The 72089-nt window shown below is 36.1% G+C and overlaps 1 pseudogene; it reads left to right on the plus strand.

Moving 5' to 3' along the window:
* The first annotated feature begins 32167 nt into the window (after positions 1-32167).
* Positions 32168-32972, plus strand: LOC118620712 (annotated as a pseudogene).
* The last annotated feature ends 39117 nt before the right edge of the window (positions 32973-72089 follow it).

Below are 72089 nucleotides of genomic sequence, written 5' to 3' on the forward strand. Positions count from 1 at the left end.
TCTTGATATGCCCATTGCCTCTAAATTATAGCTTTGCAGGATAGGGTAATCTTGGTTTTAGGTGGTTGCTTTTCATCACTTTGTATATCTCTTGCCACTCCTTTCTGGCCTGCAGAGTTTCTTTTGAGAAATCAGCTGACAGTCTTATGGGAGCTCCTTTGTATATAACAAACTGCTTTTCTCTTGCTGCTTTTAAGATTCTCCTTTGTCTTTAACCTTTGGCATTTTGATGATGATGTGTCTTGGTGTGGGCCTCTTTGGGTTCATCATGTTTGGGACTCTCTGTGCTTCCTGGACTTGTATGTCTGCTTTCTTCACTAAGTTAGGGAAGTTTTTTTTGTCATTATTTTTGCAAACAGGTTTTCGATTTCTTGCTGTCTGTCTTCTCCTTCTGGTACCCCTATGATGTGAATGTTGGCACACTTGAAGTTGTCCCAGAGGCACCTTACACTATCCTCAGTTTTTTTGTTTTTGTTTTTTTTCTTTTTTGCTGTTCTGATTGGGTGTTTTTTGCTTCCTTATATTCCAAATCAATGGTTTGCTTTTCGCTTTACCTACTCTACTATTGATTTCCTGTGAATTATTTTTATTTCAGTTAGTGCATCCTTAATTTCTGACTGGTCCGTTTTTATGTTGATGTTCTCACTAAGTTCCTTGAATGTCTCATTAAGTTCCTTGAGCAACCTTATAACCAGTGTTCTGAACTCTGCATCTTATCTCCATTTTGTTTAGTCCTTTTCCTGGAGTTTTGTTCTTTTCTTTTATTTGGGACATGTTTCTTTTTCTCCTCATTTTGGCTGCTTCCCTGTGATTGTTTCTATGTATTAGGTAGAGTTGCTATGTCTCCTAGGCTTTGTAGGGTGGCCTATTGTTGTAGGTGATCCAGTGGCACAGCCTCACTGATCACCCCAGCTGGGCCCACAGGGTACACCCCTAATGTGGACTATACACCCTTCTGTTGTAATTGAGTCTTGATTGCTGTTAGCACATCAATGGGAGAGATTTACTCTGGCTGATGAGCTGCAAGGACTGGCTGTGCCCACTAACCACTGGCCTCTGACTACCTTGGAGGATCAGCTGTGTAGGGGCCTACCACACAGAGCAAGACTTACTTCATCAGGGCTCTGTTACCCACTGAGTCCACTCATTGAGCATGTCACTTGTGAAGGTGGTTGTGTGGTGGTGCTTAGATGTGGTCTGAAGCTGTCCATTGGGTGTGTTAGATCTGGGGCAAGGTCAGCCACTTCTTGCGTTCTATCCAGGGCCACACGGCATAATCCACAAAGTGCTCTGCCGATGGCTGCTTCTTGTGCTGGGCTTGGAGGTGCCCAGGAAAAGCCAAGTTGTGAACCAAGGCTGGATGCTTCTAGTGCCAGGCCTGGGGCCACTTAATGAGATGTATGGGGCTGGCTGAAACCAAATGTTGCTTGTTGGAAAGATTTTAGGAAACTCTGAAGCAGGATCCAAGACAGGTCAATCCTATGGTAAAGCCTTTGGAAACAGCTTGGGTGGGCCAGAAAGTTGGGTAGGGTAGGGCCTCAGGGAATCACTGGGGTGGGGCAAACAGTATGAGCCAGGTTGCTGGAGTTCCCGATATGGCTCCTGTCTGAGGCCCCAAGGAAGGGCTCACCAAAGGAACAAAGGCCTTTGCCTGCATGTCTGTCTGAGAGAAAGCTGCCTCTCCAGTCCGAGGCCAAACAACTCAGTTTTTCCCTGTATATCTCTGGTGCCTTTCAAGCTGCCTCCCCTCGGAGCTTAGAGGGAGCAAGTCTGAGTAAGTCTGTTTGCAGGCCCTTTAAGAGGAACTACCTGGGGCTCCCTCAGCCTCAGTTCCCGCTGATTTTATTGCCAGATGTTTTCAGGACTTCTTTTCCTGGCACTAGAATCCTGAGCTGTGTGCCTGGTGTGGGACAGAGAACCCTCACTCCTCAGGGAGAACCTTCCCAGCCAAGGTGTCCTCCTGATTTTTATCCATCACACGTTGGTGTGGGACCAGCATGTCTGCGCCTCTGCCCCTCCTACCAGTCTGGGTGTGGCTGCTGCTTTAATTTCGTAGTTGTAGGACTTTCATTCAGCTTGATTTCAGGTGGGTTTGAATGATGGTTTTGTTGTAGTTTAGTTGTAATTTTGATGTGGTTGTGGGAAGAGGCCAGTAGCACATTTACCTACTTTACCATCTTGACCAGAAGTCTTTTTTTTTTTTTTTAATCCTCACCCTAGGATATGTTTTCATTGGTTTTGAGAGAGAAAATGAGAGCAAGAGAAAAACATCTACGTGAGAGAGAAAAAATGATTGGTTGCCTCCTGTACACGCCCCAATAGGAGATGAACCTGCAACCTGGGTATTTGTCCTGACCAGAATTCAAACCCACAACCTTTTGGTATATTGGACAATGCTCCAACCAAATGAGCCACCTGGCCAGGGCAGGATTGATGCCCTTTAAAAACACGCTAGAAAGCCCTCTTCCCCTTTCTGCCATGTGAGGACACATTAAGATAAACTAGAAAACATGCTCTTACCAGATACCCATTCTGCTGGCATCTTGATCTTGAACTTCCCACCCTCTAGACTATAAGAAATAGATTTTTGTTGCACATAAGACACTCAGTCTATGGTATTTTAACAGCCAGGACAGACTATGTCACTGTACTTTTATTTTTGCTTAGGAAATAACAGCTATTTTTCATAAACTATGATATTTACATTAACATGTAATAAACTTGTTACTGTTAATTCTAGTGAATTAATAAAGTGATTTTACTAAAGTATATTATATTCTTTGCCTTCCTGAGTCAGCAGAAGGAGATTCCTGCCCACTACATTTGCTTTATTTCCCTGTCTATCCCTAGCACCTGATATAATGCCTAGCATTAGTAAAACCTTATGATATATTTTCTAATAGTCATTGAAAGCAGAGTAACCCTGATAATACAGAACTAGCATTGTGTTTGGGAAACAAAACTTACTTCTAAGAAACAATAAAGTTTTAGGCAGCAATTATACAGTAGGGGAAAAGAAAAGATCAGTCCAATCCAAACCACAGGTATTCAGCAAAGAGTGATGCTTTGGTCTGAACAAGAATAGCCTGATTTGATCATGTTAAACTTGAATAAGACTCTAGTCTACTTGAAGAATGCTAAATTATGGAAATAGACCTGAAAAAATAAGACAAACTTAATAAGAACAAATAAACATGACAAGATGAAGAAGAAGAAAAAAACCTCTGGTCTTGGCTTTGAGATCAAGAGATTCAGGGAAGCTGACAGGACTTTGAAGAGACTGTTAAGAAAAGCCTAAAAGTCTTTGAGGAGAGTCGTAATGAAAAGAGACTTGAGGAGGCTGATAGTGAGATATTAAAGGAAAACAAGGGAATGTTATTAGTACTGGCACGAAAGGGCACCTTGTTATGTAGAGGTAGCAAGTTTGGCCACAGCATTTCTGAAGTAAGGAAATCAACTCAGCCATATAGCCATGGAGAATCCCTAGCAGAATATTAAAAGTGACACTTGGCTTCATCTTACTGTCTCTGATTAAAGTACCAGAGAGATGAGCTAAATAATAAACTGTTAAATAGGAAGAGACTGGGACCTTCTGAGTTCAAAAATAAAACCGTTTCTCATTCTCAGCCACTCAATATGACAATCAATCTTCAAATTAAGAAATGGTTTCAAACCAGAGATCAAATCCAGAATTGGATTATAAAATTATGTAATACATTAGAAATCTCTAAGGCAATACCTCATAAAAACTTCCAGACATATAAAAAACCCTCTAATAAAGCTTCAATAAGTCTCACAGATTTTCTTTAATAATGAGATTTAAAGAATCCTAATACTTTTATTTATTATAAGTAATTTCACAGAAAGTTTAAGATATATAGAAGAGATTTGTAGATGTGACTTTTTTTGTGGTTGTTGAGACTCTTCACAGAGCAACAACTGTATTTTGCAAGCACATTGTTTGGGAAAAGAGCAGAGTGTGTATTTTCCAAAGATGGACACAGCAAGAGTTTCTATCCCACTTGTTATTACAATTCGACATTGAAACTACTTCCATCAAATGATGGGATCCATGCTAACACTCCTTGTACTTGGGTGGAAAATAATTATCACTCAACAGAGGACGACTCATGTAACATCTGATACTAGGTTATAAAGATGCCACACACTTCTCACTTCCTCTGTTGAGATGTTTATTCTTGGAACTCAGATGCTATTGTTTGCAGAAGTCTAAGCAAAGCCCATGGGGACAGGAACCAAGGCCCAAAGTCTACCAAAGTCTACAGTCTTCAATGGCTTTTAATTCAGCAGCAGCAGTTTTCTAGTCACATCAGTAAGTCATCTTGGTGGTAGATATTCAAGTCCCTAGACAACCCATAGTCCCCAGCTGATGCCAGATGGAGCAAAAATAAGCCATCTCTTGCTACGTAGACTTGCAGACTAATAAGCAAAATAAATATTTTTGTTGCCTTGCCAGGTCAGTGTGGCTCAGTGTTTGAATGTCAATCCATGCACCAAGATTTTGGGTCAGGGCACATGCCCAGGGTGTGGGCCAAATCCCCACTGGGAGGCATGCAGGAGACAGCCAATCGATGATCTCTCTCATCGATGTTTCTATCTCCCTCTCCGTTCCTCTCTCTCTAAAATCAATAAATAAATAAAATTTTTTGATGCCTTATGCCACTAAGTTTTGGGATGGTTTTGTTACCAGCAAGATGAGGAGACCTTGGTTCTTGTCTTCTTGAGGGAAAGATTTCAATCAAGAGACAAAGTGTAGAAAAGCAAGCAAAAATTTATTGACAACAGCAAAAACACATTCAAGACAGTGAAATGAGGAAGGGCATAGAAGTAACAGAAGAGCCCAGGCTGGGCTGCTTTGGCTCACTGGGAAGTCAGAGAAAAGGGAGCCTTGGAGATAGGTTTAGGGGGTTAGCCAGGACAAGCTGCCCCTGCCTATTGCTTCCCTGGTTACAAGTCTAGTGTGATCCCTTGGAGTTTAGGGGATATGTGCCTGTGGGGAAAGGAAAGAGGAGAGGGAGAAGGGAGTGGCCTTAGGCTGCTCCCTAGAGGGAGAGCACCCAGGAGAGCCCAGGCTAGGCTGCTTTCCAGTTTAGGAGATACTTGCCTGTGGGGGAAGAAGGGAAGGAGGTGGGAGACATGGTCAGACATGCTCCTGGGAAGGAGAGCTTTCTGGGACCTTTGCTTTCATGGGTTTTAAAGGCTGGGTGTTAAGGGGAAGATCAAGAGAATATTCATCAGCTTTATTCTCTTAATCTGTCTGTTCTCAGGTGTGGTTGGCAAATGACACTAATTGAATTTCTGTTTTCTGTCTCCCTGAGTAGTGTTAGTTCAGCTATTTACTCTCTGGTTGAGGAGAAGTGCAAACCATTTACTTTATTTTATTTTTCTTTATTGATTTTGGAGAGAGAGGATGGGAGAGAGAGAGAGAAACATCGATGAGAGAGATCATCGATTGTCTGCCCCCCACTGGGAATGTGGCCCACAACCTGGCATGTGCTCTGACTGGAAATCAAACCAGTGACCTCTTGGTGCATGGGTCGATGCTCAACCACTGAGCCACACTGGCTGGGCCAAACCATTTACTTTTATGTGTCCTTGGTTTAGGGAAGATAGGATTTAATAGGCTGCTTCAAACTGCTGTTTAATTATCTGTCTTAATTTTCCTATTTCACCTGTCCTGGAATTTTCCTAGCTTTTTACTATCTTATAACAGCTTTTTAGGGAGCAACAAATAATTTAAGCAGAAATAAACATTCTAAATCCTTTGTGAAACCAGATGAGATATAAATATATAAAACATTAAATAAAAGTACAACCTTTGATTAACAGTATCCTCCTGGAATCAGCAACTTGTCCGTTCATTTAATCAGCACATGGGGGTCATCTATAAGAAAGCCAACAATAAAAATAAAAAGTAACCAGTAGGTATTTTTGTATACTTTTTATTTTAGGATATCTCTAGAATAAGTATCCCCAGCAATTATTATGAGCAGAGAAGAATTATGGAGACCTCTATTTTGTGGTGCTAATAAGATTTTAAAAGGTATAATTAGAAAAACAATCATCATTGATTTCTCCTTGTTCAAGCTACACTAGGGTAATTGAGCTACATGAGTTTAGGAGAGGTAGAATTTACCTGCACTTGGATCCTTATAGGAAAGGTCTGTCAAGTCTTCGAGGTCCGACTAGAATGAGTGTAAACATTAGGACTGTGCACCTGGGAAGGAGCAGCAGGTTAGGAACAGGAATCAGATGTTGAAAATAGCTGGAGTCATTGGAATCCATTTTACCTGTCTGAATGAAATCAATATATAACACTCTGGGACCTTTTCCAGCTTAGGAGAGGTTTCAAGATAAATGACATATCTTTGGCAACAAAACAGGTATCATTTGTTTCTACAGGCAAAAAGAAAAAAAAATTATGACTCTTTGAGTCTTGTCAGAAACCCTTATTTAAATTAATTCTAACAAGTAGAAAACCATGTATTTAAAGTAAAATACCAACTGTTGTAGTTATTAGACATCTTATTAAATTTTCTTGAAAGAAAATGAAAAGACACCGGAGGGTATTAAATGTCTTCCTCATTAGAGAACCATAGTGCTGAAAGATTATTATTTTCCTATTTCAGATAAATCTATATTGCTCAATCATATTAAGTCAGTATCCCAAATGTTTAAAAAGTTTATGATTTTGTGCATTAAATGCTATACCCTTACAATACAGAAAATGACAAAGTTTAGCAGAGATTTAAAGAACATGACATTTTTAATAATTCAAACAAACATCTTCATATGCTTTCAATCACTCAAACAACAAATAGTATAAGAGGCACTCCGCTAGGTGAATAAAATAAACACAGTTCCCATCTTCATTAGATTTTACATCATAATAGTCATATATTAAGAAAATAATCACAGAAAGCAAAATAATCATGAAAAAAGAAAAATTATAAGAACAGCTTGGGGAAAGACACACAGCAGCTCTTAGAGAATCAATGTTACCAAATTAAAGGTGTCCATTTGTCTGTGTACATCAAAGCCCAGTAAGACATGAACAGAGGTCGGCAGCAAAGAAAGTAAGGGTTTACTTACTTACACAGAAGTGGCCCACACCTGGAGACAGGTGAGCTAATACTCAAAGACCTGGCTCCTAATGGCTTATAGGAGATGGGTTAATATCGGAGGAAAAATCATTAATCATGGTGGTTAAGGGAATTAGGGTTATGGTCAGGGTCACTGTCTCTACTGATTGGTTGGCACTAGAGTAAAGTGCATCCAGTCCTTATGTCAGCCATGGCTTTGCTGTGTCTGGTTTTGGCACTTTTCTGGGACTGGAACTAAAACATAACTGAGGTCTAGATGTTATCTCCAGTTTAATGAAAACTCTGTCTCTGGGGTCAGCAGACTCAAAGCTTCATTCCTAAGATTATCTGATACTGACCAGAACCTCATTGTCCTGAGGACTTAATGATTAAGGGAGTGGTCCTGCAAGGGAGAAGAAGGCAGGTGAGTCAGGGTGCTGGATGAGGCCAGTTGAATCAAAAGGAAAGAAAAGAGAAAAGTTCAAATTAAAGAAATAAAGTTTCTATGTAGTTATATCAAGGAAGATTGCCCAGAGGAAAAGAAACAGTCTGAGATGAAAAATGAGCAGGCATTCGAGGCATGCAAGGTATAGCAGATAGGGTCAGCAGAGATTGGTGAAAACACCTAGGGAGCACCACCTGACCAAGTCCTGTGGCAAGAGGGGCATCACGTGTCCTAGGATCTAAAAGGAGCCCATTGTGGCTAGAGTGCAACGACCAAGCAGAGCATGGTGCGAGCAGGAAAGGGGTCAGTCCAATGGGCTCATGATTCTGAAAGGTTATTATTTTCCAAATCCAAATGGTAAAGGGAGGTGATGGAAATGTGTAGGTAGGTGTAATTGAGTGAAAGCTCATTCTGCTTGCTCTAGGACAGCCAGTAAGTTGAATTACAAGGAGTTGAAGCAAGGAAAGCTACTTTATTTGAAAGCCAGCAAGCTAAGAAGATAGTAGACTATCATCTTAAAGAACCATCTTGAGAAAGTATAGAATTCAGCCTTCTATTATGTCAAGTAGGGTGGAAAGGGAAGGGTTTGAGGTCAGGAGGTGATTGCTGATCACAGACATTGGGATGCCAGCAAAGATCCAAGGGAGATGGTGAAACTTCAAATTCTGGTTGCTGGGGTCTCAGTCGAGAGGTTCTTATAAACCTTTTGATAAAAAAATCATTATTTTTATACATATCTTTCTTATCTCTTTGGAGAGAGAGAGTTTCAAGCATGGAGGTTAATTCAGGAATTTCTAGGCTACATGTTAGATTAACTCAGTGATTAGCATATCTATGTGCAGAATTATGCAGAAGTTACTAAATGACATGTCAGGCTCAAACAAAAGAAAGTCAGAAAAGCTCATTATTTTATTCTATTACATAAGATGATTACATTTCAACTTTGTAAAACCAATATTGGCTACCTTAAAAAGAAGTGATGGAAGAAGGCAAGAGTGGATGCACGAGAACAATAAGAAAGATATTGCATTTGTAACTAATCATTCCTAGAAGTTACTAGGAAAAGTTGTGAGGAAAAAGAGAATAATATTTGGGGAAAATTTGGCAAGTATAAGGCCTTAGTGATGAACTGAATGTGAGGGAAAGTATAGGAGAGGTGTCCAGAGTGAGCTCTGGTTTTCTGGCTGGGATCTTTGAGTGATTTCAGAGATAGAAAACCATGAAGGACTAAGTGTGCATCAGTGTGGCATCAGCAACCTGCAAAAGACCCACTAGCAAAGAGACTAATATTGGGTTTAACTGGAAAAATATTTTCGTGGGTACTAATTTAATGGTTTATTCACTCATAATCAAATATGTTTATGAAATAATAAATTGTTTCACAGCCTTGTAACTGTATAATTGCATTCACTCTGATAACTTATACCCAGCTAGAGTGCTCACTGTATTATTCTACACATTTCGTGACTATGCACTTGCCTCTTTCCCAATTCAACTGAAAATGTATGTTCTGGTTGCCTAAGTAAAGACCATACCAAACATGTATTTTTATAAATCTCAGCAACTAGTATAGTATATTCTGATAGTATACTGTGTATACATGGTATTCTCTATTTTCTGTTTCATCATTAAGGCCTCTCTGTTTATTTGGTCTGGCCAGAGCCTTTTCTGTTACTCTTTATTCCTTTGTTATGTTTTATTTTCTTCAAAGGACTTTTAGCTACCTAAACTTGTATTGATTTATTGTATTGCATTTACTTATTGTCATCCCTAAAGGATTTTAAACTCATCTTCCCCCACAGACTGTAATCTTCATGAAAGCAAGAAGTTTGTCTTTTTTAACAACATATCCTCAATATTTATTAAAAATTTGTTAAATAAATAAATGAATACAGTGTTTTCTCAGTGGATACTTCATGAATAAATGATAATGCACATTTATATTCATGTGTGCTTGTGTGCATTAAATCTGAAAAAAAAATCCACCTAGTAAAAATACTCCAAATAACATATATGTAAAAAAAATATTCACTTTTACCACTCACCACCAAATGACAGCTCTTTAAGAATGGAATTTAAAGAAAAAGAAAGATAAGAGAATTGGTAAAGATGTCTTGGGTAACATAATTATGCTCATTATTCTCACTTCCAATTTAGTGGACCATTCCTTCAAGATTAAATATAAAAGGAATACTTACAAGTAAACATTGCATGGACAACAAATTGTGATATTCTTCATCTATAAAAGTCTTTCTCAAACCTTCTAGCTGGAAGTATGTTTCATTCTCTTCTGAATTGCAATTTTCCATATCTCTCTGTGTGCCCTATTTGGCAAAAGTTTCTACTTTTTAAAATTATATCTACTAATGCTTTACTATTTCTAAATTACTATATGCTCCTTAAGTACAGGAATTTGAGAAATTGGAATATATCTGCCATCCTCCAACACAGTTATTTACTATTAATAAGGCACTAAAAAAATACTTGCTCAATTATAAATTAGTGGATGTGGAATTGATTTTCCCAGAAAATAATAAAGTATTGGCTTATTTGTGAGAGAGAGAGAGAAAGAGAGAGAGAGAGGAACTTTGCAAAGCATGACTCATCATACCGAGTTTTGTTTTAAAATTCATTTTTTCTTCAATGATTTTATTCTTTCTTGCATATTTATTTTCAACTTTATTTGTTTTATAAATAATAACTACCAGGAGACTAAAAATGTAAAAACAGTGTTCACATTAACATGTACTATTATATTTTGTGCTAATATCACTCAATTAACAGCAGATCAACAGATTTTGCCCTGAAGGATACATCTGTCCTCAAGCAACTCTGCTACCTTAGCTAATTTTTTTGCATATAAAAATAAAAATAAATCATTGAGAATTATTTTTACAGTTTGAACAGATGCAATTTTGATGTGTTAACACCATACAGACTGTTGACAGTGTTGTCTGCCCAGTACTCTTGCTTCTCATAGCAACAGCATCTCCTTCTGTTTGGAACTTATTTTCCCCTGTCTGTTCCAGCCCTAGTTTTCTGACCTAATGTTTGGATAGTTATGAGCTAATTTAAGCTTATCAATGCCCTTTCTTAGACTATTTCTAAATGAAGCTGGGAAATAAGTTTTCTTCTACCCATGAATCAAATCTCAGCCAGCCTAGAGATGCCAGGCTGAGTGGCAAAACGTAAACGCAAAGAAAAATCGAAAAGAGAGACCAAGAAAGAGTCCTGATGGCACATGATTCCTGGTTTCTACTTCCCCGAGACCAACTACTTTTTATTCTTATGCAGGTTTGGTAAAGTGACTCATAAATTATTTTATTAATTACTTGAGTTACTTTGAATTGTATTTCTATTGTTGCAATCAAAAGAGTATTAAATCAAATCTTGGATATTTGCCTTGGGTATTTTGTCTGGATATTTGCCTTGGATATTTTGGCTTTAGTTTTGGCAAATATAATCAAAGCTATGAAGAGACCATTTGATTAATTTGCCCATTGAGAATGCATTTCTCATACCAAGTATGAATGGCCACTATACATGACTGAAAAATGAGAATTTGGGTATTTTTCTCTTTTATGTCCACCTGGCATAAAAGTCATAAAAGACAAAAGAAGAGACAGTTTCATAGGGGACATTAAAAGTAGTACCAATGTAACAACAACAAAAAATGTGTAGTATTAAATAGGCAAATTTGAATCATGGTACCTAAGAAATAGTGGTGCAAATTCAGAAAAGTATTAGTTTGTACAAATGAATTGTATACATGCATTTCCCATTTGGTTTAAATGTCATGGTGTTTAGTTGACTTCCTCCTGTGGTATTTTGAGTGCAAAAGATAACAAAGTTCCTGACCATTTGTGGTCAATAAACAGCTGATAAAGTATAAAGCAAGATGATTCAGGCTGGTTATTAATTCAGGTAGCCAGGCTAAACTCTATCTTCAGTAATTACATTTATGTCTACAAAAAAATTGATAACATAGTTTCAGCAAGAGGATTCATTCATTGTTGTCATCAGTTTAAAAAAAGAACAGAGATGCAAAATCAACATTCTCTTATGCTCTAAGAAGAACAAAGATTTCATTTTGATCCAATGTGAATGTTCTTAAAGACTAAAATAGCTAAGCAGATAACATTTACTATATGACATCAGCTAGTGAATTAAGTAACAAGAAGTCTTTCGGACCTTTAAAACTCCTGTTAAGTAATTTATATCAAAGTATCTGAGAATGTCCAATCATATCTTTTTTATCCACTTACCTGTCTGTTGCCAATCCATGCTCAGCTTTCTTTCTCTCTGAAAGGCTTTACTGCCCCACCTCCCACCTCCTGAGCTAAACTGGGCGCCCTTTTCCACTTCCTTGGAACATTTCCATTCACAACACTGTCATGACCTCCCTGCTCCCTGTTGGACTGTTAGTTCATTGAGATAGCAGCCTCTATGTTGTTCTTGTAGTCCCCAATTTAGCCCCACACATTATGTGCAGTATATAAAAATATGCAATAAATGTTTATTAAACAAGTGAATATAAAATCAACATTTCTGCCCATTTAATTTTTTTTTACCCTCATCCGAGGACATTTTTCCATTTTTTGTTCAGATAGAGTGGGAGGGAGAGAGGGAGAGAGAGAGAGAGAGAGAGAGAGAGAGAGAGAGAGAGAGAGACATCGATGTGAAAGGGACACATCGAGTGGCTGCCACCTGCCCGACCCAACCAGGGCCAGGGACAAACTGCAACTGAGGTATATGCCCCTAGCAGAACCGAACCCGGGTCTCTCTGGACCACAGGTGGACACTCTAACCACTGAGTCAAACCGGCCAGGGCTGATTTGGTTTCTTTTATACAATGTTTTTTCTAGTTTTATGTAAACAAATGTACAATCTTCTCTTTTCTAGCATTAAGTTTCTGTGTACCATTTGGAAAAGACTTTTCCAACCTAAATAATAAAAATGCTTGGGTTCAAACCCTAGCTCCTCCTCTTACTAGTTGTGTGACCTGGAAAAATTATTTAATTTCTCTAGGCCTATTCTTTTATCTGTAAAATGGAGTAACAATACTACCTAATTCATTTGGGATATTGCGAGAACTAAATAAGGTAATAGGTATAATGTACTTAGTGTAATGTTTATATTATACTAACAAGAAAATAAAAAGACTAAAACTAGTTTTGTTGTTGAATAAAATGAGTACTCAACCAATTACCTTTTTTGGGGGGGTATAGAACTCAATCCCCCCCCCCCTATTTCTTACATTGGTAAATAAAAACACTTTTGAGACAGTCTTTCTACTTGAAAAACTAACCTCCTTACCGCTCTCTTTAAAATCCTCATTGAACATGAACAAAGTAAAATCTAAAATGAAGCTTTAGGAGCTGACATAGGAAATAAATGTTACCCAACAATTTACTCTGTTATTGTAAACAAGCATGCCTAGAACCAAACTACTGATGTATGCTTAAACTCTCCAGATTTTGCTGAACATTATCTGTTTGTATGTGCAGCTGCTGTGTTGATTTCAGAGTGGTTAGATTTATTTATGATTGCCATAGAAACAACATGAAGATGCATTTTCTGTCAAACACACATAGCAACTCTGTGGATGTCTGCATGTTCAATTTATCCATGGTTACCCTGGGGATTACTCACAATATGAATGTCCCTACTGTTTTTTCAAGATCACAATTGTAAACCAGTGTCTTGGTGATTTTGTTTCCTTGCCAACAAGAGAAGGTGCTTTCCATGGTTACATCCGTCTACTCCTGGAATAGATTTCAAATCAAATGTCTACCTAAAATAAATGCAATACTTCAGAAATTCTGTATTGTTGTCTGTGAGAAATGAATTTGTTCCAAATTATATTATTCATTTAAGATTTCAACAGTTCACATGTATTGCATATAAAAACTTCAGTATTTATTTTTTCGACTTTTAAATATGTTAGTTAAATTGTTTGCCAATATCATAAAATCACACATTTATCACAATCAGTAGGTCAGTGTAAATAATTATCATCTCATCATCTTCCAACACAACTTACTCCATTTTACAAAGATTAAATTTTAGTCAAGAAAGTAAGTTAATCTTTGGTTAAATTATAATAGATTAATTTCACTGCAATACTTGCTTGGTGAACAATTCTTTCATTGATGCTCTACAAAGAGAGAGAATCTTAAAATGTAAATGCAGAGATGGCCTTATTGTAGAAAATTAAAATAATGGAATTAGAATTTGGAACTTTAAAGGGCTTTTAAGATGAATTGGTCTCCCTTTCATTTGAAAGGTGATATTACTAGGATCCTACAACTAGATGGAAATAAAAGTTCATTTAAATTCAAAGACACTAAGCTGATATTCTCTCAACAAACATTTATTTAACACTTATCATAGGCTCGACAAGCTGTGGGCCCTAAGATTATTCACACATATAGACATAGCATTTGTCCTCAAGAAATTCACAGTATTGTAAAGAAAAGTTCAGAGTTTATAGAGTCTCTGGTTTCTTTCTTCTTCTTCTTACTGATGCAGGTACTTTATTTTCTAATTATCTAAATCAAGGGTTGAACTTGTATATAGGTAAATTAGCAAAAGCATTAAAAACTCATTAAAAGGAAAATTCTGAATTAATTAATGGATATAATCAAGAAAGAAAGAGGACAGTAGATACATTTGCTTGCACAGACTTTGATGTGAATCAATATTTTTTTCTTTGTGGTCACGGAAGAAAGGAGATGAGGCACCTGGCAAAGTTTGAGACAGATAAGAAATTTGTGACCCTAATCTGAAATGAGACTAATATTTTTAGCAAATAAAAACAAAAAGATCTCTGGCCAGTTTGGCTTAGTGGTTGGAGTGTCGGCCCACAGACCAAAGAGTCGTGGGTTCAATTCTGGTCAAGGGCACATACCTCTGTTGCGGTTTGGTTCCCAGCCCTGGTCAGGTCATGCGGAAGGCAACTAGTCAATGTGTCTCTCTCACATCAATGCTTCTCTCTCACTCCCTGCCACTCTATCTGGAAAAAAAAAAAAAAAGAAAAGTGTCAAGTATTTAAATCAGAGTTGGACTAGTAAAAGAATCTTCAATAAGCATTCATTCAATAATCATTTATTGAATACCTAAAATGTGCATTTAAGCTCAAGAAAATAATGTTATAGAAAGAATCAGACAGGTTAGATTCTAATTTACAAATGTATATTGAGTGATCTTCTCGGTGTCAAGCACTCTGCTAGGTATTAAAAATATGAAGTTAAACCAGCTTTGCCCCGCTGCCATCCCAGGAACGTTGTGCTGGCAAAAAAAACACACAGCAGATAACTTTTAGTGCAATCCAGATTGAGAACATCAGTTCAATGCCTGTGGCCACTGTTCTCCAAGCTTCTAGCATTATGTCTCACATTATCTTTATTTAAAATATTATACATTTATTCATCTTTTGTTTATTTTCTATTCCTAACCCATGGATTATTTAGTCTATGAACAAAAGCTCCTATTTCTTTGTTCATTTCTATATCCCCATGGCCTAGGGCAGTGAATGGCCCACAGTGGATACTAGATAAATATTTGATGAATGAGAAAATGAACATCGTACATGTCAATCAATATTTGATAAATATATAAGTGAATAAAGAAATATCCCTCTTGTCACTCAATCAATTCATACTACTTTTTCTGTAAGCCTCAGATCCTGCTATTTAGAATTAATCTCTTTATTTACTACTGTTTTTTGTCACTAATTTTTCCTTTAAGACAGTGTTTTATTAATACTGTTTCTTTAAAAGTATCTATCATTGTATATCACAATGTAAAAAGTCAACTTATAGTTTTCACTTTAATTTCAGACTTACTGATATTTCCACAAATGAGTTTAGAACTTAGAGTTAAATGTTAATGTAGTTTTAACATTTACAGACGACTGGTAAAGATAATATAGGACAAAAAATATTCTCATGTTACATCTGACTAGATTAAAACAAGTGTACTTATGCCTGCCAGTGTGGCTCAGTGAACTGAGTGTCATCCCCTGGACTGAGGGGTCCCTTTTCAAAGTCTGGTCAGGGCACATGAGCTGGTTGTGGCCTTGATCCCCAGTGCAGGGTGTGCGGGAGGGAGCCCATCAATGTTTATCTCTCACATTGATGTTTCTATCTCTCTCTCTCTCTAAGAAATCAACAAAAACATATTAAAAATATTAATAAAGTGTATTTGGGAAGTCTAATATTCTAAATAACACATTTTAAGAAAAACAAACATTGAAAAGGAGAGGCTGTGTATTGTATTATGCAATATTATTGGGTTCAAGAACAGAATTAATGATACTTCTTTAAGAGTTGTATTGCTTCATTTCAGAGAAAATGCCAAACTCTCAAATGCTTAGGGTGAAGAACCCTGGAGTGATAGAAGCTTGAGACTTGTAAAAACAAAATGGCCACCCTGGCTGGATGCTCAGTTGGTTGGAGCGGCCTACTGTGCACTCAACAGGTGCAGATTGGATTCCTGGTCAGGGCACATACCTAGGTTGAGGGTTTGATACCTGGTGGGGTGCATACTAGAGGCAACTGATTGATATTTCTCTCTCTCTTTACCTTATCTTCTTTTTTTAAATTAATTAATTTATTTTTGTTACAGATGTTTCTCTTTTTTCTCCACTGATTCTCTCCTCCCCATCTCTCCCCACCCTGTCCCCACCTTTGTTGTCCATACATACTTGCATATAAGTTTTGTGGTTTATCTCTCCCCCCACCCCCTTTTCAGGGGATTGCCAGTCTGTACCCCACTTCTACGTCTCTGGGACTACCCAATTCCTCAAACTGTTATGTTCCTTATATTCCACAAATAAGTGAGATGATGTGATATTTGTCTTTCTCTGCTTGGCTTGTTTCGCTTAGGATAATACTTTCCAGGTCCCTCCATCTTATCTCAAAGGATAAGAGATCTTTCTTTCTTACAGCTGCATATTACTCCACTGTATATATGTACCACTGCTTTTTTATCCATTCATCTACTGATAGTCATTTGGGTTGTTTCCAGATCTTAGCTACTGTAAATAGTGCTGCTACGAACATGGGGGTACATATATTCTTTCTGATTGGTGTTTCAGGCTTCTTTGGGTATATTCCTAGAAGTGGGATCACTGGGTCAAATGGCAGTTCAATTTTTAATTTTTTGAGGTAACACCATATTGTTTTCCATAGTGCCTGCACCAGTCTGCATTCCCACCAGCAGTGTACTAGAGTCCCCTTTTCTCCACACCCTCGCCAACGCTTGTTGTTTGATGATTTCTTGATGGCGGCCATTCTGACAGATGTGAGGTGATACGGCATCGTTGTTTTAATTTGCATGTCTCTGATGATTAGTGACGTTGAGCATTTCTTTATACGTCTTTTAGCCATTTGTATGTCCTGTTTGGAGAGGTGTCTATTTAGTTCCTCTGCACATTTTTTAATTGGGTTGTTTGTCTTCCTTTTGTTGAGTTGTATGAGCACTCTCTATATATTGGAAATTAACCCCTTATCTGATATATCATTGGCAATTATGCTCTCCCATACAGTGGGTAGCCTTTCCGTTTTGATGATTGTATCTTTCGCTGTGCAAAAGCTTTTGAGTTTGATGTAGTCCCACATGTTCATTTTTTCCTTTGTTTCTGTTGCCTTAGGTGATGTATCAGTGAAAATTCTGCTGTCTGAAATTTTGCTGCATACATTTTCTTCTAGGATTTTTATGGATTCATGAGTCACATTTAAATCTTTTATCCATTTCAAGTTTATTCTTGTGTATGGTGTAAGTTGATGGTCTAGTTTCATTTTTTTTGCATGTAGCTGTCCAATTTTCCCAACACCATTTATTAAAGAGGCTGTCCTTAGTCCACTGTATGCTCTTGCCACCTTTGTCAAATATTAATTGAGCATATTGCCTTGGGTCCATTTCCGGGTTCTCTGTTCTGTTCCACTGATCTATATGCCTGTTCTTGTGCCAGGACCAGGCTGTTTTGATTATGGTGGCTTTGTAATATAACCTGAAATCTGGTACTGTGATCCCTCCAACTTTGTTCTTTTTCAAGATTGCTGTGGCTATTCGAGGTCTTTTTTGGTTCCATATGAACTTCTGAAGTATTTGTTCTAGTTCAGTGAAGTATGTCATTTGTATTTTAATGGGGATTGCATTGAATCTATAGATTGCTTTGGGTAGTATGGCCATTTTAATGATGTTGATTCTTCCGATCCTTGAACAAGGTATGTGCTTCCACTTTTTTATATCTTCCTCTATTTCTTTTTTCAGTGACCTGTAGTTTTCTGGGACCCATGGGGTGCTGAAAAACCAGAGAGCCCTGTGTGACCCAGCAGGGAGTGTGCCATCCAGTCCCTGCGGGACCTACGGGGCACTGAAGCACCAGAGAGACCTGTGCCACCCAGCCGGGACTGCACAATCTAGTTACCCAAGGGGCCTGTGTGGTGCTGAATCACCAGAGAGGTCTGTGTGACCCAGCAGCACATACTATAGGCATAGAGCTGGGTCCCTAGAGGGCCTGTGTGATTCAGTTACCCACAGGACCTGCAGGGTGCGGGGGCACCAGAAAGGCCTATGTGACCAAGCTGCACAAAATAGGCTTAGAGGACATGGAAAAGGACGCAGAAAGAATAGAAGCCACTCAGATGATCTCCCAGGACCAAAAGGGAATTACAACTAAAATAAAACAAATGCTCGGAAAAAAGCAACAGAATAACAGCAGGATAGGACCCTATAACCGGGGACACAGGTACGATCTGCAGAGGCACGAGAGGGTGGCGGGCTGGGAGCCCCCTGACAGCAGCAGTCTTAGCTGTGAGCAGCACCTTTGGGAAATAAAGAGCAAGACCGCTCCACAGCCCAGAGAGCCAGGACAGAGCACTAAAATAGCCACAGCCACTCTCCTGGGGGCTACAGCAGAGGGAGAGCAGACTGGGCTGGAACTCTGTGGTGACACCCGGGATTTAGAGGGCAATCAGAGTTTTTGCTGAGTTGTGGCTACAAAGAACGGTGGCCAGTGTGCTCCTTCCCAAAGCTATGGGGAAAAGCAGCAGCTCCCCTCCCCTCAGAGATTCAGCCATTCCCAGGTGAGGCAAAGAAATAAAAATTGAGGCTCATTAACAACCAGCATCTATCCCACCCTCTGAAAATCCTCTTAGGCAGAACACCAGGGCTACATTCCAAGGCACTGAGGAACTGAGACTACTAGCCACCACGAAAAGCTAGAGGATAATTGAACCTTTCCTGGGCTTGCAAATCTACCCAGGAAAGTAAGACTTGACAGTGGTGTTTAACATGGGCCCACGCAGGATAATCCAAACCCAGGAGAGGGAGCCACAAACAGCAGAACACCAATACCCACAGGGAAAATGTGGCAGGCTCCAAAGGCCACTTTGATAGCCAAAATGGTGAAACACAGAAAAAAAGCCAAATTAAAGAACAAGACACCTCTACCAAAGATGAGATAAATGAGGTGCAGTTAAGCAAGTAAATAGAACTAGAATTCAGAGCCATGATCTTGAGGAAGCTCAACAGCATGTGTAAGGCATGAGTAAAGACATAGAAATGTTGAAAATCAACCAGTTAGAAATTAAAAAACACCAAGAAGAAATGAAGACTGACATATAGAAATAAAGAACACATTAGAAGGACTAAACAGCAGAGAAGGGGAAGCTGAGGACCGGATTAGTAAATTAGAAGACAGAGAAGAAAAAATTCAACCAATCAGAAAACCAAAAGGAAAAAATGATTAAAAAACAGAAAGATAGCTTAAGAGAACTCTGGGACAACTGCAAACGTAATAATATTCGCATCACAGGAGTCCCTGAAGAGGAAGAAAATGGGCTAGGATTAGAGAACATATTTGAAGAAATAATGACAGAATATTTTTCTAACTTGGTAAAGGAAGAAGGCATTCAAGTTCAAGAAGCACAGAGAGCCCAAGTAAGAAGAACCCAAACTGGCCCACACCAAGACACATAGTAATTAAAAAGCCAAAAGGTAAAGACAAAGAGAAAATCCTAAAGGCAGCAAGAGGTAACCAACAGGTTACCTACAAAGGAAAACCCATAAGGCTCTCAGCTGACTTCTCAACAGAAACACTACAGACCAGGAGGGAATGGCGTGAAGTAATCAAGGTCATAAAAAACAAGGATCTGATTCAAGACAACTCTATCCAGCAAGGCTATCATTCAAAATAGAAGGTCAAATAAAGCGCTTTCCAGACAAAAAAAAGGCTAAGGGAATGTATTAACACCAAACCAGCACTGTAGGATATGCTAAAAGGACTGTTGTAATTAGTAGAAAAAATAGGAAGAAAAATACAACCACACTAAACAAAAATGGCAATAAATTTGTACATATCAATTATCACCTTAAATGTGAATGGTTTGAATGCTTCGATAAAAAGACACAGAGTAGCTGACTGGATAAGACAGCATGATTCACATATATGTTGTTTACAAGAGACCCACCTCACAACAAAAGACTCACATAGGTTGAAAGTGAAGGGATGGAAAAAAATATTTCAAGCAAACGGAAAGCAAAAAAAAAAAAAAAAAGTTGGAGTAGCAATACTCATATCTGATACAGTAGACTTCAAAATGAAGACCATAACTAGAGACAAAGAAGGCCGCTACATAACATTGAAAGGATCTATCCAACAGAAGGATATAACCTTGGTAAATATACATGCACCCAATATAGAAGCACCAACATATATTAAAAATCTTCTGGAGGACTTCAAGGAGAAAGTGACAGCAATACAAACATAATAGGGAACTTCAACACACCGTTGACATCACAGGATAGATCTTCTAGACAAAAAATTAAGAAGGAAACACAGACTCTAAATAAAGCACTAGATCAAATGGATTTATAGATATCTACAGAGAATTACACCCCAAAACTGCAGAATTCACATTCTTCTCAAGTGCACATGGGACATTCTCAAAGATAGACCACATGTTATGACACAAACTAAGTCTCTACTAGTTCAAGAAGATTGAAATCATATCAAGCATCTTCTCAGATCACAATGGCATGCAACTAGAAATCAGCTGCAAGAAGAACATGCAAAGACATTTGAAAACATGGAGGCTAAATAGCATGTTATTGAACAATGAATGGGTTACTATGGAGATCAAGGAAGAAATGAAAAACTTCCTGGAAACCAATGAAAATGAACACACAACACCACAAAATATATGGGATGCAGCAAAGCAGTTCTGAGAAGGAAGTTCAAAGCACTATGGGCCTACCTCAAGAAGCAAGAAAAATTTCTAACAGAATTTCTAACCTCACAACTTAAAGAACTAGAGAGCAAACAAAAAGAAAACCCCACAGCAAGTAGAAGGAAGGAAACAGTAAAGATCAGAGCAGCAATAAATAACATGGAGACCAAAAAAAAACCAATTCAAAGGATCAATGAAACAAAGAGCTGGTCCTTTGAAAAGATAAACAAGATTGATGGACCCTTAGCTAGACTCACCAAGAAACAAAGAGAGAGAACCCAAATACACAAAATCAGAAATAAAAGAGGAGAAATAATAACTGACACCACAGAAATACAACAGATTGTTAACAAATGTTATGAACAAGTTATACGGCAACAAATTTGACAATCTAGGCGAAATGGAAAAATTTCTAGAAATACATAGTCTCCCAAAACTGAACCGGAAAGAAAGAGATAGAAAAATTGAACAGACCAAAGCAACAGAAGCAATTGAAGATGTAATGGAGACTATCCCAGCAAACAAAATCTGAGGCCTGGACGGCTTCACGGGGGAATTTTACCGAACATTCAAAGAAGAACTAATACCCATTCTCCTCAAATTATTTCAAAAAATTCAAGAAGAAGCAAGACTTCCAAACTCATTTTATGAGGCCAGCATAATTCTAATTCCAAAATCAGAAAACGACACTACAATGAAAGAAAACTACAGACCAATATCCCTGATGAACATAGATGCCGAAATTCTGAAAAAAATACTAGCAATAGGATCCAGCAATACATCAAAAAAAATTATCAACCATGACCAAGTGGGATTCATCCCAGGGATGCAAGGCTGGTACACTATTTCAAATCAATAAATGTGATACACCACAAAAACAAAATGAAAGATAAAAATCATATGATCATATCAATAGATGCTGGAAAAGCATTTGACAAAAGCCAGCACCCATTTGTGATAAAAACTCTCAGCAATCTGGGAATAGAGGGATCATATCTTGACATAATAAAGGCCATATATGAAAGACCTACAGCCAACATCATACTCAGTGGGCAAAAACTAAAAGCATTTTAAGAAGAGGAACAAGGCAAAGATGCCCACTTTCACCACTCTTATGTAACATAGTACTGTAAGTCTTAGCCACAGCAATCAGACTGAGGAAAAAATAAAAAGGAATCAAATGGGAAAGGAGGAAGTGGAACTGTCATTATTAGCAGATAACATGATACTATACGTAGAAAACCCCAAAGACTCCATCAAAAATTTACTAGACTCAATAAATGAATTTGGAAAAGTAGTAGGATACAAAACTAACGTCAAGAAATTGATGGCATTCTTATACAACAATTATGAACTCACAGAAAGAGAAACTAAAAAACAATCCCATTTACCATCGCAGCAAAAATGTTATGATACCTAGGAATAAACTGAACCAAAAAAATAAAGGACCTATTTGCAGAAAACTACAGGTCATTTGAAAAAGAAATAGAGGAAAATATAAAAAAGTGGAAGCACATACCCTGTTCATGGGAGATCATCTGAGTGGCTTCTATTCTTTCTGCGTCCTTTTCCATGTCCTCTAAGCCTATTTTGTGCAGCTTGGTCACATAGGCCTTTCTGGTGCCCCCGCACCCTGCAGGTCCTGTGGGTAACTGAATCACACAGGCCCTCTAGGGACCCAGCTCTATGCCTATAGTATGTGCTGCTGGGTCACACAGACCTCTCTGGTGATTCAGCACCACACAGGCCCCTTGGGTAACTAGATTGTGCAGTCCCGGCTGGGTGGCACAGGTCTCTCTGGTGCTTCAGTGCCCCGTAGGTCCCGCAGGGACTGGATGGCACACTCCCTGCTGGGTCACACAGGGCTCTCTGGTTTTTCAGCACCCCATGGGTCCCAGAAAACTACAGGTCACTGAAAAAAGAAATAGAGGAAGATATAAAAAAGTGGAAGCACATACCTTGTTCAAGGATCGGAAGAATCAACATCATTAAAATGGCCATACTACCCAAAGCAATCTATAGATTCAATGCAATCCCCATTAAAATACAAATGACATACTTCACTGAACTAGAACAAATACTTCAGAAGTTCATATGGAACCAAAAAAGACCTCGAATAGCCACAGCAATCTTGAAAAAGAACAAAGTTGGAGGGATCACAGTACCAGATTTCAGGTTATATTACAAAGCCACCATAATCAAAACAGCCTGGTCCTGGCACAAGAACAGGCATATAGATCAGTGGAACAGAACAGAGAACCCGGAAATGGACCCAAGGCAATATGCTCAATTAATATTTGACAAAGGTGGCAAGAGCATACAGTGGACTAAGGACAGCCTCTTTAATAAATGGTGTTGGGAAAATTGGACAGCTACATGCAAAAAAAATGAAACTAGACCATCAACTTACACCATACACAAGAATAAACTTGAAATGGATAAAAGATTTAAATGTGACTCATGAATCCATAAAAATCCTAGAAGAAAATGTATGCAGCAAAATTTCAGACAGCAGAATTTTCACTGATACATCACCTAAGGCAACAGAAACAAAGGAAAAAATGAACATGTGGGACTACATCAAACTCAAAAGCTTTTGCACAGCGAAAGATACAATCATCAAAACGGAAAGGCTACCCACTGTATGGGAGAGCATAATTGCCAATGATATATCAGATAAGGGGTTAATTTCCAATATATAGAGAGTGCTCATACAACTCAACAAAAGGAAGACAAACAACCCAATTAAAAAATGTGCAGAGAAACTAAATAGACACCTCTCCAAACAGGACATACAAATGGCTAAAAGACATATAAAGAAATGCTCAACATCACTAATCATCAGAGACATGCAAATTAAAACAACGATGACGTTATCACCTCACATCTGTCAGAATGGCCGCCATCAAGAAATCATCAAACAACAAGCGTTGGCGAGGGTGTGGAGAAAAGGGGACTCTAGTACACTGCTGGTGGGAATGCAGACTGGTGCAGGCACTATGGAAAACAATATGGTGTTACCTCAAAAAATTAAAAATTGAACTGCCATTTGACCCAGTGATCCCACTTCTAGGAATATACCCAAAGAAGCCTGAAACACCAATCAGAAAGAATATATGTACCCCCATGTTCGTAGCAGCACTATTTACAGTAGCTAAGATCTGGAAACAACCCAAATGACTATCAGTAGATGAATGGATAAAAAAGCGGTGGTACATATATACAGTGGAGTACTATGCAGCTATAAGAAAGAAAGATTTCTTATCCTTTGAGATAACATGGATGGACCTGGAAAGTATTATCCTAAGCGAAACAAGCCAAGCAGAGAAAGACAAATATCACATCATCTCACTTATTTGTGGAATATAAGGAACATAACAGTTTGAGGAATTGGGTAGTCCCAGAGACGTAGAAGTGGGGTACAGACTGGCAATCCCCTGAAAAGGGGGTGGGGGGAGAGATAAACCACAAAACTTATATGCAAGTATGTATGGACAACAAAGGTGGGGACAGGGTGGGGAGAGATGGGGAGGAGAGAATCAGTGGAGAAAAAAGAGAAACATCTGTAACAAAAATAAATAAATTAATTAATTAAATAAATAAATAGAAGAAAACGCCCTGGCCGGTTTGGCTCAGCGGTTAGAGCATCGGCCTGCGGTCCAGAGAGACCCGGGTTCGGTTCCCGCTAAGGGCACGTACCTCGGTTGCAGTTTGTCCCTGGCCCTGGTTGGTCGTGCGGGTGGCAGCCACTCGATGTGTCCCTTTCACGTCGATGTTTCTCTCTCTCTCTCTCTCTCTTCCTCTCTCTCCCTCCCACTCTATCTGTGCAAAAAATGGAAAAAAAAAAAAATAATAAATAAATAGAAGAAAAAAAATAGAAAAAATAAAAATAAAAAAGACTTTGACTTTGCCACCAATCCCATAAAAGGCTAGCTTACATTTCAAGGAACTAAATAAAAATAAAGTTAATTAAAACTTTAATGATGCTTCTTAAACTATCAGAGTACTTTAGGTATCTCAAGTTTATAAAGCCTTAATGTGATGTATCCAAACTTTGTAGTACACTAGTGTCTGTTGTCTAATTATTATCATGGATTTGTAGACCATACATAAACTAGAAACAAATTTCTATTTTATAATAAAAGATAAACCTTAAAAAAAAATTAACTCAATGACCAAGAATAATTTGTTTATTCATTGTGAGTCATCTTAGGTATTCTATTTTATTTGATAAATTAATGCAAATTATGTTCTGTATTGTTCTTTACTCAGATTATTATGGCAAAAACCAACAAAATCACAGTTTTGACTCAATGGACCCGTGCTTTGCTCTCTGTCCTTCACACCAGCTGTGCCCTTGCAGAGGACCTGGTGAGGTTAAGAGTCTTCCAGGCACAGTGTCCTGTGATGACGGTTTGGTTAAAAGCAGCTCAATTATTTATCCACTGAAGACATTGTCAGGGCAAGTAATATTTAACTCTACTTTACATTTATATATGCAAAAGTATCATAAAGCTCAGTATCACCCCCTTTTTTGGTAAATTACCTTTAATTGGGGTGAGTAAGCACAAGATTAATGTTATGCCTGATTACAGCTCTGCGATCCATAAAATTACGTTTTTCAGAGAATGTGTAGCATGTTTTCTATTTTCATACATATTTTCTGTAATAAAAATTTTTCTCACTTAAAGAAACAGTGATAAATTATATGAAATAAATAAAAATATAAAGCTCAGATTAATATATTGTGGTATTAAAATAGATTTAACCTAATCTTGCAAATATCTTGACGTTTCTGCTGAGTTAATAGAGTCTAAATCTTCTGAGAGAGAAACTTTCCCTTGACAACCAGGGATCTAGGATCCCAGACCATTTTGTCAACTAGAACCTGAAGGACAACTCTGTTCTTTCCCGATCAGCCACATGGCTCTGCTTAAGTTGGTATCAAGTGATAAGAATTAACATATTCTCTAATCAGTATAAACATACAGTGGTCTACCCACATCTCTTTAATGTGGGTGTTACGGATCTCTCTCCACACCCCTACTTAGTCCCACTGAGAGCTGCCAGTGCCCATCCTGAGGTCATGTGGAGGTCAAGAGGTTATGTTTGCAAAGGAAGCCCTTCAGTGGAAAGCAGAATCCAGGTACAGAGAATGAGACTGAATAACTCTTTCTTAATTTTTTTCTTTTTACAAAGGTGAGCTGTATTTCTATCATTGTTGAAGGGAAGAAGTCTAATGAGTACATGTTCCTAACATTTTTTATCAGCTCTAAATTTCTCTTTGAATCTTTTGTATATCATTCTCTCTTAGAGTAAAACAGAAAAAGAAACAATTTTAGAGTTGAACGGTCATGCTCTTCTGTGAGTAAACTCACTCTAGACTGTTTCTTCTCCTAGGTTTTCCTGTTAGCTAATCTGGTTTGTTGAATAGACTGATGAGTCAAAGATGTGTGACAGAGGTGCTGATATACAGTTCCTTTTAGACTGGGTACAACTGATTGGAACCTGGAGCTCCTAGGGGTGACCAGTCTTTTTACAAAGTGTGCCATATTAATATGATAACTTTCCATGTGAGGTATGATATTTAAAAAATGTTCACAAGGAACTAGGCCTTATGTCATCCTTAACTTACTCAGAAGGCTGAACAAATTTCACAAATTAAACACAGGCTCCTGGAGATTTTGATTCAGAGGTTGGATGATCTGTATTTTAGAAGAGCTCTCCAGATGACTCTGATTATCTTTCAGGTTTAAGAAACGTTAAACTGAATAATGCCTCCAGATTACAAAATTACATTATTGTAAGGCTGTTCAATTCTGTTATGAGGTTATACCACATGGGAACATTATGTTTTAGAAACAGTTCATTAGAAACTGACAGAGTTTTAAGAAGTGTTTGCAGTGATTTCTCCTTAGTCAGCACCCACAACAGAGCATGCTTGGTTGTCATATGAAACGTGTCTATCAGGGATGGCATTGTACCTGGTGGAGAAACATGCTTGAATTACAAGAAGTATGCAACAGTGAGTGGCTTTCTCACATGGTCTCTCTAAATGTCCTTCCTTCAATGAGGCATAATAGCAAGTTAAATAATGAAAGCAAAACCACAAAAAAGATTTACTGGCAATTTTTACTTAGAAACCTTAAGCAAAATCATTCCAAGTATGGTATTATTATTATTTTTTTTGATCAAAGCTTAAAGTCAGAGTTTATCATATTTTATTGACAATCAAGTTCTTTTTAGAGTTTCAGCCTTTACTAAAAGAAAAAAAGTAACTGAAAAATATTAATGCTTTATTGTTTGTGAAAATCCTGATCAATTTCTGAGATCAAGAGAAATGTGTCAGCATTGAAAAGGTGGATTCATGCTGACACACGGAACGGGCAATGGCAAGCAGCCCGAAGCAAAGATAGCCATCTTGGCAAGAGACCAGTGTGATGCAAGGTAAACAACAAACTCTTAAGAATGTCTTCTTTTTTTGGAGTAACTTCCTTTTGACAAAATGATGCTGGATTCTCCTAATTAAACACCGGCAAACAAGGTTATCCAAGGTAACAAACGTGGTATTGGAATGAGGCTACAATTAATATTAGGTCCTATCCTTTATCAAAACTTCAAGTTTTCAGATTTAAGTGAATGTAATTCAGTTAGACTAAATGCAGGTCAAAATTAATGATGAGAGATCATTAATTTCCCTGTGGCAAATACTTCAGAAGGTGTCAAAGTATTTGTATTTGTACTCCATAAAAAGAAGTCAGTAATTCTTGGTGTTTTCATGTCTATGCCAGTTGTTCATTGGAATAAAATAGTTTAACAAAATGTTATTAATTAATTACTCGATGTTTAATGCAACATTAACAGAACACAACTTACTTCACTGTGCACATTTTGTGTATTAGATTTATGAAATATATTATTAGTGGGCTGAAAAGCCTAACAAGTCATGACTGCAGCCTTGGTCAAGATATTTGATGTTTGATTTTACTGGGTTGGTAGAAATAACAATGCTACTCAAATAAAAGACGTTGAAGGACATGCTTTCCACTATAACAGCAAGTAAAACCATAAAAAGTACTAAAAATAAAAATCTATTGTCTGAAATAAGAAGCTTATAAATAATGAATTCCAAATTTCAGTATATATTAAGCCTTGGTATGGAGAAAAAGCTGAGGATTCAAAATTTAGCCTTGAGGTACAATATATAATGCTAAAGATTGAATACTTTACTGTGTAACCAATAATTTATAAAATATACAGAATACAAACATTGACATATATAATTGGTAGGTACTATATAACAAACTTAGCATCTAGATAATATTTAGCAACTTAACAGGCTTTTATCACCTAACTAAATGATTGATTTAATCCCCAATGAAAGGTTGGGTTGATATGTGTTTCTTGAATTAATACACTGAGGAAGATGCAATATTGTTTTGGTAGTATTCCTGCTAAAAATGTCTAAACTAATTATAATAATAAGGAAAAATCAGTTGAATTCAAACAATGAAACAAGTGACTTAAAATCTTCAAAAATACCAATGTCATTAAAGACTTAAAAACAAAGTAGAACTCTACTAGAAGCAGGAAGACTGAAGAGAAATGATAACAAGCAATTTTGATCCTTGACTGGATTCTGAATTAGAAGGAAAAATAAATAGTATAAGAATATAGAGTCTGGGATATAAGTGATTGTTGAATACAGACTGTATATTAAATAATAATTTTGCATCAATTTAAATCTCTTATATGTGAAAATTGTGTTATGGTAATATAGGAGAATTTGGAGAGAAAAGGAGGTCAAAATGCATGATGAAGTTCTTAGGGTTAATTTTTATGATGTATGAAACATTTTCTTGGTTTCAGAGAAAATAAATAATGTATACTTACTTATGAATATATGTGTATGTATACATATGTTGTATATGTTTGTATGTATACTAATTATATATATGTATTAGTATGTGTATTAGTATATATATATATATATATATATATATATATATATATACACACACACACAGAGGAGGGAAGAAAAGTAGGGAGGGGGGAAAAGAGAAGGATGGAAAGTAGGAACCATAAGAAAGAAAAAAATATGGCAAAATATTAAGAACTGATGACCCAAGGGAAAAGGGTATGTATGTTTATTTTACACTTCTTACAACTTTGCTGTACATTTGAAATTTTTCAAAAAAAATTGGAAGCAAAATAAGTTATTTTCTGGTTTTCCTAACTCATACATTCAATAACAACTTTTGTGGCATAACAGACTTGATAGTGAGAATGTGACCTGAGCTGCAGGAAGGGCAGGGAGACGGAAAGTGAAATGTAACATGGTTGGGCTGGGAGCCCAGGTGAACACTGACCAGCTGAGAGGTTATGGTCAGTTGTTTCATCTTTCTAGCCATCAAATTTCTCTTCTCTTAAATTATAGAATTGGACCAAAATGAGTTCAGATGTCACAAATAATTCAGATTTGGTGATTCTCAGAGTCAGACTGATAGGAAAGAGACAATCCTATAAAGAACTTGAAAGTAATCAGCAAATCATTTAAGATACTGAAAAATGATATAAGCTAGGCAACGGGCAGGACTGTTTGGTTCTCAATCAGCCAGAAAACTATGACATTTCTATTCTCCATTATGACTCCTCAAAGAAAAGAAAAAACATTGGATTTGGAGCATCACCAACCTTATTAAATTATTGCTATTAGCATTTGATAGAGTACCTGGTGCTGACGGAACTTGTACAGAAACCCAAAGCCAAAGAAACTAATAGATTACTTAATGATTGACGTTTTCAACCATCCACATATGGAAAGAAGGACACATTTTATTGGATTGAAAAAGCATATCAGTTGTACATTAGCACAAACAAAAGATGAACTGTGCTACTGTGAAAGGCATTGAGAGAATTTTTGTTCTTAAATCCATTGTGGGAAAGATTTTTAACAGAATGAACTATGTTTAACAGATCACAACATAAATCACTGGCTGAGGATTCTTAATTGAATAGTATGGTGATTTCTTCATGTTCAATTCTTCCTATTTATTAAATCCATTTGGGAGAAATTTATAAAGACTGCTTATTTTAAGACATTCTGAAATGCTGTGTTTACCATAAAAAAAAAAAAATGTGAATCTGAGATCTGAAAAAGGAGCAGATACTGATTTACTTAAAATCATCAAAAAGGTAATTTTAATACTGTTATTTCCATATAAAAGGAGCCTCAAGGCACACAGTCAAGTCCAAGCTTCTTTCCTGGGACATGAGGCTCTGCTAGTCCAGTCATAATGACTCTATAATGTGTATAAAGCATATACATTATATTCTTGCTCAGCATTGTACACCTGATACTCTGAGTCTATTTTACAATGAACATTTCCTGAACAAATACTGTACTCACTTCTACTTGTGACTTTGGAGAATGTTCTTTCTTACCTTTATCTTTACCTCCTGCAAGTGAGGTTATAATCTCCATGAAACTTTCCCCTAGGAGGCAGTACAGTGTAGTGTTTAAGAGCAACTTTTAAAGTCAGAAATTCAGTGTGTGAACTTTCTGGTTGTGGGAGTTTGTTACTTAACCCCACTGAGCCCCAGGTTCTTCACTTAAAGATTTAAAAAAATAACAATAGTGCTTACAGTATAAAATTCTTAATAAGATTAAATGAGATAATGTATATACAATGTTTAGCACAGAGCTGACCTAGAGCAAAACGATTCCTCTTTCCTTCTCTTTCTCTACAATTCCTCTCCTACCACTACTTTTACTACTGTTAGTAATTCCATAATATTTTATGTGTCCTCCATGGCACTTACTGCATTTTGCTTATATTACAATAGGCTATGCATTCTGTCCCCATTATTAGACTATAAATTTCTTCAGTACAGAAACTATATATTGCCCATCTTTGTTTATCTACAGAACAAAAAACAGTAGGTCATACAATACAAGTGTTTAATAAATATTTGTTTAAGTGGCTTAAATCAATGAATTTTTTTTAACATAAACACTTCATCTTCTATTTTGATAGTAATGCTGTATCTACTAAATCTTTTATATTAATGCTGAATATTCTAAAGAGAGTATTCAAGTTACAGCAAATTGACATACAAATGAATTATTTTCATATTATTTTAAAAGTTCTATATGCCCTTGATACTGTATGCCTTAGTTCAAGTTACAACAAATTACATTTGTTGGCTCTGTGCCCACAGCTGGAGTCATCTTATGTCTGAAGAACTATCTTTAAATGGAGCCATCCTTTTTTTCATACATTCACCATGCACTTTGTCAAAATATAGCCAACAAATTTTAACCAATTAAGATGTCCCTGCCTGCCCATCATTTACTGATTCCTGTGAGTTATCTGAAGAGATTCTGATCAATTGGATAAATTTTGTGAAGCATCCTGTGTGGTCTGTACTGTGAAAAGAAATGTCCAGTGTTCCAGAACTGACTCAGTTAAAAATGGCAATCAGCAGAGAAGCCCACACAAAGTCACCTCAGAGTTCGGTTTAGTCATCAAAAGATGTTTGCTCAGAGATGATATAGTTTAAATTTGTTTCCCAACAGAATCACTCCTAAATGTTGCAGTGTTTAGAAATAGAAACTTTTAAAATAGTCAATATGATAGGAGTAACCTCTTTGTCTTTATGAACTGCTTCTTTTTTTTTTTTTCTGACAAAGTTTGTTAAACATACAATCCAGCCTTACCAAATGTTTCAATTATGTAGTATCGCCCTCCTCCTCCTTCCAGCGGCCTTCTATAATCAGCCAGGATTCTCTACTCAGTTTGTTTTCCCTAAACACATCATTCTTTGTATACCTCTCTACTTTTGCTCAGACTGACCTTCCCCATCTGTAACCTTGTTTCCTTTATTTCAGGATTTTCTTTTCACTAATATGTGTTCTTGGAGACCTAGTTGTAGTCTAAGTGTCACTCATTCTTCCCAGGTCCTAAGACATCTCTCTCCATCCACTTTTTGTCCTTCGTGTATCACTCAGTGTTAATGTTTACTTGTCCATATACATACACTCAAAATGGTAATGTCTTTTATCATACCTGCTAGTTGAGGACTATGAGCAGAGACATTGTGAAATACATTCCAGTGCAAGCACATAGAGAGAGGTTAGAGTATGTGACCACAGGCTAGAATAATGCTCTTGGATTCTGGTCCGCCTTAGAATAGAACTGCAGATTTGGGGAAGAGTATTATAGAAATAGAACAATATAGAAAAACTGAGATTACATTTGTTGAGTTTACCCTTCATGCCTATGTTTCTGATGATAATTTTCTTTTTCTTGAAGGTGAGAATATAAGAGATGACAAAGCACAATATATAAATGACATAAAAGACATGACTTCATAATTTTATGTGGAGAGGCATAAAGAATATCTGTGCCTCAGCAGAATTCTCAGGATGGGGCATTGTTGACTCTAGCCTCACTTTTGCAGTGGGCCATGCAGTGCTGGTCATCAATGGCATGGACATGAATGGCAAGTACACAGCTGGTAGGAAAAAGGTACTGAGTACCTGGGACAACCCTGCCAACTACCCAGTGTCCATTGGATCAGGCCAGCCCCACCCCACCTCCAATGAGAAGCTCATGCTGGACTCCATGTTCTACTCACTGTCTCCTGAACAGGGCAGCTCAGGCATTGAGATACTGGAAACACACACATTCAAACTACACTGCTTCCAGACACGAACAGGGGTCAAGTTTGTGGTGCTGGCAGACCGTGGGCAAGGTGCAATAGATCCTCGTCTCCAAAAGTTTATGAGATTCACTCAGACTTTGCCCTCAAAAATTCATTCTACTTCCTGGAAATGCCCATCAGGTGTGAGCATTTTGTTTTTGTTTTTTTAATCTTCACCCAAGGACATTTTTTCATGGTTTGTTTGTTCAGATAGAGTGGGAGGGAGAGAGAGAGAGAAACATCGACGTGAAAGGGACACATCGAGTGGTTGCCCCCCGCATGACCAACAAGGGCCGGGGACAAACCGCAACCGAGGTACGCGCCTCCAGCAGGCACCGAACAGGGGACTCTCTGGACTGCAGGTCAACGCTCTAACCGCTGAGCCAAACCGGCCAGGGCAGTTGTGAACTTTTTGACCAGAACCTAAAGTTAGCTTTGGAGGTGGCAGAGTAGACTGAAACTTTTGGACCTGGGTCATAGACTGATCTACAATTGACCTCTGTCCTTCAAATTCTGAGAGATCTGCAGCAGAATCCAGTCAGTGCAGAGTCCAGCAGCCTTGCCAGTGCTCTCGGAAATGAGAGGATGCTGAGCCTGATGACAGGCACTGATCCTCAAGCCCTAATAATATGCTCTCTTCTCTCCTGTGTCTCTCTCTCCTGCCTCCCAACTCTAGACAAATTTATTTATGGAGGAAGCTGGCCTATAAATGTTATAATAAATATCCCCTTGTTCTCAAAAAATAAAAGACTATCTGCACTTACAAAATAGAAAAAATAAATATGAGGCCAAAGATAATGTTAAGTGCCAAATAGATTGGGCATTTATTAGATGAAACTTCCTTAAGAGTTTAAAAGTTGTTAATAAAAATATATTTTTTGCATGTTATGACTAAATATTTAAAAATCTGACTAACAAGGAAACATTCAAAGCTCATTTTTACAACTGTTTTAGTCTGTGTAATACTTTATAAGTTATGTCTTTTGAATTTATTAGAATTCTATTTTATTTGCCACAATTTCTTTAATAATTAGTTTTCTACAAGTAAAATCCCCCAAATCCTTAATAAAGAGGATGCAAAACATTTTAGTATCTTGAATTATAATTTTTATTTTTTTGTAATTAGATATGCCTGGTAACTAGGATTCATTTTACTAGTTAATTATTGTAGTTTATTAAATACAATAATTAAAGTTTGTAAATACTAGTGAATAAACCAATGGATGCAACCATAAACTTATTTTATTAGAATTTACTATATTTATGTTATATTAATCTATCTAAATATTTTACATTAGTGTCAGGATAAAATACTACCAGTAGTAGAAAAAATTCAAGAGAATTATCTTTTGAAAGAAGAGTGCTGTCCTGGGGTGCACTTCACGATTATAGAGCTTTTCTCCTATGCACAGTCCACAGCCCGTGTAGTACAGTTTGGCTGAAACTGAAAAAAAGACCCATGGTTTTTGGCCCATGCTGTCTGAGAATGGATTTTAGAACTTCTCATAAAACCTGAGCTGGAGGAGGAATACCCAGAAAAGGAGAGAGAGCCACAGAGTGGGAAGCCTCACATCTGCATATTTACTCCCTTGAAAGCTGAGGCTGAACTGAAAGTGTGTTTTGTGGGGATAGAGGGAACTTCAAGGAACCAGTGAAAAGCAATAGTCGAAAGGCTGAAAAGGCAGAATAAAGAAAGGATTTTAGAGTTTGAGTCCTGCCTTTTTAAAGGGCCTTGATAAATAACTGTGACTTTCTATTTAAGTCCCAGAATGACTACATTATAGAATAAAATATGTTAGGACTAAGAGGAATAACCAAAAGCTCTATCCTCTACAAGTTCAAAATAATCAGACAGTAATACTCTAAAACACATCATTTAGAATATAATAAAAATAATTCAAGTATATAATAAAAATAATTAAATTGGTAAAGATAAAGGAATAAAGCATGACTTACCGGTATCAAGAATAAGAGAGGAGTATCACTGCTGATCTGAAAGATATTATAAGGAAATATTCTGAACAGCAATATAAAATATATTTAATACTTTAGAAGAAATAAATTTCCTTTTAAAAAAGGAAATTAATAAATCAACATTAAAAACAGAAAATCTGTAGATAAATTTGCCAAAATTGATGGAAGAAGACTGAAATCCTGAATTACTCTATATATATATGAAGTAAAGAAATTGAATTCATTTTCAAAAGAAACAAAGCTCACATCAAGATGACCTCACCAGGGAATTCTATAAAATATTTAGGGAATGAATAATAGTTTTAACAACTGTTTCATAAAATAGAGAACACATTGCAAATTCCCATAAGTACAAAATTACCCTAATATAGAAACCTAATACAGATATTATAAAAAATGAAAATTATAGTTGAAAACCCCTCATGAATATGGGTATATATACACTTGTAAAACTCATCCAATTATTTAGTTAAAAAACTCATAATATGTACAATTGAAAACTTTATCAATCTTACAGAGTTGCTATCATAAAAGACACATGCCTGATTATTATACTAACTCAACAAGTTTTTATGTGCTGGACATTTAGGTTGGCTGTGTGAAAATATGCTTTCAATTTCCATCTCTCACTTTTATTAGGTTTATAATTTAGTAGAGAAAAAGATACCAAAAAATGCCAAATTTGATAAGAAAAAAAGAAAATAATTTAAATTTACAAAATAGGTACTGTAATATAAAAATTGAATTTGACACAAAGGATGGGGGGATCAACTTCCATGGGTGAGTCAGTAAAGGTTTTATTAGAACTCAGGATTATTAAGCTGGGACTTAAGGTTCATGTAACAGGTATCATGTTGGTTCACAAAAATAACTAGAATGGAATATATATACACACACACACACACAAATATATACATATATATGTATATACATACACACACATATATATTTTTTTCAGCTGTCAGCTGAAAGAATTATACATCTCAATAGCAACAAGCCGATCTAGTTCTCAGATCTTGTCTTCCAATTAACACTCTCCAATAAAAGGAATCAAAGTTCTTTAGAAAAAGTCTGATTCTAGAACTGGAGCAGGATATAGACAAGATGAACCCGGAACATTTTGTATTCCAGAAAGTTAGAAAGTGCTTTAAGAAAAGAAAAACCCACACTGATAAGGAAATGTCATAGGGACACAGGTACCAACTGAGAGAGCTCTCAATGACTAAAGCTAAAACAATTAGAGCAATAATATAAAATAAATATTCATAATTCCATGCTGATGTAAATAAATTAAACAAATGAATAGATAAATGAATAAATGGGAGGGAAAACACACATTACCCCTGCAGAAAAATACCAATAATTTATGTACATACTCCACCCTCAAGGAGGTAACTCCGTACTCCTTAAATGCAGGCTGGACATAGCGACATTCTTCCAAAGAGGTATGGAAAGGGGAAAAAAAAGATTATTTTTACAGTGAAGAAACCTGACACACACTGCCTCAACCAGTGTAAGGTCAGTATCACAGTGTTAAGTCATGTTAATAATATGTACCCTTCATAGATAAAAGTCATCAACCTGGAGGTGATAAAAATGGCACTTGACTTTTCTATACTTCCTCCCAAACCATGTAACACCTGTCTAAATATGGGCAAACAGCAGAAAAATATCAGTGGAGGAACATTTTACAAAATACCTCAGCAATACTTCTCAAAATTATCACAGCTGCCCGGCCAGTGTGGCTCAGTGGATTGCGTGTAATCCCATGTACTAAGAAGTCCTGGTTCAATTCCTGGTCAGGGTACATGCCTGGGTTGCAGGTTTGATCCCCAGTAGGAGGCATGCAAGGGGGCAGCTGGTTGATATATCTCTCTCACATTGATATTTCAATTTCTCTGTTCCTTTCTCTCTCTCTCTAAAAAAAAAAACAAAACAATAAAAACATATTTTAATAGAATAGTCAAAACCATAGAAAACAAAGAAAATCTAAGAAGCTATAAAAACCAAAAGGAGCATAAGAAATGACAACTAAATGTAATAAGGTATCAGATGAGAATTTAGACTAGAAAAAAACATTAAATAAAACTAAGAAAATCTGAATAAAAGATGAACTTTAGTTAGTATGAGTATATCTATAGTGGCTCATTAATTGTAACAAAGATCCATACTTATGTTAGATCTTAGTAATAGGGGAAACCAAGTTTGAAGTAAGTGGGGAATCTCTGTACTATCTACTCAATTTTTCTGTAAATCTAAAACGCTCTAAAAATAACACCTTAAAAAATCAAAGGTATGAAGGCATAGAGATATGAAATTTTGAGTAGTTTCATGTGACTGGAGAGTGTTTTATGTCAAAGAGAGGAAAAGAAAATGGAGTTAGAAGAGGAACCATGGTGTTGTTTTATAACTTGTTGGTTCTGTATGTCATGCTAAGGAATCTGGACTTGATTCTCTGTGGGAATTAGACAATGGCCTCACAGAAATATACATAGGTAAGATTATTGTTTTATTTATGTATTTATTTATTGTTGACAGTATTACAAAGGTCCTCTTTTTTCTCTCATTATCCCCTTCCACCCAGTCCCTGCCTCATCCCAGGCCTTCCCCACACTATTGTCTATGTCCTTGGGCTATGCATATATGCATATATGTTCTTTGGTTAATCTTTTCCCATTTCCCCCATTCACTGAGATTTCTCAGTCTATGCTATGCATCCATACCTCTGGACCTATTCTGTTCATCAATATATCTTGTTCATTAGGTTCCACATATAAATGATATCATGTGATATTTGTCTTGCTCTAACTGGCTTATTTCACTTAGCATAATAATCTCCAGGTCCATCCATGCTGTTACAAAGGTAAACGTTTCTTCTTTTTTATAGCAGCGTAGTATTCCACTGTATAAATGTACCACAACTTTTTATCCATATCTACTGATGGGCACTTGGTCTATTTCCAGATCTTAGATGTTATAAATAACACTGCTATGAACATAAAGGTGCATATATTCTTTCTGATTGGTGTGTTGAGTTTTCTAAAACAATTAAAAGTAAAACTACAGTTTGATTTAGCAATCCCACTTCTTGGAATATATCATAAGAATCCTAAAACACCAATCAGAAATAGGTAAGTTTATAAAATTTCTCCTCAAACTGACCACACAAAAAATGTGTGCCCTGATACTTGTAAACTTTAGCACAGCTCAAAGGGTATGAAGGCTGAATGAGTTTGGTCCTAGTTGTGCAGAAAAAGGAATCAGGATCCATCAACATTCAACACATAGTTGTTGTTGTTATCGTTGTTATGTTTTGTTGTAGTCCTTGACTTTTGTTGTCAAACTGCTAGGCTTTTAAGATACAGCTGTGAACTTAGAGGTCTCATTCTAGCTGTTATTACTTTTCAGTAAAAGATAAAAGAGTTGAACTCACAACTTTGTCTAATAATTATTATAACTACCTAGCATTTAGTTGAATATTTATTATGTGTTAGGCCTTTATACATACTTGTTATTTTTTACCCATTTTTACAACCTCCTGAGAGTTGTTTTTATTTTTTAGACAATGAGACTCAGGCTCATAAAAGTTCAAACTCAAAACATGAGACATGGGAGGACTCTGAAAAGAGAATCAAGAAATCAGTAGAGACAATTTCCCTGCAGCACACCCTAATGTGTTCTTAACCTTAGCTGGATAGATAACTGATGTCCCTGTACTTCGGCCAACTCTGTGCACATTCTGCATAGAGGCTGAGCCAAAGAGTGGTTGGGAATTTCGCCTCCACTTTATGCATTAAAGGTGTGGAGACATTTTATTTTAAAAATTCCCCCTCAGGAGAGCCCTTTAGGTTAATATTTTCTTTTAAAATAAGGTCTCTTTGAATTGAGGAGAGAACCCAATCTGGGCACCAGTATGTAATCAAAATGATGGCTGAACCTACATTATAAGTGAACTATGTCATTTTAACTGACGGACATTTAGTTTTATTTACAGTCGTGTTGACTTTATAGATGCTTGTTTGGGGGCAGACGCTCTGTAGCATGCAAGTGAGAAAAACCAGCCAGGTGTGGAGAATTGGATGAAGCAAAGAACTTCCAGTGCCACTAGTGGCCACACCAGCAAGATAGCCCTTCTGAGAACTGAGAGGACTGTCTGCATACTTTGCTGAGGGATATACAATATAAAGGTCGTCCCTGAACTCCCATGTGAAATCTTCAGTAACCTGTACATTGCTTGAATTGACCGTATGGGACTGGATTCTTAGAGGAGCTTGAAAAGTTCTGTTGCAAGTGACTTTAGCATTAACACAGAAATAGCACATGCAGATGCAGGAGTTGTTGGGTAACTGGAATTCCTGATTAAAATCTAAAGGACTCTTATGCTGAGATTTATCCTTAGCAGACATTGAAATATCAGGCAACAGTTCACAGAACTGTTGTTTCTGATATAAAGTATTCTGTAATATGAGTCAGTTGGCTTTCATGGTTTCCCAGAATAATATTTTATCCGTGCACACCCAAAACAGACATTTACAGTAATATTTCCAAATTTTACATTTCATTTTCATATCTGGAACTTGTGAAGCACTTGTATCCTAATTTCCTGTGATATTTTAGATGACTTTTTTGATATATTTTTCTGAATGTGAAATCAACTTTGGGAATAAATTAAAAATGTATGATTTCAGTCACACTAAATTTTTATCATACTTAAGTAGTTTTCTTCTACATATGTTCTATAATATTATAGTTCTAGGTGAATTTATTAATTGTCTTTGCAGCATTTGTGTTGTGATTTATGGGCTTCATTCTTTAATTTTTTATTTAAATTATGCTGATATATTTCTAATAACGAGCTACCATTGAACTGATGAAATGAATACTACTTAAAATATTATTTCACTATATTGCTATTTGGTAGCATTTTATTTTAAAGATTGCTCTTTTTTCACAATGGGATTGTTATGTACTTTCATTTGTGTACATTTGCCAAATATAAAGTTTTGGTATTAAAAATTATGCTGACTTCATAAATTAAATAGAGAGTATATGTCAGTATAGATTAGCTTATTCTGCGTAAAGAAACAACATTTTGTGGATTATACAGTAGATCTGAAAAAGACCCAAAATTTTACTACATTTTAGTATTATCCATGCTCTTGAAGTTTGTGTGTGTGTGCGCGCGCATGTGTGTGTGACTGCGTGCATGATTTAAGCATCTTGATTTGGTCTGTGACCTTTCTGTTGCATGGTCTCAGGGATAGTTTGCCTCATTTTGTAGAGTAATATGTATTTCTAAAACACAACGCTAGGCCACCTCTTTGCATAGGAAGCCTGGCTTATCCATCTGGGCAAAATAAGTTACTACATGAAGTATTCTGTCAAAAATGTCAATTTACTTCTTATAAACTTGATATCTTAGGCTTAGTTGGAAGAAAGAAAGAGGACAGGATAATTTTAAGTACAAGGGGCAACTCTTCATTGTCAGTGTCTAAGCTTGGAGTGGGAGCGGGAGGAAGGGTATAGCTATTGGCCAAGTTCTACCACTTTTACAATTTTCCTTCAGGTTGGCTCCATACAATACAAATGCTTTAAAAAAGGAAGGAGGCTGTTGGAGATGGGTACCTGGCGGGGAAGCTGGTGGAATCATGTTAAGAAAAAAAAGCTTCCCATTCCTTTGAAGCTCAACTAGATTAATAGCTTTTTAAGGATGTGGTGAAAAGTGTTATCACTTGAAACTTTCTAAACCAGGCTAACAGTGTTAGAAAATATGCTGTAAGGACCTGTTCAAATTTAGCAGGGGAAATACTAAATGACCTAATGGGCTATTTCCTTCTCCAAATTCAATGGTGTTATAATTTATGTATTTTGGCTCAATTAGAGCAGAAGGTCACATAAGGTTTTTAAATCCTGTATTTTTTTTTCTAGGTTCACATAATATCTGCTTTTAAACACTAAATATTTTTAATACTAATACTTTCAGCACTTCTAAAACAAAACTACTATTTACTATAGAGTTTGAAGCATTCTTACAGTTTACTATTAACTTTAATTGACCCTTAAAATGAGGAGCATCCAGCTATAAGACTTATGGTTTATAATGAAAGTATTTTTAAAATGATTGCTTATAAACTATATAACAAAATGTCCAATTTTTGCTTGATTGTTTTATTTTTAAAACAATAACTTTTTACAAAAACAGTTCTATATGAATGTCAGGACAACAAAAGCAAAGTAAAATGTAGACATGAGGCAGTTAAGATATCATTCTAAAATTTACTTCTCTCTTAATGATATGGCTTAAATATATAACTATGTAAAAATATGATGCTATATTTTTACCTTAATTTATCTGAATAGTAGTTTCAATTATAAACTTTATTTAGAATAGATATTATTAGGAGTATATTCCTAATCTTGGAGGGAGAAAGGAGAGGAGGAAGGAAGGAAGGAAGGAAGGAAGGCAGGCAGGCAGGCAGGCAGGCAGGCAGGAAGGAAGGAAGGAAGGAAGGAAGGAAGTCTTAAGTAGTCATTGCATTTTTTTATTTACTCATATTAAACAGATGATGTCTGCTGGTATGGGTTTTCAAATTAATGACTAGGAAAATCACAACTTCCAAGTCCTCAGTTTCTTCATTTATAAAATGTGAAGTGTATTGAATCATCTCTAGGGTCCTTTCCAAGTCCAAATTATCATTACTCTACTAATATAAATAAACCAAATAATGTATCAAAAAATGCCATCAATTTGGGTTACTATTTTCCTTTGGAACAACAATACAACAATAGTAATAACAAATACCAAGCCCTTCTAAGCCCTATGTCCCCTCTAGCTTCTGCCCTATTTCCCTCCTTTCCTCTTAACCAGGAACATGGAAAAGTTACATACACTCTTTTTTTTTTTTTTCATTAACCTACCACTAAATTATTTTTCAATGCACTACAATCTTCGTTCACTAAAACTGTGCCTTTTAAAACCACCAATCACTTTCTAATTCCAAATCCAATGGGCACTTTTAGATTTGATCTTGATTTCTTTATGGTATTTAGTGATGGTGGCCCTGTCTTTCTTTATTGAAACTCTTTCCTCTCTTGACTTCCTTTCCATCTTTTTATTCCTGTAACCTAGTCCTGTATTTAGCAAAGAATAGGTTCTATGTGAATGTTCTTTGAATAAATAAAGGGTTTAAGGTATCATTAAAACACCCCCTTCCCCCAACTTAGTTTTGGTCATATCATCAAAGATATGCTCTTCCTAAACATGACTTAGGTATCCCTCAATTACATTCATAAGGAGGTAGGGTAAATGGTACCTTAGTGACCTTTCTGGTTTTCCTTTTTATAACTCGGGATTTGGGTATTTTTTTCCTACTAGCTCAGCTCCACCTTGGCTCCCTCTCTCTCCAGACTGTTCCAGACCTGGCACTGAATGTTGCTGCTCAGCTTTCATCATCTGCCTGGCCAGTGGAATGTTCCCTCCCTTGGCTGGCTATGGCTCCCTACTTTCATTTTCACCAGGGCACAGCCATTCACCAGCTTTCACTGGAAATACTTTTCCAGACATTCCTGTAGGATAAGTGCCATTTCCATAACTGGCCATTGGATTCATCACTATTTTTTATGCTTCACTATCCTTGACTTTGCCTTTTTCAGCTTCACAACCACAGTAAAGAGGTTCCATTTTTATTGCTTTGCTTTCTCCTTATGCAAAGCAAATGTATTTTATTTAAGTGCTTATCTAAGTGCTTTTTTCCTCAATAAAACCTCCTCTCTCTCCTATTTTCCTTTCTCTTCATATTTCTTCCTCTTGTTATTGTTCTTAGAGATATATCTTGATTTGACAAAAGTTTTAATCATGGACATTCAATTGAAAAATAAATGTATTTAGTTCCCAACCCTAATGATTGGATTTTCTTTTCTAATCTAATTGTTAATTAAAAAAAAAAAAGGTATAGCTATATAGCTATAAGATTGTTGTGAAATCAGGTATTTCATCCTGATCACATTATTTGATAGAAATCCGAATTTGGGACCTGGTCAGTTTAGCTTAGTGGTTAGAGTGTTGGCCTGTGGATTGAAGGGTTTCGGGTTTGATCCCTGGTCAAAGGCACACACTTGGGTTGCAGGTTTGATCCCTGGCCCCAGTCAGGGGTATGTGGAAGGCAAGAATAGATGTATCTCTCTCACATAGATGTTTCTTTCTCTCTCTCTCTCTCTCTGCCCCTCCCTCTCTTCCACTCTATCTAAAAAAATAAATGAAAAAATATCCTCGGGTGTGGATTAACAAAAAAAAAAGAAATCTGAATTTAGTGTTGTCCTTTGATACACTTCATTTTTTCCCACATTTTTATTTCCACCCACAATAAAATGAGGTGGGGGATAACGTTAGAGTTGTTCCTTGGCCTCATTTCATATGAAGTGTTTGTAACTCGGATCTCTAAACATGTCTATTTTTCTTTGAATAAACTGTCTACTGAAGAATTCTTCAGAAAACCAAAGGGGTTAGTTTTCATAAAGCAGACAGCATCATGAAAAGGATTAGGAGATGGTGAGATTTGCTTTGATCTGGATATCAAGTCTATTCTCTTTTTTTTTTTTTTCTTTATTGATTTTAGAGAGAGAGGAAAGGAGAGGGAGTGAAAGATATCGGGCCCACAACCTGAGCATGTGCCCTGACCGGGAATCAAACCATTGACTTCTTGGTGCATGGGTCAATGCTCAACCACTGAGCCACACCAGCCCAGCTAGTGTGGGTTCTTGATGCAATGACTTCCTCCTTTGCTGTTTCTCCTGCAAGACACAGGAAGGAGTGTGAGGACTCCCTAATAAGATATTTGTTTCTGTTAAATATTTAATTTTCTTGATGATATTCTGAAAGACATTCCCAATGACAAGACATTTTAAAGTCAGCCATTTTGGGTATATAAAAACAAATGTTCGGTTGTGAGAATGTTTCATATCTTAAGCCTCACAGAGAAAACACTTCCACATTCAAATTGCAGTGTAGTATTAACATGTTTTTGCGTTTCACTGGTATCTATTGCTCTGGAGACCACTGCTGTGGAAAGTCTGAATGTTTCTGAATGTAAAACTTCCTTCTAATACTCTTTTTGTAATGTTGGTTGGAGTGGTACTTTATTTATGGATATTGGATTATGTTCTGACTAAAATCTGTTCCTTTCATTTACTCTGCTCTACTATAGTAAATTGTATCCTTAAAATTCAGTCCATTTCAATACTGTAATTGTTTGAAGCTTTCTTCAAAATGGTAATGTCTCAAACAACCTCTATAAAGGATTTAAATAGTCTTAAGAAAATGAGGTCAAATAAATTTGCTGAAAATTCCATTTTGCTGCTATTTTTTATAAAAAAAGGTGTTACCTTATGAAGTTTTTTCTTGGCATCAGTAGAAGACCATGACTCATATAATGAGTAGACATCTGTGTGTCATAGGGATGTGAAAGGGTCACGCTCAGTTGAATTAGCTAGTTGGGAAGAAAGGGAGCAGCCCTCCTATAGAGAAAATAAAATAGAGCTTATGTATTTCTTAACAGCCAACTTTCCCTGCATAAAATTAGGCTCTACTTATGGTCTTCAAGTGAGAAAGAACATCTTTATACTTGCAGTTTTTGCATGGAAGGTTGGGTAACCAACCACCTTTTTATATTTCTGTATGTGATTTGATGCAACCATCAGTAAATGGTAGATGATGATGGTGCAGCTGGTAGGCAAAGCAAGACTGAAAATTAATAATGATCATAGGTCTATGGAAGGTTTTCTATCCTAGACCTCAGGCAAGTAGGGGTTTCCAGACATAGCAGTGAGTCTAGGACCTGAACATAGAGTGGGGGGTTTTCCAGTAAACTACAATTAGTAGTGATAGATAGCCAATGCATCAGAGACAGGAGATCTAGACTCGAGACAACTACGGTCCTACCTCTGGAGAATTGTGAGTAGATATGTTTGGCAATGTAACTGAAAACATGGGTAGATTCTGAAAATAAAGAATAAATAAATCTCACAGCCAAACAGTGGCAACTAACAGTCTTACCTGGTTCATAGCATAAAATTCTGGGAACTTATCTACATGTGGAAAATAATGTTTATTTCACCATACCAAAAGCTGTTAAATTTTGTGGCAATAAAGAGTGAGACTAAAATTAGTATTGTATGTATTTGCATGAGGCCAGCACATTCCTCATGTCCCTATTTGAGAACTTTATGAAATAATAACTGATATTAATATTATCCTCTGTCAGACCATTTTACTACCACTTTCACATAGTAGTGTTATTTTCCACACTTATTAATGAGGACAAGGTCAAACATGGTAAAAAGACTTGTCCAAGATTTCACAGCCAAACAGTGGCAACATTTTTACTGAAATCAAGATATTTTTGGTTCCAGGGCTCCCGTTTTTCCACCGTCCATACTGCCTCCCGGACACTGAATGACTAGAAATGCTGAGGGAGCATCAAATGTCTGTTCTTAATTTCATTAAAATAAGAATCATACAAAGTATATGTTTTCCTTACTTGGAAATAGCTGAAGTAATTTGTTTTTCCTCCCTCATTTTCCCCGAAGATAGTTTACACTTGGTCAGACCACACAAGCAATGTTTCAAGAAAAACAGGCATTTTCAAAGAAAGATCTAAGTAACTGAAAACAGGGATAAGAATGGAAACTATTTTTAAAAATGAGTATATCACTTACTCTTTGGTAAAGTAGAATATAAATACCCATATCCATCACAATTTACAGTTTTCAGGCTTAACAGAATTGCTTGTAAAGCACGATGAGATTCAAAGGAAAGTTGGCACATGCAAGTATATGATAATATGTAAGTTTTACTTAAATCTTTTCATTTTATTCTTGCCTTGTAAAATGTTGGGCCCACAATCAAACATAAAATAATGAAAAGGGCCATTCATTTTTTGTCTTGTGGTTTTCTTAGAGAATTGTGTAGCTTTTTAAAAAACAGTTTCAAATGACTGTTGATTGAAAGTGCATGTTCTAAACCAAGTATATGCCACAGAAAGATATAGGCTGCAAAATGACAGAAACCTATTATACAGCATATTATATACAGCATGTATATTTTCAAACACTTTCACGTACTTTTTATCCTCTCCTGTCAAATGAGTAAAACACTTTTGTTGAGTCACTTCTGGATTACAGACACTTACTGAGAATATGTGCCAGGCACTATTTATAGGCATTGTGGGCCTTATTATGGATGATGTAGATGAGGTCTCTGCATACATAAAGTTCACAGAGTAGATGAGGAAATATTTGTAAGCCAAAGCTCATTACACATCTTAACTGCAGTTGAAACTCTTTCAACTGACATCCTGATTTACCCACACTCATTTTTTTTTTTATTATTATTATTGATTTGAGAGAGAGAGAGAGAGAGAGAGGGGAAGGGAGAGGGAGACACAAACATCAATGAGAGAGAACATTGATTGGCAGCCTCCTGTATGCCCCCCAGGGGATTTGATCTACAACCTGGGCATGAGCCCTGACAGGGAAACAAATCAGTGACCTCTTGGTGCACGGGTGGATTCTCAACTAGAGTCACACCAGCCGGGCTACTCTCTTGGTTCTCTCTGTAAAATTATAGTGGTAGATATTTGTGGTGTCCAGATACTCTTGATAGTACCATGTTCCACAATGAATTTACTCTGACACCTCTTCATCTGAGACCTAAGCTAAGCTACTTAACATGATTTAGTTATGGCCCCACCGGTGTGGCTCAGTGGATTTAGTGTCTCAGTCCCATGGACTGAGAGGTCCTGGTTTGAGTCCCAGTCAAGGCACATGCTCAGGTTGTGGGTTTGATTCCCAGTAGGAGGAGTGCAGAAGGCAGCTGATCAATGTTTTGCACATGGATGTTTCTATCTCTCTCTCCCTTTCTCTCTCTCTAAAAAAATCAATAAAAACACATTTTTTAAAAAAGAGTTATGTTTCTTTTCTGAACTATTTATTCTAGTCACATGTCTCTATAAATATGTTTACCATATATACTAATATATAATTAAATATTTAATAAAACTTTATGTAAACAAAAAAATAAAAGTGCAAAAAGAGCACGTTGCTTATATTAAAAACGAACTTAAATTAGTAATGATTATTTCCAATTTGGTCAACTAGGTATAAGCAAAACAACTACAAAAGATGGGTAGAAAGTAAATATATAGAATTGTTTATCAAATTGCATCCCGCTTTCTCTATCTTTTTTTATTTTCTAAAACACAAAGCTACCAAGTTGAGAGTGCTACATTTTGGAACTTTTTCTTTATTTCATTTTTATTGTGGCAAAATACACATTACAAAAGTTTACATTTTAACGATTTTAAAATGTACAATTCAGTGGCATTAAGTATACTTACAATGTTGTGCAATCCTCACCAATATTTAGTTCCAGAACTTTTCATCACCTCAAATGGTAATTTTATACCCTTTAAACAGTCACTCCTTGTCCCCTCTCCCCACAAGCAACCACTAATCTATTTTATATCACTATGGATTTGCCTATTCAACATATTTCATATACATAGAATCATAAAATACATCATCTTTTAGGTGTGACTTTTTTCATTTAGCATAATGTTTTCAGGACTCTCCCATGTGTAGCATGTATCAGTACTTCATTCCTTTTTATAGATTAATAATATTCTACTGTATGGATATATCACATTTTATTCTGCATTCATTTGTTGATAGGCATTTAGGTTGTTTCTACATTTTGGCTATTTTGAATACTGTTGTTATGAACTTTTGTGTATGAATTATTTGTTTGAGTACCTGTTTTCATCCTTTTGGATAGATTCCCAGGAGAGGGATTACTGGGTCATAGAGTAATTCTGCCTTTAACATATTGAGAAATCATTACTTGTGTTTTAGTGTCATATTTAAGAAACTATTGTCAAACCAAGCTCATAACTTTTTTCTTTGGTTTCAGAGTAATATTGGCCTCATGTAAAGTCTTGAGAAATATTCTCTCCTCTTATTTTTTTGGAAGAGTTTAAGAACAGTTGGTGTTAATTCTTGTATAAATGTTTAGTAGACTTCACCAATGAAGCCCTTTGGTTCTGGACTTTTTCTTGTTGGAAAGTTTCTTTTTATTATGGCATCAATTTCTTTACTTGTTATAGCATTTTCAGGTTTTCTATTTCTTCTTGAGTCAGTTGAGGTAGTTTGTGTGTTTCTAGAAATTTGTCCATTTCATCTAGGTTACTAAATTGTTGGCAGGCAATTGTTCATAGTATTGTCTTGTAGTCCTTTTTATTTCTGTAAGGTTGGTAGTAATCTCCCCACTTTGTTTTTGAATAAGTAATTTGTGTCTTCACTCTTTTGTTTTAGTCACTCTAGCTAAAGTTTTGACAATTTTGTAGCTTTTTCAGAGAGTTGAATTCCATTTCTTTGATTTTCTCTATTGTTTTTTATTCTCTATTTTATTTATCTTCTATCTTTATTAATTCCTCCTTTCTGATAGTTTTAGAGCTAATATGTTCTTTTTCTAGTTCTTTAAATTGTAAAGTTAGTTTATTAATTTGAGATCTTTAATTTCTTTATATTGACATTTGCAGCTATAAATTTTCCTCTGAGCAGTGCTTTCCCTGGATCCCTTAAGTCTTTTTTTTTTTTTTAAGTTTTTTTTCTTTATTGATTTTTAGAGAGAGAGGAAGGAAGAGGAAGAGAGCGATAGAAACATCAATGAGAGAGAACATCAATTGTCTGCCTCGATCTCCTAAGTTTTGATATGTGGTATTTTGCTTTCATTTCTTTCAAAGTATATTTTTTTACTTTCTTGATGATTTCTTCTTTGACCCATTGGTTGTATAAGGGTGTTTTATTTCCACATATTTGTGAATTTTCCAGTTTTCCTTCTGTTATTAATTTCTAGTTTAATTCCACCTGGTTAGAGAAGATACCCACTTATTTGATTCCAATCTTTTAAAATGTGTTGAATTTTGTTTTTGGTCTAATGTCTCTCCTTGAGAATGTTCCACATACAATTAAGAAGAACATATACTCTGCTGTTGGGTGAAGTATTCTGTATATGTGATAAGTTCTCTATTTCCTCATTCATCTTCTGCCTACTTGTTCTAGCTATTATTGAGGGTAGGGTACTGAAGTTCTAAACTATTATTATAAAACTGTTTTTCTTTGAATTCTGTTAATTTTTTTGTTTTTATATAGTCTGGGGATCTTTGGAGATATATATATACATATATATAAAATTATATTTTCACGATGGCTTCACATTTTTATCAATACATGATGTCCCTCTTTGTCTTTTGTAATTGTTTTTACCTTAAATCCTATTTTGTTTGATATTGATGTAGACACAATGGCTCTCTTTTGGTAACCATTTGGTATGAAATACATTTCATGATTCTTTTACTTTAAACATCTTTATATGTCTTTGGATCTAAATAGAGTCATAGATGGATACACATAGAAAACACATAGATGGATACATTTGTTTCTTTTTTCCATTGTGCCAATCTATGCCATTTAAATGGAAAGGTTGATTCATTTACATTTAAAATAATTACTGATAGAGAAGGACTTACTTCTGTCATTTTGTTACTTGTTTCCTACACCACATATTTTTTGTTCCTCAGTTTCTCTGCTATGGCCTTCTTTTGTGTTTAATTGATTTTTCTTGTAGTGTACAGTGCTGCTTTCTCTATATTCTGTATTTTTTATTATTATTTTAGTGTTTAAATTGGGGATTACAATTAACATTACAAACTTGTAATAACCTACTTTGAAGGTAAATAACATCTTCAATACTAAATTAGTGAAAATAAATAAATAAATAAATAAAAGTTTAAAAAATATTCTGCTCCTGTACATCTATATCCCTTCCAATTTATATTATTATTGGCACAGATTGTATCTTTATATAGTATGCATCCATTAATATACATTAATAATTATTTTTTTTATGCATTTACTCTTTTTTTTTTAAATCCTCACACTATTGTCTGTGTTCATTGGTAATGCATATATACATATAAGTTCTTTGGTTTATCTCTCCCCTTCCACTCCCAGCTTCCCTCTGAAGTTCATTAGTCTAACAACCAATTTGTACTTGTTCTTGTGAGGTTTTTTTGGTTACTTGCATATGGCTTCCTTTAGCTTCTTGACATATGTAAAACAGTTGACTTTAAGTTTTTTCTAGTAAGTTCAATGTCTATGCTTCCTCAGGACAATTTTACTTTCTTTTCCTTTATTTTTTCCTGAGTATAGGCCATAATTTTTTGTTTCTTTGCATACATCACAATTATTTGTTGAAAGTGGACATTTTGAATATTGTGATGTGCAAAAAAAAAAAAAAGAAGAAGAAGAAGAGGAAGCAAGAAATAAAAGAAAATTTAAAAAATTATCCTCTAAATCTTTTCAGGTATCCAGCGGCCCGGCCGCTGGAACTGCAGGGTGCATAGGCTCCAGAGAGGTCTGTGCGACCCAGCAGCCCATAAAATAGGCATAGAGCTGGGTCCCGAGAGGGACTCTGCGACCCATTTACCCTCGGGATCTGCAGGGTGCAGGGGAATCAGAAAGGCTGGTACAACTCAGCTGTGCACAAGATAGCCTTAGAGGTTGTGAAAAAGGAGGCGGAGTGAATAGAAGCCACACAGACGATCTCCCAGGACCAAACAGAAATTATAACTAAAATAAAGACAAAGCCTTGGAAAAAAGCAACAGAAAAGCAGCAGGACAGGACCATATAACCAGGGACACTGGTATGATCTGCAGAGGTGTGAGAGGGTGGCAGGCTGAGAGCCCAAGGACAGCAGCAGTCTTAGCTATGAGAGCGCCCTTGGGGAATAGACAAAGCTCCCTTCACAGCACAGAGAGCCAGGACAGAGCACTAAAATAACCACAGCCACTCACCTTGGGGCTATGGCAGAGGGAGGGAAGCCTGGGCTGGAACTCTGTGGGGACACCCGGGATTTGGAGGGCACTCAGAGTTTTTGCTAAGTTGCAGCCACAAAGGACGGTGGCCAGTGTGCTTCTTCCCAGAGCTGTGGAGAAAAGCAGTAGCCCCCCACCTTGGAGATTCAGCCTTTCCCAGGTGAGGCAAAGAAATGAAAATTGAGGCTCATTAACAACCAGCATCTATCCCACCCTCTGGAAATCCTCTTAGGCAGAACACCAGGGTTACATTCCAAGGCACTGAGTAATTAAGACTATGAGCCACCAGGAAAAGCTAGAGGATAACTGAACCATTTCTGGACTTGCAAATCTACCCAGAAAACTAAGACATGACAGTGGTGTTTAACGTAGGCCCACCCAGGCTCATCCAAACCCAGTAGAGGGAGCCACAAACAGCACATCATCAACACCCACGGGAAAAATTTAGCAGGCTCCAAAACCCACTGAGATAGCCAAAATGGTGAAACAATGAAACAAATCCCAAATAAAAGAACAAGAGAACTCTATCGAAGATGAGATCAATGAAATACAGCTAAGCAAATTATCAGAGGTAGAGTTCAGGGCCATAATCTTGAGGAAGCTCAACAGCATGAGTAAGGACATCAGCACCACGAGTAAAGATACATAAACAGTGAAAACCAACCAAGTGGAAATGAAGAATGACATAGCAGAAATTAAGAACACATTGGAAGGACTAACAAGCAGAGGAGAGGAAGCTGAGGATCAGATCAGTGAATGAGAAGACAGGGTAGAAAATTACAACCAATCAGAAACCCAAAAGGAAAAAAATTATTAAAATACAGGAAGATAGCTTAATATAACTCTGGGACAACTGGAAACGTAATAACATTTGCATCATAGGAGTCCCCAAATAGGAAGAAAATGGGTAAGGTTTACAGAACATATTTGAAGAAATAATGACAGAAAACTTTCCTAACTTGGTGAAGGAAGAAGGCATTCAAGTTCAGGAAGCACAAGAGCCCAAGTAAGAAGAACCCAAACAGGCCCACACCATGACACATAATAATTAAAATGCCAAATATTAAAGACAAAGAGAGAATCTTAAAGGCAGCAAGAGGTAAGCAACTGGTTAAATATAAAGGAAACCCCATAAGGCTCTCAGCTGACGTTTCAACAGAAACACTACAGACCACAAGGGAATGGCATGAAGTAATCAAGGTCATGAAAAACAAGGATCTGAATCCAAGACTACTCTATCCAGAAAGGCTATCATTCAAAATAGAAGGACAAATAAAGAGCTTCCCAGACAAAAAAAGAAAGCTAAGGGAATATATTAACACCAACCCAGCACTGCAAGATATGCTAAAAGGACTGCTGTAATTGGTAGAAGAAATACAAAGAAAAATAGAACCACAATAAACAAAAATGGCAATAAATTTGTACATATCAATTATCACCTTAAATGTGAATGGTTTGAATGCTTCGATAAAAAGACAAAGAGTAGCTGACTGGATAAGAAACCATGACTCACATATATGTTGTTAAAAGAGACCCACCTCACAACAAAAGACTCACATAGGTTACAAGAGAAAGGATGAAAAAATATATTCCAAGCAAATGGAAAGCAAAAAAAAAGCTGGAGTAGCAATACTCACATCTGATAAAGTAGATTTCAAAATGAAGACCATAACTAGAGACAAAGAAGGCCACTACATAACATTGAAAGGATCTACTCAACAGGAAGATATAACCTTGGTAAACATATATGCACCCAATATAGTAGCACCAAAATATATTAAAAATCTTCTGGACGACTTCAAAGAAGAAATTGACAGCAATACAATCATAGCAGGGGACTTAAACACCCTGCTGACATCATTGGATAAGTCTTGTAGACAAAAAATTAACAGGGAAACACAGACTCTAAACAAAGCACTAGATCAAATGGATTTATAGATATCTACAGAGAATTATACCCCAAAACTGCAGAATTCACATTCTTCTCAAGTGCACATGGGACATTCTCACCACAGGATAGGACACAAACTAAGTCTCTACAAGTTCAAGAAGATTGAAATCATATCAAGCATCTTCTCAGATCACAATGGCATGCAACTAGAAATCAACTGCAACAAGAACATACAAAGACATTTGAAAACATGGAGGCTAAATAGCATGTTATTGAACAATGAATGGGTTACTATGGAGATCAAGGAAGAAATGAAAAACTTCCTGGAAATCAATGAAAATTAACACACAACAACACAAAATCTATGGGATGCAGCGAAGCAGGTCTGAGAGGGAAGTTCATCGCAATACAGGCCTACCTCAAGAAGCAAGAAAAATTCCTAACAGAATATCTAACCTCACAACTTAAAGAACTAGAGAGCAAACAAAAAGAAAACCCCACAGCAAGTAAAAGGAAGGAAATAGTAAAGATCAGAGCAGCAATAAATAACATGGAGCCCAAAAAATCAATTCAAAGGATCAATGAAACAAAGAGCTGGTTCTTAGAAAAGATAAACAAGATTCATGGACCCTTAGCTAGACTCACCAAAAAACAGAGAGAGAACCCAAATACACAAAATCAGAAATGTAAGAAGGGAAATAATACCTGACACCACAGAAATACAACAGATTGTTAACAAATATTATGAACAATTATATGGCAACAAATTTGACAATCTAAGCGAAGTGGACAAATTTCTAGAAACACATAGTCTGCCAAAACTGAACCAGAAAGAGATAGAAAACTTGAGCAGACCAATAACAACATGAAAAAATAAAGTGTAATCGAGGCTCTCCCAGCAAACAAAAGCCCAGTCCTGGACGGCTTCACGGGGGTATTTTACTGAACATTCAAAGAAGAACTAATACCCATTCTCCTCAAATTATTTCAAAAAATTCAAGAAGAAGCAAGACTTCCAAACTCGTTTTATGAAGTCAGCATAATTCTAATCCCAAAACCAGAAAAAGACACTACAAAGAAAGAAAACTACAGACCAATATCCCTGATAAACATTGATGACAAAATCCGGAACAAAATACTAGCAAATCAGATCTAGCAATACATCAAAAAAATTATTCACCCTGACCAAGTGGAATTCATCTCAGGGATGCAAGGTTGGTACATTATTCACAAGTCAATAAATGTGATGCACCACATAAACAAAATGAAAGATAAAAATCATTTGATCATATCAATAGACACTGAAAAAGCATTTGACAAAATCCAGCAACCATTTTTAATAAAAATGCTCAGCAATCTGGGAATAGAGGGATCATATCTAGACATAATAAAAGCCATATATGAAAGACCTACAGCCAACATCATACTCAATGGGCAAAAATTAAAAACATTTTCCTTAAGAAGAGGAACAAGACAAGGATGCCCACTTTTGCCACTCTTATTTAACATAGTATTGGAAGTCTTAGCCACAGCAATCAAACAGGAGGAAAAAATAAAAGGGATCCAAATTGGAAAGGAGAAAGTGAAACTGGCATTATTCACAGATGACATGATACTATACAGAGAAAAGCCCAAAGACTCCATCAAAAATTTACTAGACTTAATGAATAAATTTAGAAAAATAGCAGGATACAATATTAATGTCAAGAAATTGATAGCATTCTTATACGCCAATGATGAACTTACAGAAAGAGAAACTAAAAAAACAATCCCATTTACCATCACAGCTAAAAAATTAAGATACTTAGGAATAAACTTAACCAAAGAAATAAAGAACCTACTTGCAGAAAACTACAGGTCATTGAAAAAAGAAATAGAGGAATATATAAAAAAGTGGAAGCACATACCTTGTTCATAGATTGGAAGAATCAACATCATTAAAATGTCCATAAAACCCAAAGCAATCTATAGATTTAATGCAATCCCCATGAAAATACAAACGACATACTTCACAGAACTAGAACATATACTTCAAAAGTTCATATGGAACCAAAAAAGACCTCGAATAGCCACAGCAATCTTGAAAAAGAAGAACAAAGTTGGAGGGATCACATTACTAGATATCAGGTTATACTACAAAGCCACTGTAATCAAAACACCCCGGTACTGGCACAAGAACAGGCCTATATAGCAGTGGAACAGAACAGAGAACCCAGAAATAAACCCAAGGCAATATGCTCAATTAATATTTGACTAAGGTGGCAAGAGCATACAGTGGAGTAAAGGCAGCCTCTTTAATAAATGGTGTTGGGAAAATTGGACTGCTGCATGAAAAAAAATGAAACTAGACCATCAACTTATACCATACACAAGAATAAACACAAAATGGATAAAAGATTTAAATGTGACTCATGAAGGCATAAAAATCCTAGAAGAAAATGTAGGCAACAAAATTTCAGTCATTATACGCAGCAGAATTTTCACTGATACATCACCTAAGGCAACAGAAACAAAGGAGACAATGAACACATGGGATTACATCAAACTAAAAAAGCTTCTGCATAGCAAAAGATACAATCATCAAAAGGGAAAGACAACTGACTGTATGGAAGAGCATAACTGACAATGATATATCAAATAAAGTGTTAATTTCCAATATATATAGAGTGCCCATACAGCTCAACAAAAGGAATACAAAGATATCAATTAAAGAATGGGCAGAGGAACTAAATAGACACCTCTCCAAACAGGACATACAAATGGTTAAGAGACATATGAAGAAATGCTCATCACAAATCATCAGAGAGATGCAAATTAAAACAACAATGAGGTATCTGTTAGAATGGCCACCATCAACAAATCATCAAACAAGGAGTGTTGGTGAGGGTGTAGAGAAAAGGGGACTCTAGTACTCTGCTGATGAGAATGCAGACTGGTGCAGCCACTATGAAAAACAATATGGTGTTACCTCAAAAAATTTAAATTTGGACTGCCATTTGACCCAGTGATCCCACTTCTAGGAATATACCCTAAGAAGCCTGAAACACCAATCAGAAAGAATATATGTACCTCCATGTTTGTAGCAGCACTATTTACAATAGCTAAGACCTGGAAACAGCCCAGAAGTCCATCAGTAGACGAATGGATAAAAAAGCAGTGGTACATATACACAATGGAGTACTATGCAGCTGTAAGAAAGAAAGATCTCTTATCCTTTGAGAAGACATGGAGGGATCTGGAGAGTATTATCCTAAGCGAAACAAGCCAAGCAGAGAAAGACAAATATCACATGATCTCACTTATTCGTGGAATATAATGAATATAACAATCTGAGGAACAGGGTAGTCCCAGAGACATGGAAGTGGTGTACAAACTGACAATCCCCTGAAGAGGAGGTGTGGGGGGAGAAAAACCACAGAACTTATATGCATGTATGTATGAACAATAGACATGGACAACATAGGTAGGGACAGGCTGGAGATAGAGTGGGGAGGGAGAGGGAGGGGGAATCAGTGGGGGGAAACGGAGAAACATCTGAAACAAAAATAAATTAATTAAAAAATATATATAGCAAAAAAATAAAAATAAATAAAGAAATCTTTTCATATTGGCTGTTTTGGGGCAATCTTTCTACAGTTCACCAGGCAATTTTCAATGCTACTTTAGCCTTAAATTCCTGCTTGCACTGAAATGTAATAGCTTGATTTGAAAATTTATGAACTTCTTAGGTGTTTTCTGAGTATGTCTCATCCTGAGCAAGTATGTAGCTTTGTAGTTTCTTCTGTATAAGTGATAATTTTTCATAGCCCCAATTCTCCCCCTAAACCTCACTCCCAGATTTTTCTCTCAAGTATTTTGTTGTGTGTATTGTTTATCCCAACTATTATTTTTCACCCCAGGCAGCAGTAGCTTATTCATTTGGCTTTCATTGTTTTTGAGGAAAATGCACTTGCTTAGTCTCGATAAGATTTCTGTCTTATGCAAAGATAAAAAGGAAACTCCATGCAGCAATCTGTCAAGGAAATGCCAGTTTGATAAAAACAGATGAACATAATTCCTTGGGAACAAGATCCACTTTCTTCCCTCTGGCTCCAGATAACCACCGTAGGAACACAGGCTGCCATCTTCAAGCTTGCTACCTCGCCAGGAAGGGGGTGGAACTATATTAGTTGAAATGCCACAAAGACCTCCTATTTTATTTCAGTGGCTTGTCTCCTGGATAATCCACTATTAGTTGCTGTAAATCTTTCACTATCTTCCTGAATTCCAATATAGTTAATGTTGGATAGCTTTTGATAATTCTCAGAAGGAATGGCTCCCAGATTGTTCCTTCTTTGACATTTTCCCTGACTTTATTCCTGTGAGTGCTTTTTACACAAGAAAGTTAATCTGAATGCCATAGTATACCCTTAGCCAAAAACAAAAACAAAAAACAAAAAAAAAACCATTGACCTAAGATCAAAAACTGACAAATAAATACATATTAAAATTTTACATTTGAAAAGTGTGAACAGTTGACATCTTTTTTTTTTTTCTTTATTGATTTTAGAGAGAGAGAGAGAAGGAGAGGAAGAGAAAGATAGAAATATCAATGAGAGAGAATATTGATTGGCTGCCTCCTGCATGACCCCACTGGGGAGCGGGCCCACAACCTGAGCATGTGCCCTGACTGGAAATCAAACCGGTGACCTCTTGGTGCATGGGTCAACACTCAACCAGTGAGCCACACCAGCCAGGCCACTTGACATCTTTTTTAAAGAATTTCTCCTAGCATCTAACTTTTTTATTTTCCCAAATATCCATCATTTTTTTAAATCTTCACCCAAAGATATATATATATATATATTTTTTCAGATAGAGTGGGAAGAGGGAGGAGAGAAAGAGAGAGAAACATGGATGTGAGAGAGACACATTGATTTGTTGCCTCCCAGAGGACCTGACCAGGGCCTGAGAGGAACCGCAACCAAGTTATGTGCCCCTCACTGGAATCGAACCTTTTTGGTCCTTGGTCTGAAGCTCCAACCACTGAGCCAAACTGGCCAGGGCCCAGAAGTCAGTCTTTTTTTTTTTTTTAAATTTATTTTTGTTACAGATGTTTTCCTTTTTTCCCCATTGACACTCTCTGCCCCATCCCGCGCACCCTGTCCCTAGCTTTGTTGTCAATGTCCATTGGTTATATATACATGCACATAAGTTCTGTGGTCTATCTCTTCCTTTCCCCCAACCCTCTCTCCTGAGGATTGTCCATCTGTACCCTCTTTCCACGTCTCTGGGCCTACCCTGTTCCTCAGACTCTTACATTCATTATATTCCACAAATAAGTGAGATCATGTGATATTTGTCTTTCTCTGCTTGGCTTGTTTCGTTAAGGATAATACTCTCCAGGGCCCTCCATGCCATCTCAAAGGATAAGAGATCTTTCTTTCTTACAGCTGCATAGTACTCCATTGTGTATTTGTACCACTACTTTTTTATCCATTCATCTACTGATGGACTTCTGGGCTGTTTCCAGATCTTAGCTATTGTAAATAGTGCTGCTACAAACATGGAGGTACATATATTCTTTCTGATTGGTGTTTCAGGCTTCTTAGGGTATATTCCTAGAAGTGGGATCACTGGGTCAAATGGCAGTCCAAATTTAATTTTTTTGAGGTAACACCATATTGTTTTTCATAGTGGCTGCACCAGTCTGCATTCTCACCAGCAGTGTACTAGAGTCCCCTTTTCTCCACACCCTCGCCAACACTCATTTGATGATTTGTTGATGGTGGCCAATCTAACAGGTGTGAGGTGATACCTCATTGTTGTTTTAATTTGCATCTCTCTGATGATTAATGCTGTTGAGCATTTCTTCATATGTCTCTTAGCCATTTGTATGTCCTGTTTGGAGAGGTGTCTATTTAGTTCCTCTGCCCATTTTTTAATTGGGTTCTTTGTCTTCCTTTTGTTGAGTTGTATGAGCACTCTATATATTTTGGAAATTAACCCCTTATCTGATGTATCATTGGCAATTATGCTCTCCCATACAGTGGGTTCCCTTTCCATTTTGATGGTTGTTTCTTTTGCTGTGCAGAAGCTTTTTTTGTTTGATGTAGTTCCATGTGTTCATTGTCTCCTTTGTTTCTGTTGCTTTAAGTGATGTATCAGTGAAAATTATGCTGCATGTGATGTCCCAAATTTTGTCTTTATTGCATGAAGTAAAATGACTTTTTAAGTCTATGATCAGTTAATCCTCACAAAAGTTATATGAAATTGGCAAATTGATATAGAATTATAAAAACTTTAAAAATAAAAAATCTAGACTCTAAATTCTTAAATAATATGCCCAAGGAAATATTTCAGGTAGCATTTGAATGTCGAAGAAATACAAACTATCAATTATGAGATCCTGTTGCACCTCAGCATTGACTCTTTTAATTCTCACAATAGCTGTGAAAGTTAAATTGCATTAGGTACAAGGGTGAATATGGAGGCTGCAGAGAAGGAATTTGAATCCAGGCTTGACTCTAAAGTTCAAGTTCCATCCATGTATCATGCTGTTATTCAAGGAAGAAATGTAGGAATTAGGAGGTGAAGCCTGAAGGGGGAGTCCCTGTTCAAGATCTGGTGTTTGTGAGCTCTGTGAATTTTAACATGGCACTTTGTCCCTATGTCCTCTTCAATTAATTAACCCCTTGGGGTTCAAGCTCTACGAGTTCTTAAGGGCCTTTAAATGAGCTAATATTGACTTCTTTGGTCTATATGGTAATAAAAAGTGTTGCATTCAGAAAAAACACAGTTTGCCATTATTTACTAAAGCTACATCTATGGCTACCTATGACCAAGAAAGTATACTCCAAGTAACATAAGTGTATGTGTCCTACAAAAGACATGCCCAGGAATGTGTATAGCAGCTTTTTAAATTTTCATATTCTCTACATGCAAAAACAAGGATAAATCCATCCCACAAACATAATAATGACCAAAGAAAGAGAGACATGAATATATTATTTTATGACATACTACTGCATGATTTTATGTATATGAAGTTCAAGAAAGAAAAGGCTAAATTAATCCATGGTGAAAGAAATCAGAATAGTGTGTATCTTTAGTGGAAATGAAGGTGGGTCTCTGCTAGGAATAAACCCTAAAAATGGTTGTAGGGTGCTGGAAATATTGTGTATCTTGATCTTGTTGGTGGATATCTAGCTGCATACATATATAAAACTCACCGAACAGTATGCTTAAGATTTTAGACTTTTATTTTAGGTATGCTATACCTCAATCTAACAGTTTTAAAAACAAGAAAATAACTGATTTCTTTCTTAATTTATGATAAGAACAATTTAATTTATTTTTTAATTTGTTCATATAATCAGAATTGTTTATCAAAAATAAAGCATATTTACACATTATTTTTAGCATATTTATTACTAACATAAATACATGTAATATCAAAAGAATATAATTTGTGACTTCTTGAATTAGTGATTGATTTATTTTTACCTCTTTTACTATAAAATTAATTCAGTTTACAGTGAAAATATAGTTAGTTTACATAAAAAATGCTGTTGCATACCACATATGCAAGAAAGAAGATTGATTAAAATAACATGCAATTATACTAATAGCTAAAATTTTCTATTTTTAAGTTGAGAAGACCAATCAATACTTTATGAAACCACTAATTAATGAAATTTTTTTGTCTTAAGCTTTTAGCTCTCTCTATTCATGAATACACATTATTCATGTGACCATTATGTGTCATTCCTGTCTGTGAATAGGTATTATTTCAACTATTATAATGACAGTACATAAAAAAAAATAAAATAAAATAACTCAATTATATGGTGAGTCTATAGTTCTGTGTAATATATTCTACATTAAGTCATCTTTTACCAGTATTGGAAGCTTCCATGTCAATAAGTCAGCCAGTATTTGGCATGAGTGCTATAGCAAGAACCCAAGATATCCATGTCAAAAAACAAGGGAATGCAAAGTTCACTAATGTTGAGGGTGATATCAAGTATTGGCTACAGAAACATTGGAAAATGAAGTATCTTCTTTCAGCTTCACTTCTATTTCCTTATGGCAGCATGTTTTCATAAATGAATAACATGTTAGCTAAAATGACGTCTGGCATCTAATGAGACTGGGGAACTCTGTGTTGAACAAATGTAAAAGACTTACCAATGTCTTTAATTAGTTAATGTACATTGTAAATCTCTAAGAGATTTATTTTCTAAGTTTATTTGAGCATGAAAATATTTTATAAAATAAATATTTTAGAAAAAAAATAAAAAATATTTTAAAAGCTCATTCTTTGTTTATATTGAAAATGGTTCTTTACTATTTGCTTTTGGCTTATTTCTTAACAAAGTTTGTTTCTAGCACACATACACATTGTACACTAATTAACAAAAAAAACAGATGTAAGCTAAATTTAAAGTTTAAATATAATTGTGGTTTTTAAGCAGTTTTTAGCAGTGTCATTTTTCATTAAAAAAAAGGTAAGTCCCAGAATGTATAAGAATAAAGTGGAGTTACCTTTTTTATGTGAAGATTAAACCTACCATCCTACCTACCACTCTCTCCACACTCCCACCATTCACCATTCTGAGACTTTCATGAGGAAACCTAGATTTTCAAGTACAAAGCTGAGAAAATGGCCTAATTCCACCTCTTGTTTCAGTTTAAGGAGTTGACATGTTGAGAGTGACTGCATCCCTAAGGTTTCAGAAGAGTTTGATTAGTAGTGTGAAGGAAACTCTAAGAGCCCTCCCTCTGACTTCATTGTTCATTTCATCATATCTTCCTAATACATCATTTTATGCAAAGAACCATCTTATATAAAACAAATGCAAAGCATATTGTTCTCTAGAGAAGAAAGAACTATTGTTTTTTTAATGTATAATTTCACATTCTCTTAAAGCAAACACAGGTAGTTTTTCTTAAAGGTGACTTTATAGGGAAAAGTTTACAACTGGTTTATTCCTTGTGATTTCTTCATGTTATATTCTATTTCTTAAAGTCAATGTATTGGAAGGTGGGGCTATAATTAAACACAAAGTAAAGATAATCTAATTGTTTCAACAATTTCTATATTAATAATTAGAATATTCTAAAATAATATCTAAAATAATGGTCAAAAGTTCTCATAGGTTTAATCACTATGGCATTTTATAAGATGTGGAATGTATGGATTTTTCTTCTCCAAAGTTCTGGCTTGTGTCACTCTAGAATAATAGAACTAAATCTGTAGTACAATAGAGAAAAGTAAGGCAGACTCAATTAGCATAATTATACATTGAAATTAGGCCATGAGAGCTAATCAATATTAACGAGGAAGGCACGTACTTGTTTTGTAAATATTTCCCTCTGATATCTGCAAGGTCTGAAATATCACCAGTTCCATACCTTTCTACTCTCCTCACTGACCTCCAGTTCCAAACAGAAAATACTGTTTGAGAAAACAGAAAAAAAAACAGAGAATCAGGGCCCCAGAGAAAGGAGAGAGGTTAAAAAACCCAAAGCCACTGTGGGAAGAGGACAAGGGAGCAAGACAAGAAAGAATACATGGAATCATTGGCCACTAGGTGGGAAAAATAAGTAATTGCTCTATACCATTACTCAGAACTATCTTAATAGACTTCTAATAGATTAAGTAGTTGATTACTTATTAGCACTGTCATGTTTAGTTATGCACCCCTCTCTTAGACTCCACAATAATTACACCCAAATGAAAGTGATGCTTCTACTTCTAAGTGGGTTATGTTGAGTTGAATGTTAGAGGACAAAGTACTTCTCAGTTGAAATATTAGGCAGTGAATAGATCCAAAATTGTATAAACAATCAGTTTATAAGAATACTAAAATTCTAACAGTATCTTGCCATATTTGACAAAAAGGTTGCCATTTGGCATAAGTAGATATCGCTGCCCCTAAGAACTATATCATTATTTTGACACTATATTTAGTGTCATATAGTTCTTTCCCTCTGACAATTTGACTTTTTATAGTACTGTTCGTTCATGGCAGTTTCCTTGTTACTTGCATTATGCACTTCATTTCTCATCAGAAACAAACTCTCCATGACTTTGGATGTCATTTAGTTAACATCTTTCAATATGTTCAATAATGAGTGGTCTTGAGTTTTCCAAGCACTTAACTTCATTGAAATCACTATGCATAATATTGATTTTTCACTAATAGTGTTATACAATTGTATGGATTCTAAGGCAAATTATCTTTAAAGGTATAAATACATGATTTACTATACTATTTGGAACAATGAATCACATTTCCACTTATTTAATCAAATCTCAATGCATCTGGACTGGATTAATTTGTTTTGCTAAGGAAAAATGAGGGAATTGCAATCTATGTGTGGGTAACATAACTATCTGTTCAAGTATAGAAAAATAGCCAACATTCTAAAAAAAAAAAAAAGAAGAAGTCTTAAACCAGAGAGATAACATTCTACAAGTTGAAATGCAATGCTTAAGTTTTAAATTCATAACTGTAATAATTTATCAAAATTTTATAGCTGATACAATTTTGTGTCATATTAAATGTCTCAGTATAACAAAATAGCAATTATAAACTCAACACTGTTCTGAGAAAACAAAATAATTAATTGGATTATGTTATTTTTCTATAGTTTTAATGAAAAGTAATTTGTAACAGAAATACGATCCATTAAAAGACAACGGGAAAAAGTTCTTTTAAAGTTATAATTTCATTATAAATGTGTAATTAATGTATTTTAGAATTTATTAATGCAAGATAATGTTTCCTAAAACATTACCTCTAAGTTTACTTTGGACTGAGATCTTTCTATAGCATTAAAACATGGCCAGATGAAATGTGACATTATCATGTATTATATCATATCAAATACTGAACCTAAGATTATTTGAAAAAAACAATTCCTACTTATATATATATATTTGCTCCACCACCTTCTCAATGAGTTAATATGACCACTTTATTATAATTGTAACACTTTTTCCCACAGGGATTATGTTCTGATTATGTGACACTGTGTAACTTAAACTCTAATGAGTCTTAATTTCTTTAGCTATATAATGAAAATCACAATATATAACTTATAGAAATTTTGTAAAATAATATGTCAAAGTGCTTAATACAGTATGCCTAGTACACAGCATTTGGTAAATATTAGTCAAATCTGAATCTGACTCTATTCTGGAGATTAAATAGTTATAAACACCCTACTAATCACCAGATTTTAAAGATGGAAAGCTCCTGTTTAATATTTTGAAGTTCATTACAATTTCCAATGGAGAAAAGACCTATAAACTATTAATTACAAAATAACTTGATGTGTGTTTAAGTGATATTAAGAATGTCTCCATCCCAGGACTATATTCAATCAGAAAACCAGGCTCTCTTCTTCTTGAGATCTTCAATAGAAATGTGCAATGCACCACAAACAAAATTGGTTAAAGGAATATGTTTTACTTATTGTAGCTCACTAGGGAGTTTGATTGGACCTCACGGAGCATTACTTTTATCTAGAAAGACAAGTCTAGATGGGTTGTTTTTCACTGTATAAAACCCATCTTTAATCCCATACTTAAATCTTGGATTTTTCCTCCCTGTCTTGTTTAAGGAAACACAATACTCTATACACTAACAAGAAGTAAGAGAGGATTTTCCCCATTTTGAAGCAATTCTGACTGAGGTCATAAACATGAAAGTCAGGAAGCAAGAACCTTCGGTGGAAAGGCAGACACGCCAGAGGGTGCAAGGAATACAGAGATTTGCAGGTAAAAGAGAATGAGCCATGTTCTTATCTTGGGAAATGCAAGTAGTTCAATATTGCTAGAGCACAATGTTCCAGTAAGAAACCAATTGCACTTCTTTAACATGACCCTTTCTCCTTTCTGTCCATCTACTCCTTTTTTAAATAATTAAGTCCTTAGGACATTACATTCTGGTCAGCATTAAACTGTTAAGCCTTAGGTTTGTTGACCACAGAAACAGTTTTGTTGTAGCTAAAGATAACATCTTGACTTCAATTGTGTTTAAGCCCCAGGCCCAAGAAAGTGGAAGAACCCTATGGACCACACCCTCATGAAATCAGACAGAAAGATGCCATGGCTGACATTAGGGCCTGATACAATCACCAATTACTCCCTACCCTGGCCTCAATTAGTGGAGCCCAAGGTCCCAACTCCTTTAGCCACTTTCATTAGTGATTTCCCCCCACCCCCATATAACCTATCCTCTGGAAGCCATTGGGGAGCCAGGTCTTTGAGCACTAGTTTACCTGTGACTCTGGGCTTGGCACCATTGACTCAACTAATAAACCTCTACTTTCTTGGCTGAAAACTTCTGTTTGAATTTCAATGGGCTTTGATGTGCTCAGGCAAACAGACCCTTTTAATTAGTAAGGGAACGTCAAGAGAGAAAACTTTGGGAATAGGTAGGGGCCAGTCCAAGGAAGTTTTGTGTGCCTAAAAAAAGGAAAAGGTTAGTGAAATACTCAAAGTTGAAAATATTGAGAATCTGAAGAGTAGTTAACATTCTTAAGGTTATAAAACTAGAAATTTGCAGATTCACAGTTTACATCCAGTTATCACATGCTTCATGATCAAAGACCTTTTAATTTACCATAAAATATACAAGGATGAATCAACATCACTAAAAATCCCACTGCTGTGGACCAAGAAGGAGAAAAGAAAAAGGTAAACTATTAATGGAAGCATCCAGAGCCATGTGAACATGGAAGCCATGTTGGCTTTCTTCCTCTCCTTCACTGTATCACAAGCCAATCAGTTACTATTTCCTATAAAGTTTGCTTGAATAGTGTCAAGCCATATTTTCAGAGAGGATTATTGCATAGGTTCTATAGCAGGGGAAGGCTACTTTATCAGATCCAATGGAGATGGAGGCAGCAGCCGACTTTCACAGGGACCTAAACCTTTGCCCACACTGTGTTGACCCCTCAATCAGCCAGTTTATGCTAAATTATGCTTACTGATAAACAACTTCAAAGTGTCAGTACACTACAAAAGTAGTTTCTTTTCGAAGTTGTGCCTTTCTGAGGTCAACTCCAGCTGTGTTCCCTATATTTTTCACTCTTAGATCCAGACTGAATGAACTACGCTGGCTGTGAAGTATAGGAAAAACAGAGCTAATTCTTCAAACTTCTGCTTTGAAATAATACATACAAATCCCTATTAAATTTCACTAGTCAAAGCTGGTCACCTGAGGAAGTCTGACACCAAAGGGCAGGGAGTATGATTCTCTTGTAGGGACAAACCCAATAGAGAGAGGCCCACAGTGCAGTGGCAACAAATGTTTTCTAATATACAGTGTATAAGAATGATTCAACTTAAGGCTTGCCTGGATATTTCTTTGTATTCTAAGATGGGTCAGGTTTACTAAGAACCTATTTTCCTGAAGAACTGAAAGTAGTCATTGTAAAGGGAGAGAGATCTTTTCAGAGAAGAGACGCAACAGATTACCTGGAAAAAGTAGCATAATTGTTCAAATACAAGCACTGTTCATTCAGATTGCTAGTTGTACATTGTATCTTTATCATTTCCAAATAGTGTGACCATCAGCAACTTACTCAAATTACACACTTTTCATCTATAAAGTGAAATTAATTTTTTAAAGTAAGAAACCTCTTCACATAAAACTTTTAAGAGATACAGTGTCCATAAAACAGTCTTGCAATGACCCCAAGAACAAGAGCATGCAACCAAGTTGCTGTTAGAAGCTCAGTAGTGGTAGCAGAAGGCGATAGTGTGGCATTATGGCAATGTAGCTCCAGGAAATAACCATGCTGCTGCCTCTTTTTTTTTGGTTAATCCTCACTGGAAGATATTTTTTCCATTGATTTTTAGAGAGAGTGGAAGGGAGGGGGAGGGGGAGAGAGAAAGAAAACATCGATGTAACAGAGACATATCAATTGGTTACCTCCCACATATGACCCAAGCAGGACCGGGGGGTGGGGGGGCAGGGACTGAACTTGCAACCCAGGTACATGCCCTTGACCAGAATCAAACTCATGAGCCCTCACGCTCTAACAACTGAGCCACTCTGTTCAGGGCAGTGCTGACTCCTCTTGATTCACTGCTATCTCACCCCTCACCCTCGCAACACACACAGTTTTTATGTTTTAGCAGAGCTGCCCAGCTTGGCAGAGCAACATTGTGGTCACTCCTGCAGAAAATCTTCATAAGCATGGTAGAGCTGACACAGCAGATGGGCCTGGTTGTTGAGCCTAGAAATACATCCTAAGTACTGCAGAAATAAATAGAGATGGGGAAGGCACACACTGTTTAGAGATATTGGGAGATCCAAATATTTCACTAATGAAAACTTCTGTGAGAAAGTCTTTCCGGTTCCTACACATTTCAAATCCTTGATATTACTGAAACATTGTACCAAAAGTACCAAAATGTTCATCTGAAACAGTTTAAACTCATTTCTTTTCACCCTGGCCAGTGCTGCTCAGTTGGTTGGAGTGTCATCCCATGTACTGAAGTGTTGTGGGTTGGACTCCCAGTCAGGGCACATACCCAGGTTGCAGGTTCAATCCCTGGTCGCGGTGCATGTGGGAGGCAACTGATGAATATTTCTCTCTACATTGAAGTTACTCTCTCTCTCCTTCTCTCTCTCTGGAATTAATGAAAAAATAACAAAAACAAAAATAAACTTTGGGTACGGATAAATAAATAAATAAACTCATTTATTTTTTGTTTGAGAAAGATGGTGCCTGCCATCGTTATAAGAGGGACAGTATTGAGCTGATATTTAGTTGAAAGTACACAAAGCTCTGATGCCAAAAGCAAGTTGATCCTCATCATCAAGGAAGCAACCATCAGCCATCCCCCAGAGGGCATTCAAGGAACAGATAGTTTTAAAATTACATTATAAAATTGCATAAATTGTCAGCTTCCTAGATGTCTTGCCTGGCTCTCCTGATCAAGGCCCTGAGGGTCAGGACACTTTGAGAACAAGAAAGACAGGTTCTGAGAGGCTGGACTTCAGAGCTCCAATCTGTCCATCTGACCTATCAACCCTTGTAGGAACTTCAGTTCTGAGTTTGGAGTTCACATCCCTCAATAATATCCCCTCCAAAACCCTATTGACATTGACATCATCGTGGTTTAATTCTTCTCCCTTTCAACCTGTTCCCCAGCAACCTCTTAGACATCTACTCCAATCTTCTTTCCACTATTAACTGACCAGCAGACTTTCTTGATCCCATAACATATATCCTGCTTGGAAACCCCTCTCCTGAATATTGGCTGTCATGAATCCAGTTTATTGTAGGTTAACCCTTTGAGTGGTGGTAGCACCTCAAATGTGCCTGCAGAAAAACTATAAAGATCTTGTCTATTATTTGTTAGAATCTCCAATTCTATCCTGTCCCACTTACTTTTAGGAATATATATACAAGTGTGAACAAATTTGCAGCAACAACAACAACAAAAGGATATTTAGGGTGAATATAGCAAAAACAAAAGACTATTTTACTGGTAACATCTATCAGGTGCCAATCTTTGATGGTCCTCAGTTCACCTGAATATGTAGAATGTATAGAGGTTAATGCTTACAATGATTCTATTTTACTAGGGTGGACTGACTTAATTGTGTAGTTAAAGCATGTGTGACTGAAGGGCCTCAGGCTCTAATAAATATGTAAACACTAAGTGGCTATTATGTGTAAGATAGTCATTAGTACTTTATGAGGTAGTAAAGAGAGCACATGAGATTCATTTCATGACCAGCTTTCAATTTCAATGTAGTAATTATATATATCCTTTAGAATATGAATGTGTTGTTACGTTTATTTATAATCATTTAAAATTGTTTATATTTAATGTGTATCTTGCATTAATTAAAATATTAATTAAAAATTCAGCGATATGATGAATTCATTGTGCAATGCTATTTAAGTTTAATTTGTTTGGTCATCATCCTAGGACAATACATTCATAAACCTAAGCAGCCATTTTTTTTCTCATTAATTAAATTCTTTATAAATAGGAAAGTGCTTTGGGATTAAGTTAGTGAAATAAGTCACTTAGAGAAAACATCCAAAAGAGTAAAAGACTGACAAAAGGCAAACATAATTATATTTGATGTTTGTTGTAAGTCTGATGTCTGTATTTAATGATATAAACTTTCATTTGGAATTAAACATTAACTATAGACATATGACTGGTGACATGTGTTATTCATTTAAGCCTTAAAAATGACCTTTTTCTTGAAACAGCAGAGCCAAATTACTACTTCCATTTCCATGTTTGTCTTTGCTTATTTTGCCACAGAATAGTAAAAGTTAACAGCACTCTTTATTGGGGAACTCTATAATCTAGCTACTTAAACTACAGTCAATGCCGCAGTGCTTTTAGCACCCAGTGATGGTCAATGTTATCTTATTTGATAATCTGAGGAAAATACATTTAGAAGTTTCAATGAATAGATATCTAAAAATTTATTAGTGCTGATGAAGCAATGAGAAGAGAAAGTGTATCACATGCATAAAACTTAAAATCGTACTATTGTTAAAGATAATTAAAATGTAGTCATTTATTTAGAAAATATGTAATAAAAACCTACCATATGTGTCATGGCATGTGATGAGATAAAAGTAATCATAATCTAGTGGAAGGGATATGAAGGTCCTAAGATTCTGAACTGCTCTCTAAAAATGATACTGGTCTATGGTTAAAGTTTTTTTTCTGCTGTCCTGATGAGTAGGATATAAAGCTTATCATATATATTAATGACACCATAGTTTTCTTACTACTGTAATAAGAAATTGTCCTTTACAAAAAACCAGTATATATGTACAACTGCTAACAAAAATAAAAAATAAATAAGACTCATAAGTGAAAAAGGAGGAAAAAGCTCCAATCTTGCCTGTAGTGAGCATTCCACAACATGCTTTCTCTTGCTCATCCTTGCTTCCTCCATACAGATATTTTAAAATTATATTTCCATATGTATATATACATATATAAGCTTACCACAATTTAACTTGCTTATTAAGATCTAGAAGTATTTATTTCTAGATAGTGTTGTAAAATGAATGTTCACTATATGTCCCATGAAGTTCTCTTCTGAATTTTAAAAAAATGTTGATAAGATTACCCTTTATATCACTCAGTATACTCCATATAAAGTCACACATTTGAAATTTTAGCACTTGAAAAATGTTTCTTACAAAATATAAAGCTCAACTTTAGTGAAAATATCTCTCACAGATTCTCCTTCTGTCTCATATTCAGGGAAGTTGAATCCATGTGAAGTTCAGTCACAGGAATTTTATTAAGCCCAGGCTAAGCATCTTTTCTTCTTTTTCTTATTCTGATGGTTTCTTCCTCATTTCTTTTTTATTAACCTAACATATACCTTCCATTGAAGTCTCACTCTAAAGTATTTAAAATAAAATTGTACAAATAAACTAAACAAGGATAGATTTTTAATGGAAAATAAACTGGAGTTTAGCAATAGTGTACAATGGTCAAATTTAATCTAATGGTGAAAAAAAGGAAGGAGAAAACAAAAGAACAAAGGAAAACAAAATGGCCAAGCTACTTTCCAAGAGACCACTAAAAACATGAAAAGTGTAATGTATAATAGTTGAGGAAATACCCTTTTAGGCTTTAGTTCTTTTGGGGGGTATCTGCTAATACTCAGACCAGTCAAATTCTCTCAAATGTCTCTTATCATGAAGACTTCATTTTAACACCACACAGAACATAGACTAGAAAATGTTTGATTTTATATCAAGTTTTCACATGTATTATTCAAAATCAAAATTGTATTAGAAGAAGATGAAGTCTCCAACTTATCAAGTTAAAAATTTTCAGAGAGTAAGGCATTTCACAAAGCAAATTCTAACAGGAGAAATTAGCATTTAAAAACCAAGTGTCAAAAAAACGTATCTCTTTCTCAAAGACAGCAATAGGGCTAGTGTGTGCCAGGTGATATCACTTCCCTGATCTAAGCCTAGTGACTCCCCACCTGGCCTTGGAGCATGATTCTCCAGCTCGCCCAGAGATTTTTTGAGCTCCTCAAATCCTTCTTACAAGTTCCCTTTCTGCTCAAATTCATTCAAGTAAGTTTCTGAAACTAAAGATCCTGGCTTATACCAAGTTCATCAGTATCATTTTCAAAAGTATTTAGGAACCAGATAAATTGGCACCGTCTCTATGAATCTTTGTTTCATACTTCTATGTGGGAAGAATTTCTTCATTTTATAAAAATCCTGCAACATTTAATGTGCATATCTTTTTATAAAAGTCATTACCTTCTGCTCAATAACTTTTGTTTATAAATTTTATCTTTAGAACTATAGCGCAGGCTCCTTGAAGGCAGAAACTGTCACATTCAATGTATCACCCTGATTCACAAAACCTGACAGTGTATCTTTCAGACGGTGAGTGCTTACCATTGACTGAAGTGATTGGAAGAATAACCCAATATAAAAGTATTTCTAGAACAGTTTTAACTAGAGTTATTAAGGGAGTTAAATAAGTTTATCCACTTAAGTCATATGCTTCATACATAGTACACACCAAATAGTATTAACTTTTTTATTGAGACTTTTTATATGTATACATACATATTAATAACGCACATGTATATATGTGTGTGTATGTGTGTGTGTATAAGTAACAGTTGACTTCAACAGTTGACCTACATAGAATTTGGCATAAAGAGAATTTGCCCTCAGCCGTGTGAAGAGAATACACCTTGAGTTCCCCAGCTGAGAACAAATGGCGAGTGACTGACCTCTTAAGAAACTACAAGATGCAGAAAAACAGCATGCTTCTGGTCACTCAGATAAGGGAGAGAAAAAAGTTGATTGTGGTGCTTGCTATGATGCCAAGAGGCATTACAGTGCAGTGGTTAAGCATGATTTTTGCCACCAGGCTATCATGATGTGAATCCCAGCCTTATCACTTTATAAAGTTAGGCAATGTTAAGCAAGTTATTTCCCTACTCTATGCCTCCTTTTCCTGCTCTGGGAGATTGGCACATTAGTGGCACCTACCTCACAGGAATTTCATAATAATCAAATATTTTAATGAATATAATATACATAGAGCCATAATAAGTTGTTCCAAGGAGAGTATTATTTGTTAACTGTTAGCCAGTTTTTCTAGTGCTTTCCCTAATCTGACTCCCATTTCATCGCCTTGACTTCTTGTGACCCCAATAACACCTCCAGTACATTCCACCATCCTGTATTCTGCTCTTTGGAAAGCTGCTCTGTCCTCAGGAGTTTATAGTTACTGTACAGCATTGGTTTCTACAGATGTTGTTGCGCTAACCTGGTAACTTAATGACCATTGTTTTCATGAAGAGGGAACACATGTTCTAAAGCACTGATGTAAAACTTCACTTTTAAAGTGTAACCACGTCATTAGTATGCAACTGGTATGTGTGTGGTGGTGGGAGGAGTGGCAGGTAGCTGCCTGTGTAACGACAGGCTGCAAGCATTGTTGAGAGATGAGTGTGTTTACGAAAATGAACTGGAATTTAGGCAAAAGGAAAACAAGATCCTACAAAACAATTTTCAAAGTGCTCTTAAACGTTTTCACCAACACCATTCCTTTTATTAAGTAACTTTTAAAGTAATTTGAATTTTATTTTATTTTATTATTATTATTTTTTTTTTATCCTCACCCAAGGATATTTTCCATTTTTTGTACAGATAGAGTGGGAGGGAGAGAGAGGAAGGAGAGAGAGAGAAACATCGACGTGAAGGGACACATCGAGTGGCTGCCACCCGCACGACCAACCAGGGCCAGGGACAAACTGCAA

Source organism: Molossus molossus, unplaced genomic scaffold, assembly GCF_014108415.1.
Source record: "Molossus molossus isolate mMolMol1 unplaced genomic scaffold, mMolMol1.p scaffold_m16_p_8, whole genome shotgun sequence".
NCBI lineage: Eukaryota > Metazoa > Chordata > Mammalia > Chiroptera > Molossidae > Molossus > Molossus molossus.